At 44.6% G+C, this 72,089-nt stretch overlaps 1 protein-coding gene and 1 pseudogene across 1 annotated transcript; one reads left to right on the top strand and one right to left on the bottom strand.

The window, feature by feature from the left end:
- Nucleotides 1-14,699: 14,699 nt before the first annotated feature.
- LOC147012512 (uncharacterized) lies at nt 14,700-24,844 on the bottom strand (annotated as a pseudogene).
- Nucleotides 24,845-26,246: 1,402 nt separating this feature from the next.
- On the top strand, nt 26,247-27,344 carry LOC147012511 (ATP-dependent DNA helicase PIF1-like). The gene has a single exon (XM_085856392.1). It carries the CDS (start codon nt 26,247-26,249, stop codon nt 27,342-27,344), a length of 1,098 nt encoding a protein of 365 aa, XP_085712518.1.
- The last annotated feature ends 44,745 nt before the right edge of the window (nt 27,345-72,089 follow it).

Here is a 72,089-nt window from a genome sequence, read left to right as displayed (position 1 = left end):
ATCCTCCGCTCCAATAGATTCTTCTGACCACATGCTTGTCAAAGTGGACATCTCTCTGGCTGTTATCAGAGAACCACGTCAGCGCCGTCGAGTCTGGCATTTCATTCAGGCCGACTGGCAGTGTCTCCAAGTGGCCATCAAACTTCTGGACTGGTCTCCCATCGATACTTCCTCCAACATAAACTCATCCTGGGAATTCTGTCAAAGAAACTTGCTCTCCCTCATGCACAGATTTATCCCCTCTTGTCCTCAGTTGTCCAACCCCTCCTCCCGCACATGGTTCTCTCAAGCTTGTGGTGAGGTAGTTGTCCTGAAACAACTTGCCTTTGCCTCACGGAAAGCAAACCCAACTGAGGGTAATCTCAGTTCCTTCCATAAAGCTTGGAACAAGTGTGTATCTACCCTCAGGAGAGCCAGAAAACAACAACTTTCTGAGCTCAAGTCTGAACTCTCAAACCTCTCTCCCTCCTCCAAATCCTGGTGGCATCGAATAAAATGTTTCTGGTGCATGTTCCCCCCTCCTATCCCTCCCTTACCGCAAATGGCCGCACTGCTGACACCGCACGTGAAAAGGCTGAATGCCTAAACTCGGTGTTTGCATCAAAATCTTGTGTCCGAAACCCATCACTTTCTGTCCCCACCTTACCCAGTCACACACAACTGTCCCTGGACTCTGTGTCCTTTTCACCTGACAAGGTGGAGAACTTGCTGTCAAACCTCGACTCAGATTCTGCAACCGGTCCGGGCGGCATCAGCAAACGTGTCCTAAAAACCTGCTCCTCTGCTCTTGCTCACCCTCACCCTGTTCTATTCACCCTCTCATTTGGTCAAGGTCATCTGCCATCTGCTTGGAAATCAGCAAACATCATTGCCCTGCACAAAAAGGTGCTAAAACAGATCCCTGCAATTCCAGACCAACCAGCTTTCTCCCAATCATCAGCAAGGTTATGGAATCCATCATCGCATCAGACATTAAATCCTTCCTCTTCTCCAATGGCTTGATTTCCGATCATCAATTTGGTTTTAGACCATGTCCCTCTACCCTGGATATGCTGCTTCTGCTCTCCCAACAATGGATGGCGGTCCTCAATGGAGGTCCTAACATGAAATCAGAGCCATATCCAAATCTCCCAAGACATATCACATGCTTTTGACATGGTCTGACACCCTGCCCTGCTCACCAAACTCTCTTCTTATGGTATCCAAGGCCATCTCCCCTCATGGCTCGCAGACTTCCTCTCCTGTCGCAGTCAACGTGTGGCCCGAAATAGAGTTCTTTCATCCTCTCTTCCTGTCCAGGCTGAAGTTCCTCAAGGCAGCGTTCTGGGCCCTGTTCTCTTTTTGGTTTTCATCAATGATCTCTCCTACTCTCTGGAAAATTCTCTTTATCTCTTTGCTGATGACTCCACCCTCTGCCGTACCACCTGTCATCCCTCAGACCGGCAAGCAGCAGCTTCTTCACTCACTGCAGATCTGGGTAAAATCACAAACTGGTCCAAAACGTGGTACATGTCTTTCAATCCTGACAAATCTCACACTTACGATGTCTCTCTGAAAGGACCGTTTGGATCCCCCCCCACCCCCATCCACTTTCTCAACAATCCTCTGGAAGAAATCCTTTCTTTCAAGCTTCTGGGTCTCACTATATGCCATGATCTTTCCTGGGAAAGCCACATTTCCAACCTGGCCTTCAAAGCCAGTAGCCGACTGGGAATCCTCCATCGTGCAAAGTCCTTCCTCTGCCCACCTAAGCTTTTGACCACAAACAAAGTTCTCATCCACAGCCTGATGGAGTATTGCTCTCCCCTCTGGGCTGGTGCTCCTGCCTCTCACCTTTCTCGGCTTCACACTGTGGAAACCAAGCCATTTCGGATCATTGGCATCTCCCGTAATGATGCTGAGTCTTTGGGTTTCTAACTCTCTCACCGCAGGCAGGTCGGGGGTCTTTCTGTCTTCTCATCTCACCCCCCCCCCACTGCTTTGTCTGCAATTTGTCCCCACCATATTTCCGCAGGGCGCTCAAGATCCGCCAACAACCCCCTTCTGGTAAAACTACCAATATCATGAATCACTGCTCACCTTCACTCTTTCATTCCTCTTTTTCCCCACCTTTGGAACAAACTTCCTCACTCTGTTCAATCCCATTCTTCCCTCCAGGCCTTCAAAACAGCTGTTCACCACCACCCCTTATCATCCCTCATCCAAATCCTCGATCTTTTCCACCCCCGTTAATCCACCCCAAACCCACCTCCTTCAAATTCCCTGCTTTTCTTCCTGAAAGTCCCCGTAATGTCCATCTTGTACATCCCATGTTCCCCGTTCCCCACCCCATCCCTCTTCCTTCCACAGATCTCCTAATGTCTCTGTTCCCCACTGTTTTGTCCTTCCCACTCCCGCCCCTCTTGTCTCATGCCCACCTTGATGTGCATTGTGTGTTCGCTCTAATACGAGCCTCGTCAAAGTCTACAAAAAAAATAATTGATGAAGCTGTTCAAGAGAAAGAATTAAAAAAAAAATTTGGGGGGGGGGAATATATATATATATACTTTTTTTTTTTTTTGCTTAATTCAATATTGCTGTTCGGGTTTGGGTTTGGATTAGACCATGTGACATCAATTAATTATTATTCATGAATACGCTGGTATCTGTAAGTCTTGCGGACACATTTGTGTGGTTTCTCCTCGATCTCTCCAGCCGTTTTGGAGAAGTAAATTTTTATACGTTTTAAGGTAAATCCAGTATTGCTATCAAATCGTGTGACCTATGATGTCACATGTGTGAACCTTTTGCTCCTCATGGATAGTTAGTCATACATGTAAAGTTTCGCCTACATCTATTCAGCCACTTCAGAGAAGAAGATTTTCGAAGGTTTAAAAAAAAACAAAAACAATATGGCTGCTGAATCACATGACCAATGACATCATCAAATTTTCTGTGGACTATTTTATCTCCAGATGACCCTCAAAAATTTTCATACTGATCAGATGTAGCATTCCACATTTGTAATTATGACATAATGAAGGCACTTATGACGTCATAAAAAAAATCACACTCATTCCCCATGAGTAGTACTTACTATGTGCCAAGTTTCATTTTTTTGTCCTTGTTGCGGTTTCAGAGATACAAAGGTCCAAAGTTTTTTCCCGTTTTTCCAACATGGCTGTCACACCATGTGACCTATGACGTCATAATTATCAATAAAACATTCCACTTGAGTAGTCAGTCGCTCCTATGGTGAAAATTTAGTCTCGATCCGACAAGTGGTTGTGGGGAAAAACACGAAGTTTTGCGTCAACAAACAAACAAACAGACCCAAATGCGATACCCTCTCCTTCGGCGAGAGGAAAAAAAAGGAGTCAGGTTCAAAAAAGGAAGCTGGTGGGAACGATCAACTGCTATTATTTTTTTTATTTGGCCTAATTCACAGATGCATGATGTGCAAATAATAGTTAATCTCTCCTCTCTGATTTGCTGGATTCAGACAAACCAAGGGCAAGTGAAAGCTAAAAATTCCTGGAGTTCAGATCCAGACAGTGCTGCAGTCTCTGTTACGAACATGGTGAGCAAGTTCCCGAAAGCAGTGATCGATATAAAAGCAAATTTATAATACTGCTCATCATTAAAATAAATGTTAAAATTTCACAAACTGTGACATAAAAAGCAGAAAGAGCGGTGGACTGGGGAACTGAGGTGGGGGTTAGCAGATTAATTTGTACATGTTCATCTGCAGTCTCTAACTAGGAGACTTTTTCATAAGTTAATCTAACCAACAAGGATATATGTTATATGCAGTGCCTCTAGAAAGTCTACACCCATTCAAATTTTTCACCTTTTGTTGCCTTCGAGTCTGGAATTAAATTAAATTACACCAGACTTTTTCTGCCTTTATTTACACATCAAAACCCACAACTTCCAAATGAAAAACAAATTCTACAAATTTCAGAAAATTCATTAAAAATACAAAAGTAAAATATCTTGGTTGGAAAAGTGTCCAACCCCCTTATAATAGCAAATGTAAATTAGTGCAGGTGTAACCAATCACCTTCAAAATCATACACCATGTTAATTGGCCTCCACTTGTGTTAAATTGTAGTGATTCTGATTATTTCAGAATAAAATCAGCTGTTCCTGTAAGTTTCCTCTACCGGGTAGTGAATTTCACAGCAAAAACTCAGACATGAGCATCAAGGAGCTTTCAAAAGACCTCCAGGATAAAGTTCTGGAAAGGTATAGATCAGGGGGTTGGTATAAAAAATATTTCAAAGGCCTTGAATAACCCTTGCAACACAGTTAAGACAATGATTAAGAAGTGGAAGGTGTGTGGTACCACAAATACCCTGCCGAGATCAGGCTGTCCCTCCAAACTGGATGACCAAGCAAGGAAGAGACTGATCAGAGAGGCCACTAAGAGACCAATGGCAACTTTGAAAGAGCTATAGGCCTTTATGGCAAAGACTGGTCAGTATGTGTATGTGACAACAATATCCCAAGCACTCCACAATTTTGGCCTGTACGATAGGGTAGCAAGTAGGAAGCCATTACTCAAACAAGCTCACCTTGAGTCCCCTTTACGGTATGCAAAAAAACACTGGAGATTCTGAAGCCATGTGGCAAAAAGCATTGCGGTCTGACGAAACCAAGATGGAACTTGTTGGCCTAAATGTAAAACGTTCCGTTTGGCGCAAACCCAACACAGCACATCACCCAAAGAACACCATCCCCACTGTGAAGTATGGTGGTGGCAGCATCATGTTATGGAGATGTTTCTCATCAGCAGGGATTGGGGCACTTGTCAGGATAGAAGGGAAAATGGATGGAGTGAAATACAGAAAAATCCTAGAGGAAAACTTGCTGCCCCCTGCAAGAAACCTGAAATTGGGATGGAAGTTCACCTTTCAGCATGAAAACGACCTGAAGCACACATCCAAAGCTCCACTGGAGTGGTTAAGGAAGAAAAAGATAAATGTCCTTGAGTGGCCCAGTCAGAGCACTGACCTCAATCCAATCGAAAATCTGTGGCACGACTTGAAGATTGTTGTCCATCAGCACTCCCCACACAACTTCACTGAGCTTGAACAGTTTTGTTCAGAAGAATGGACAAATATTGTCCAATCAAGGTGTGCAATGTTTATCGAGACCTATCCCAATAGACTCACAGCTGTAATTACTGTCAAAGGTGCTTCCATCAGATATTAACTCAAGGGGGTGGACACTTATCCAACCAAGATATTCTTTTTTTGTATTTTTAATGATATTTCTGAAATTTGTAGAATTTGTTTTTCACTTCGAAGTTGTTGGTTACGATGTGTAAAGACGCAAAAAATCTGATTAATGCGATTTCATTACAGGCTATAAGGCAACAAAAGGTGAAAATTTTGAAAGGGGCCTGATGTTTCAGGAGCTGTCCAGCTTCAGTCTTCAGAGGCATTTATGAAAACGGTTTACATTTTAAAATTCAATTTGTATTAATATTGTCTTGCCTGCACGTGTCTGATTGGCTGTCGTTCCACCAATTGGGTTGAGGATGGGATGGGGGGAAGGAACAGAAGCTGGAATCGGTGTGTTGCCTTCTCGATTGGAGCCTGTGTCCAGAGGGGTTGGCGGCATGGGCCTGCCATGTTTGCGTAGGTGTCTGCGTATGGCTTGGTAAGTCGGGTTGAGGTAAACATGCCTGTTGATCGAATGGTCATCAGACCACCATGCCTCAATAACGTCATGACTTGCCTTGGAGGCGGCCGTCACCACGACTGTGGCTTGTTCCCATGTGAAGGTGTGGTTCAGGGTATTGTTGTGTGTGGCGATGGCGGAGGGTGTGTCATGTCTGGTTTCCACGCATTGGTGTTCAGTCAGTCAGGTGGCCAACCTTTTCCCTGTTTAACCCACATTGTGGGTGGTGCAGTCTTAAACAGGGGATGTCATAAACAGTCTGACATCTGTCAAATCTGTTGCTTTATCTTTTGGTTTTTGTAACAATGTCCGAAGAGTAGAGTTGGGTTTGTGGGCAATGCGAACACCGTGGGGCTGGAGCAGACGACTGACAAGTTTTGATGCTGCTTTGATGAAGGGTACCTGTGACTGTCTTTGTGCGCTTTGTTATTTCGTCCTGCCCTGGTCATATTTTCACTGGCATTTCATGATTATCTGTCGGGGATAGTGGGTGAATAGCAGTATTTATCAGACTCTTCGGATTTTGTTGCGTCGATCTGCCAAACTACCACAATGGGACTTCGCGTGGTCCAATAGTGTTTTTGCACAGCTCATCTTGTGACACGATAGGTGGCCACTGTTGTCATCGAGTATCTTGTCCGTGTGTGTGTGTGTGTGTGTGTGTGTGTGTGTGTGTGTGTGTGTGTGTGTGTGTGTGTGTGTGTGTGTGTGTGTGTGTGTGTGTGTGTGTGTGTGTGTGTGTGTGTGTGTGTGTGTGCGCTTGCAGTATATTGTTGAGCCGATTTGGCCGTCTGGTTTCCTGGAGAGTCAGACATCGAGGAATGCCAGTGAGCCTTCTTTTTCAACCTCACAAGTGAATTGGAGCTCCTGTGACCTCGAGTACAGGTGAGTGTGGAAGCTTTTGAGTTGGTCGGCTTTTATGATCACAATGAATATAATCATCCCCTCCCCCCCCCCCCCAAAAAAGCTGTTTCTTGCTATCGACAAGTCCAATGAAATCTGGCCAATCACCCACAGATATCTTACATTGCCATCAAAATGAACAGAATATGTCATGACACTCATGCGTTTTATTCATGTATCCAAACAGGCTTCACAGGCAAGCATGTACAGGGCACGTATGTTCTCCCCTTATCCCTTAACCGACACTCGTACCTTCGCGGATCATTATTCAATCACTTAGCAACTTTACATTAACTTGGTGCCAATCATGCATCTGTGGCGAAACTTTACACGTATGACCGCCTGTCCATGAGGAACAAAATGTTCACACATATGATGTCATAGGTCACATGGTTTGACAGCCATATTTTATTCATCCTAAAAACCTATAAAAAAATACACCGCTCAAAATAAGTTCTGGCGAGGGTTTGCAATCTCTGAATGCTCTTTTTCTTGTTTTCACATGTATTAATGTGTATATAACCGAAGATATGGTCTCAGAAATGTGGTATCAGCAGATATACCTCAAACCACAGCTGCTGTTGACCGCAGCGTTCAACATGGAACTGAGTGTACCATTCAGTTTGTTCCCATGTTCCCATTTAGGGCGGCGGGCTTTGGATCATAGGGTCTTGAGTTCAAATCCTACTTGGCTGTTGAATTAATACCAGGTGGGGCTGACTCAGCCTGTCATCCTTCCGAGGTTGGCAAAATGAGTGCCAGCATGCTGGTATACTGTGTCGCAGTGGCGACCCATCCAGGATTGTACCCAATAGCCAAGGAGACTGCTTAAGTAGCACCAACGCTCTGCACAGAGTATGGTCCCAATATATATATATATATATATATATATATATATATATATATATATATATATATATATATATATATATATATATATATATATATATATATATATATATATATATATATCTCCATGGTGGACACTTGATGATTAACGAATTTACAGAATGATTTGTCATCGGAGATGTTTCATTTCTCTGAACCATTCATGAACCAAGAGGTGGGGTGGTATCACAAGTATCGAATAAACCAGAGCATCATTCGCTGTTTGAATTCGGCACTCGGTCTGTGTTTTGAAGACCCAAGATCATGCTTTTTGACCATGGGGAATTCTCCAGGGTGTACAATAGGAATAAAATGTGTTGGAGAAGAAATCTTTGTTATGAGTGATTCACATCATCGAGATGATGATGAAGGTAAATGTTCACCTGATAGCAAAAGCCTCATTCTAATTGACGTTCAGCTTCATGTCAAACCTTGTTCAATATGTCAGAGACATTGATTTGTTTTGGTCATTACGTCATTTGGTTCATCATATGTATTGTCACCTTTTCATTCAATTGGATTTTTTATGATGAGACAATAAAGAATTAAAATAAATGTTGAGTTTTGAGCAAAAGTTTTTTCATTGGAGTACTTCTTTTGAAATGCATTGGAGTGTTTTTGTCCATATTTAGAAGTCTTTAGAATTGATGACCAAAAATCAAAATGTAAATTTTTGTAAATTTGGCAATGTAGATGCGATGTAAATTTTTGCGCTCTGTGCAGACCTAAAATCATGGTTCCACATCTGCGACGTGTGTACTTCCTATGCGCCGCCCCTCGCCATGTGCGTCTGAATCGAAATTGTGATGGAGTGTGAATGGTGTGCCAATTTTAGTGAAAAAGTAATTGTGCAGCGATGTCAGACCAAGGTGAGCAGAACCAGGTGGGTGCTAGTTCGTTCGATGCTACTGCGACCGAACTGGACATCATTGAAGAAGGACCAGTAGAGGGTGCAGTATAGCCATGCAAACTGCTTGGTAATGTTTTTGACCCCCATCAGTCAGCCCAGTACTCCCAATGGAGCAGGAGCAGACGTCACAGAGCAGCAGGTCAGCGTCACCGCACAGCCTGCCGTGAGTCAGAAATTAAATGCTTTGCTGGCTATGATGGAGAGCATGAATGCGGGACAGGCGGAGATGAAGGCGATCGGTGAAGGCTTAAGGCATGACATGCGTGAGAGACAGGCCGAAGCCAAGGTTGACACGAAGGCTATTGGTGATAGGCTTGATGCGATGGGCAAAAAGATGGACGAGGGATTGGCGGAGGTGAAGGCAGACATGAGAGCAATGAGCGATGACATGGCATTGAAATTCCAAGCTGCATGGGACGAGGTTAATAGAGCAAGGGGTGTGTGGACAGTGTCCGGGAAGAGATGAAGGCGGGTCAGGTCAAAATGACAGATAAAATACAGACGGAGATAAAATGGACTTAAGGAAGGACAGGAACAACTAAAAATCGACATCGTCAGCAATACAGACACGATAAAGGACTTTAGAATGCCCAGAAAGAAACAAAGGGGAGACGAATACCAGTGAAGATGGAATGTAAGATGAGGGAATGATAGAAAAACGAACAAATAGACACAAACGAACGAAAAATGAAAGGAAGTACAAAAATCAAACAACTGACAAAATGCAGCACTGGAGTATCAGGAGGACCAAACAGACAAAGATAGTCATCAGGAGGAACAAACAGACCAGAGATGGAGTCATCAGGAGGAATCTGGATGGGATTCGGGTTTTGGCTGTTACTCCTCCACCCTCAAACTCATCCAGGTACAGCCAAGTGAACCTCACAAAAACTATTTGCAACATTCACCCTCCATAGACAAAGAAAAAGAAAGAAAGAGAGATTGAGGACAAAAAAATACACACACACTCATGCAAACACACACACACACTACCAGAAAACACCCATCTATATATTACTAAAACCTTCATCTTGAATATATGTATGTATGTATGTTCCCGAAATACAGCTAAAACGGTATACGATAGCACAAAAAATTGTATGCCCACCTTACTCACCATTCTCCTGCGGTGTGCAGTATCAAGTTTCGTTCAAATCGGGCAACAAAAAAAAATATTAAAAAATCAATTCCCGATTCAGTCAAGTACTCTTTGGGAGAATTTGATCAATGCAAACAACCTCAGCGGTTTAGTTCGCTGGAGCTATCTTTTTTTTTTTCTTGAAATGATTTTTTTCATCAACTGCTGTCACAACGGGTTCACAGGTCGTCTAGTACCACATCCAAACACAAAGCACACACACACACACACACACACACACCCCAACCCTCCTCCCCCCAACACCCCCACACATCCCTCCCACCACAAATACCTGAACACTTGTTACCTTACCTCCACAGAATGTACACAGAAATCCACCAGCACACGCATCAGAGCACACACACTCTATTTATAATGAAGATCTATTTCTGCAAAACACTAATGAAGCCACGAAAGTGATTTTATAAGAGAAACTTAAGGGAGCAAAGCAGGAGGTAACAGAGATAAAGGATGAAATAAATATATATATATATATATATATAATTTTTTTTTTTAAATGAAGAGACGAAAAGAGGAGCAAGTAGACACCCGGGAGAGGAGGAAACAGAGAATTAAGGGTGAGATTGTGGAATGTGTTGAGACCATGCATAAAGATCAAGATAATGCACTGCAGGTACAGGAGGAGAGGACATGAGGCCATCGGCCATGAGGCCGATGTGTTTCGGTCTCGAGCGTGGGAAAATTATAACGAATTTGGAATCTGCACCAGCCCCGCACGGCTCGGTGTACAAAGCATGACCGTCCGGAAGTGTGCACAATTTGTGATGGGAAAACTGTCCAGGTACAGACGGTCACTTGGTTTAATGACAAATGCGTTGGGGCCCGCAGCGTGTAAACAATCCTTGCCGCATAAATTACTGGAGCTTGTACAGCAAAACAGGGAACCAGGAGAAGGATTAACAAAAATTCGGACGAAAAATTTCCCATGGCAACCCGGGTGCGAAGCACGTCGTGTGCAATGTCCAGCAATCTCCGTTCATGGCAGTGCACCCGACATGAACGGAGATGGCTGGAGAAGCAGCAGCACCTAAGGGGAAAGGCTCATGTGTATGTTTGGAGCGAGAAAGTTCACGAGATGTTCTGTGCAAAGATAGTGTGCGATGGGCAGCGAAACAGCCAGTGTGCTTGTGACATCTGCATAGGTTCTGCGGCACGAACAGTGGGCGTGGCAATCATGCCTTGGTTTCCCGTGGGAAACTCCTGATGAACAGCGGGCGTGGCAAGCATGCCTTGGTTTCCCGTGGGAAACTCCCGATGACCGGTGGGCATGGCAAACATGCCTTGGTTTTCCATGGGAAACTCCCGATGACCAGTGGGGCGTGGCAAACATGCCTTGGTTTCCCGTGGGAAACCCCAGATGACCAGTGGGCATGGCAAATATGCCTTGGTTTCCCATGGGAAACTCCCGATGACCGGTGGGCATGGCAAACATGCCTTGGTTTCCCGTGGGAAACTCCCGATGACTGGTGAGCGTGGCAAGCATGCCTTGGTTTCCCATGGGAAACTCCCGATGACCAGTAGGTGTGGCAAGCATGCCTTGGTTTCCCGTGGGAAACTCCCGATGACCAGTGGGTATGTCAAACATGCCTTGGTTTCCCGTGGGAAACTCCCGATGACCGTTGGGCATGGCAAACATGCCTTGGTTTCCCATGGGAAACTCCCGATGACCAGTGGAGCGTGGCAAACATGCCTTGGTTTCCCGTGGGAAACCCCAGATGACCAGTGGGCATGGCAAATATGCCTTGGTTTCCCATGGGAAACTCCCGATGACCAGTGGGCATGGCAAACATGCCTTGGTTTACCGTGGGAAACTCCCGATGACCGGTGGGCGTGGCAAGCATGCCTTGGTTTCCCGTGGGAAACTCCCGATGACCGGTGGGCATGGCAAACATGCCTTGGTTTCCCGTGGGAAACTCCCGATGACCAGTGGGTGTGGCAAGCATGCCTTGGTTTCCCGTGGGAAACTCCCGATGACCAGTGGGTGTGGCAAACATGCCTTGGTTGCCCATGGGAAACTCTCGATGACCAGTGGGGCGTGGCAAACATGCCTTAGTTTCCCGTGGGAAACCCCAGATGACCAGTGGGCATGGCAAATATGCCTTGGTTTCCCATGGGAAACTCCCGATGACCGGTGGGCATGGCAAACATGCCTTGGTTTCCCGTGGGAAACTCCCGATGACCGGTGGGCGTGGTAAACATGGATTGGTTTCCCGTGGGAAACTCCGGTGACCAGTGGCAAAATTTTTAAAACAAAAAGGGAGGTGACGGATGCACTTCCGAGTGCCTCTGCAGATGTGGGGGGCTCACTCATTAGAGGGGAGTCGAGTAGAGAGTTTTTGAATCCATGTGGGAGCGCGTGGGAAATGCTGCCCTACATGGGGGCTCAGGAGCACTAGGATAGGGGGAGTAGCATGAGGTTGGAGGTGGGGGGGACGTTAGAATACTTGTTCCTCATGGGGGTGTGAGAAAAAGTTGCCTCCATAGGGGCATGGGAGCACGAGTTTTGAATGGGGGATTAGCACTAGATGGGAGTATTAAAGACAGAGGGTGAGAGACAGTTGACATGTAGTGGTGATGTAGCTAGCTCAGTCCGAAGTCACATTTGCTCTACGGCGAGGATATGGCGGCCGTACGCCCTCTGAATTGACAGAAACGTGAGGTGGCCGCAGAGTTTCTGCAGTGGCCTCAGGGTGGCCCTATGCCGTTTGGCTATATTTTACAGGCCGTAGGGGTCGCCATGGAATTATAATGCGGAGTTATAACTTTTTTCATTTCTACGTTCGCCGTAGCAATTCGACAAGCCGAAAAAAAAAAACTGGTAAAAAATAAAATAAAAAATGAACCCACTCGTTACCGTCTGTCTGGCTGCACATTCGCCTTAGGGCCCCCCTGCGGTCGCCTTGCAGGCACCTTCCGGGCACCTTGCGTCTGCCTTGAAAATTATATGGCCACCGCAGGGCCCCCTTAAGGTCACGGTGCAACATCAAATCAAAGACCGTATGGCAACCCCACGTTTTCGGTCTCCACAATTTCTAAATACGCCGTGCGGCTCCCCGAAAAATAAAAACATATGTGACTGCTACATTGTGTGACCGTGGAAATACTGCGGCCGCCGTATAATTGCTAGTGGCCGTAGATTTTTGAGACCCCACGGCCGCGGTGGCAAATGTGACTTAGGCCTTAGTGACGATGAGTTAAAAGTAGCGCGCGTAGTGTGAGGGATGATGGGGTGATGAGCACAAGTTAGTTAAAGGGAAACTAGTTAGTTAGATGGTGCGAGAATGAATGGAAATGTGAATGAGCATGAATAGAATAGACGACGTATTTATGAGAAATGTGCATCCTCGAAGTATTTTTTAGTAAAAGTTGGGAACATGACTTTTTAACATAATTAAGGTATGCTGAATTCGACTCGCCCTGTTCCCAAGCTGAATTTTGAGTTTTTGACCATCTAATTAGTATAAACAAAATGTCTGCCAAATTGACAATTTTGGGCACTTTCTTGGGACAGGCACGACTATACCATTTAAATAAATGCACATTCTTCACATGTACGCATCTTAGAAATGTCCCTTGAGCAATAAGTCAACGCTGCAGGCTAATAAAATTCGTAACATGCCAAAAATATATTATTATGCGAACAAGCTACCGCCATTATCAAAATATCTATTTTCTGCTGTAACTTTGTTACTATGCACGCAAACCTGACAAATGAGATGTCTAGACCTACGTTTTGAGGGTCAAGAAAAATGATTAAGACATATTTGAAGCATTTTAATTAATGTTTACATGGTTACCAATGTTTATTAATAAAATGTAGAAGTTGAAGTTGCTAGTCTGTAATCATAAAAACTAAACAAAGTTCTCTCATGGTGCTACATGAACAAATTTCAGTCAGCATAAACAGTTTTCAGGAATGCCTAACATCTTTTCGGAAAATCACATTGTATTTTGCAAGGAGTCTGATCATCAATCTGTTGCTGGCATGCACACATCGATGTGCATCGTAATCCTGAATTCCGGCATGTGCAGCGTCGAGTCTTGCATTGTTTCCGACATGCACAGGCTTCCATCTCGAGGCAACTGTCGGGAATAGGACTTAATGCCAACAATATGGGTTGCAGTCCTGACTCCCCAAGTCTCCATCCCATTTTAGAGGGGACTTTTAGAGGTTTTCTTGTCTTTGTCCTTTGTGTTTAACCACTTCGTATAAAGTGGCAAATGTTGGGGCGTTATTCCTGCGCAAATGGTCATGGATTGAAACATGTGGCTTATCACATTGCTCAGCCACGATCAACCTGTCCTGAACAAATTTCTTGACTTCTTCTTGTCCAAGCTCCTTGGCACGTAGTAGTGATTCTTGAATTGACTCTGTTGCTGGGTCTTTCATAGCAAAGTTTTGCAACGTACCTGGATATGATACAGATGAGAACACACTGAATCCCTGGAAAGTGGAAAGTAAAGAATTCTCGTCATCATTGTCTCTCGTTTGTCGTGATTTGGTTGCTTCGTTGTGAAGGTCTGTACTCCCACGGTGGAGACTGTACATTCCATGGGTTTGTTCTGCTATGTGAGATCTCAGGTTAAAGGAGAGTGTCCACCGACACAGAGCTGATGTCATCTTGGTGATACCAATGATACTACCTCCTTTCTTGCCTGTGCCATTTATCCATTCCATGGCCTGGTCAGGATCTACTTGGCTGAACTTGTGAGCAGATCTCTTGACTACAAAATTGCCTCTTTGGAACTCTGTTAAAACAGGTTCTGGAAGCTGATGCATCTCCACTAGATACACTGGATCCCATCGTGCATAGTTCAGGTGGTCATACCGCTTGAAGTAGGGCAACATCAGACTGAAAGAGTAAAGATGGAGATCCCAGATGCCATCATGCTGAGCTCGAGTGTATTGCAGCAGTTTCGCGACCATGTCCATATATTGCCACCAGAAGCCGAAGTTCACATCATCAGATCTACTCTCAACAAAATCATCCAGGAGCTTCCTGAACTTTTCCTGGTCCAGAAATGTTATCAGTTCTGGAATCTTCTGTGGGTCATCATCAGAAGTCATCCTAGAAATGCAAGCATGGCAGTCCTCGTCCGCCTCTGCAACAAAGGAGAGAAGGCTTGGCATCAGGAGATGCCACAGAGCTTGCAAAGTCAGTTTGTGTGCCCTCATAGCTTTGTTGTATGCCTTTCCTGTTCCACAGTGCCTTGCCTGAGTCGTCCACTCTCCACCCACACTTCAGCTTGTCTGAAACCATTCATATGATCTCCTATGGCCTTGAGGAAGTTCATCGATACGTGAAGCCAACCTCGGCGAGGTATTAACTTATCCTGGTATTCTGGAACAGACCACTTTAGCTCCATAAGTCTGCAGTACAGCGCTTGGTCGACTGTGAGGACTGTATGTTCCTGTCCAAAATTTGAAGATATTGCCATGCAACTCTTCACGGCGGTTTTCAAAATATCCAACTCGGGAGCGGGAGCAAGGATTATAGGCAAATATCCTACTGCTGTCTGTTCTGGTTCCTCTGATGGCAATGACTGATTTAATCGTGTCCAAGAAGGTTTTATCTCTGAATTTTGATGGTGCAAGAAGAAAGTTAGGTCTGTAGCTTTTGCTTGTCTTACATACTCATTGTCCTCCTCAGATTTGCTGAAGCAGGCTTCGTCGACGGGTGCTGTGAATACTGGCTTGCATTTTCCACAAGTTATACTGACAGGATGCAGCTCCTCCAGGCCATTTGGCACAATCAAAGTATGTCTTGTGGATAGCTCGAGATTTTTAAGAGAAGCATCAGTTGTTTGGCCTCGTTGCCATGCTGCCATTTGCGTTGCACGGAAGGTATTCTTTCCATCAAGTGTTTCATCAAGGATGTCAATGTTATCACAGGTGTAGTGGATGAATTTATTTGCCTCAATGTTTGGTGGAATGATGGCATCAGTTGCTTTGTCCAATGATTTGAGAGTGCTCTCGGCCAAGGAAGTCTCTACTCACAACACCTGTTCATAACTCAGGCAATGGCCTGCCTTGTTGAACAATCGTACTAGGTCTTTTGACCGTGTAGCTTGAAGAAGAGTATATGCATAACCAACATGTTTTGGAGTCCATTTTTTGTCACCACTGACGCAGTAGACAAGATCTTGTGCCACACTCAGAACTCTGCTCCAGACATGTTCTTCATTGTTCCCAGGGGTATCATCTTCAAGGGATGCCTGGCCAACGACGATCAGTCTCAGTAGCATATATAAACTCTCGGGAATGCATGCTATAGCATCTTCTTCACTGACAGAAAACCCTTTGTGTTCTGGAGTTTCCATCATGTCGCCACAGACTTTCATAGCTACATGAACAAGTGAAAGGAAAATGTCATCCTGGGGCTAATATTTAGGAAAGGCTAACTTTTCCTCACTCTCCTCTGTGTCTGCCTTCATCTGCAAAACTGCTGTTGGCTGGTTCTTGGTGGGAATCAATACGGTTTTTCGTTCTGATATACAACTGTCAAGAGGTTGAAAGAAATTGAAAATGTCCCCAAGCTGTGACTGCAACTTTTCCTTGAATGTTCCTCTTCTGCTTTGATAGGACGGCTGAATCATGGTTGAAGATTCCTCAGCTAGCTCCTTATACCTTTCCCATACATCATCCAGAAGAATCACATGTCATTTGTCAGCTGATTGATGGAGCTCTTGGCAAAGCCATATCATAGCAAGGTGTGTATTTGCTGGCTCCTGCTTTGTTTTGGAGGTAGACCTGTTAAATGCGCTAAGACAAGGCAGATGATATTTGGCTTCAGCTGCAATTAGGTCAATCACTCCTGCCAGTCGAAGGCCAACTTTGTCGTCAAGATGTGAGGCTTGAATTATTTGATCACTCATTTGCTTAGTCATGACGGAGATCAGTCGTGCCTTCTTATTTGCAGTTTGACAGAAAATGCAAAGGCTCCAGTTGACTGGCTGCACACCTTTTCGCAATGAACGCCTGTTGCCACCTGGAACACCTGAACTGCAACCTGCTCCCTCTGTTGAATACTCTGTCTGAGTCCTCTGAAGACGTTCTGTTTTACTCTTGTCCATGAAGTGGGCATAGCAAATTCTGTGCCACACAAAAGATACGGCTGTGACAGAATCTAATGCATTCTCAGGACGATCAATTAAGTCTATATTTTTGGAGTCCCTCAGCTTCTTTCTGCTACAGGCTGCATTCCTGAGTGTTGTGAGTCCATGTTCAGTTGCTTCACTCAGGTTCTTTTCTGGCTTTATGCATTTGGCAGAAAATGCACAGGCTGTAGTCTACAGGTGACGGCCTCTTCAAGCTAATCACGGGATCCATTGCAGCCTGCAAACAAGAATGAGGCATTAGTATAGGCCTACACAAGCCCTTAACAACTTAGCAGTTAACTTAACAACTTAACAGTTGTTCACAAGTAAAATAGATTGCTATTGTGCTGGTATAGTATTGCCTGTCCCAAGAAAGTGCCCAAAATTGTCAATTTGGCAGCCATTTTGTTTATGCTAATTAGATGGTCAAAAGCTCAAAATTCAGCTTGGGAACAGGGCTAGTCGAATTCAGCATACCTTATTTATGTTGAAAAGTCATGTCCCCAAATTTTACTAAAAAAATTCTTCTTGAGCCTCATACAGGGAGGGCCCTTTTCGAGAAATAATTCTAGTCTAGAATGAATGTGGCACAGCGGCCTGGGAGTGAATGGCGTGAAGGAATGATTGGGAGGGAGGGAGTCCCGCCCAAGGAAACCTGGGGCGAGTTAGGAGATGAGTTAAGGGGCTTAATTGGTGCCATGTGTAGAAAAATGTGTTTTGCAGGTGTGCAACTAGAATTGATGGGCTGGGAGTGTGGCACACGAGAGGTATGTATTGTTGACTAACACACTCTGGGCACTGGAAGGCCCGTCGGCCAGAGTTTGCGTATGTGTATGGGCCATGTACCCATGGAGAAGGGACACGTAGAACCAACTTGCAGTGAAGGCACTGCCAACCAAGGGAAATGGGGAGGGAAGTCAGCAGCGCTCCACCCGTAATTGGGATTGGAGCAGGTAAGCTCGGAGGTGGCCTAAGGATCCCAGGCATGCCACTGTGTAAGGCTGCAGGTGTGTAGACCTGCTAATGGAGCCACACTGCCGAGCCTGGAAATTGTGTGGAGGAATGGATGAAAAAAGGGAGGGTAAGGCCCGAACTAGTGTGAGCACCAGTACACCAGTACAAGAAGAAGTCTGGAGGAGTAAGGTCAGGGGAATACGGTGGCCACTCAACGTCTTCGTAGAGGGAGATAAAGCGGCTCTCAAAATGTTGTTTGAGAAAACGCCTTGTTTCCTTGGCTGTATGGGGTGGTGCCCCCATCCTGCTGGAACCACTGGGTTCTCATCTGGATCAGGTTGTTTCTCATACGGGCCTGAGTACGTAGCTCAGGCAGATAGAATTCCTGAATCATTTCACGATGGTTCCTCTGGTTTACCGTGCAAGTGCATCCCTGGTCATCTTCAAAGAAGTATGGACCAATTATCCCATACCAACCAACCGCCACCCACATGGTGACTTTGAGAACAGATCGAGGCACCAGTTCAGTTGATGCATTAACAGGATTTTCAGTTCCCCAGTACCGAAAGTTTTGCTTGTTTACCTCCCCAGACAAGTGAGCATGGCATTCGTCCGTCATGTGAAGTTTTTTGAGGAAGTCTGCATCTTCCTCCAACTTTCCTGAGAACCAACTTGCAAGGTCTAGTCGTTTGCGTTTCTGTCGATCAGTAAGCACCGTTTCCATTTGAATTTTGTATGGAAAGGCATGAATGTCTTGGTGAAGGATCCTCTGAACGGTGCTCTTATGAATGTTTGTCTCGGCAGAAAGTCGTCGAATTGATTTTTTTGGACTCTGAACGACCGCCTGTCTCACCATTTCCACATTTTCTTCAGTACAACCTGTCCTCTTCCGACCACTGTGACCCTTGTGAAGGTCACAGATGGTTCCCACATTGGTAAACTTTGCGATGGTGCACTTTATTGTCCGAAAGTTTGGTGCATGGCGCAAGGGGATACCTAAATGTCTCGAGTAAAGACGTTGCACCTGTATGACACTTTTCGTCTGGTGCCAAAGTTCAACAATTTTCGTCCGTTGTTGTACGGTCAGTCTTGGCATTTTTCTGGTGCTTGCTTGGTATCAAAATAAACTTCAGGGTCTCTGCATCAAGAAATGAAGCATTAGTGACAAAAGAACTGCTTTTTTAGGATCAAACGAGGCATTTTAAAAGTTGTATATTTTTCTCCGTCAGACTCCCCGGAATTGTAGGCCGTCGCTCCGGATAATTCCGTGAGCTGGCGGGTCGCTGAACTGACCGTGGACGCCATTATCTCAACCACGTGGCATAGGGTTTCTGTTTGTCTCTAACCAATTTACCTAATTAACTATGCGATTTCGACTCCGGGGAAACCATGCCCTCGGCACGTCTTGCTCGAACCGGGTCACTCTACCGACTGCGGTAGAGTTCCAACTACCAACTACCAACTCCGGTTCGGGTGCAGCTGAGCGGAAACTGCAAATGCCGTGCGGGCTGGAATGAACGGATTATCGGGGATAAAAACCCACCAAAACTCAGACCCGGATCATGCTGGACCAATGTAAGAAGGGACAGAAATGGACTAGGAACATTTCTAATAAATTTATTAACAGTAAAATAAAGACAAAGGCAAGACTTGGTGCGAATATGCAAGCAGGGAAATATTTACAATAAGCAAAAACACTTACTCAGTTCTACTTAAAGACGGGCCCACACGCAGACACACACAAAAAGAAAAGAAACCCCAGAGTCTTTATTTGACCCTCGCGGCATGAAGAGAGACAAGCTGGGGGTCAGAGTTCGGTGGGTACCTGGTCGTCAGAGGGAAAGCGTGCTCTATAGTGCGGCACCTGCCAAAGGTCGTCGGTTTCGTCCCAGTCACACGTGTGGGACTCGTGGCTCGTGGCAGAGCTTGTGTGGCGAATCGTCGGGGTCCACAGAACTCCTCTCCCCGTAACAGCCACCATGAAGAACGAACCAGACTGCTCACAGCCACTGTGAACCAAAAACTGCCTGACCCAACCACCGTGAAAAACTCTTCGTTACTCAGAGAGTCTCCGAGATATATCTCCTCCCACCACGAGGAGGGCTCTTGGCGAAAAACGCCTTGCTGTCCGCCCCTCATTGGATAGGGTCTTACGGCCCACCTTTCCGAGGCGGGGCCTTGGCCCCTGCCGGGAAACCCCAACCGCTCTTTCCACGCGGGGTCAAACTTGATGAGTAACAGTATAACGCTGCAACGGTACGTTGGTGGTGCAGCCCGTTGGCGGTGGACGGTGATGGGCCGAGGGGTCATGCAGATGGCTTATTGGTTGTTAGATGTAAAGATTTTATAATCTTACTAAAAGAAGTCGCAACGCACGTTTTTTATTCTCCCACAAGACAAAAGGAAAGGGATCTGACGACACATGTACTTAACGGGATAACTGACTTTTGGGACCTGTATGTTGAATGCAAATGATTTCCAGATCCGTAACAATATAAACACACAATCATATACGTATACAGAAACACACAATCACAAATACATAAACACACTATCCAATTTACAAAAACACACTTGCACACTAAAAACTCGGCTCACCGTCACACCATCCCTATGAAATTGCTGTGGCACTTAGCGGACATGCCGAGAATGTTTGGGAAGTCTTGGCGTTCCATAGTACCACTTGCATTTTGCACAATGCGTATTTTTGTCATTCCCCGTGTACGGTCTGTCGTCTGCTACCAGCTATGTTGTACTGCTATAAACGAGGTTATTAACGAATATCGATTATTCTGGGAAATAATCAATTTCGTAACAACGCTCACAACAAAGTTTATTATTATTTATTAACCTCTGTTGCGAGCGTTGTTACGTAATTGTTACGTTCAAATTATCACTTTCTGTTCCTGCTTGCATTTGTCTTTCGCTTTCCTTTTGTAGATTCCTAGACTGGTAAGGGGTGGGGATGCTGCCGTAAGGCACCGGAGGCAGGCGTATGACAGGCAGCGTCGTGCTCGGGCAGCAATTGTTAACACTTGCAGGCGGATCTTCATTGTGAGGGAATTGCCTGTCGATGTAGCACCATTCTGTGTTGGTAGGCTTGATAACCAATGCCCACATTGTGCTGCACTTCGTTTTCCTGGAGAGAAACTTAATTGTTGCCATAATGGGAAAGTCCTCCTTGCACCTCTTTCCCCATATCCGCCTGAACTCCAGCTGCTGCTTACATCTGGCGACTCTGCTTCTCGGAACTTCCTAGACAACATCAGGCAGTACAACAGCGCCTTTGCTTTTGCGTGCATGAGTGCTTCGGTGTACCACTATGCAACTCCAGGTACATACTGCTTCAGGATTCATGGCCAGGTGTACCACAAAGCTGACACGCTGCATCCCTCACCTGGGGTCAAGCCACGGTATGGGCAAATGTACATTCTGGAAGGTCGCCAAGCTCTTGATGCACGTTTGCAAGATCCTCACAATGCTGGGTGCACAGAAAGTACCATGGGTATAATTCAAGGAGTACTGGAAACCAACAACACCTACGCTGTAGCATATAAACATATGCATGAAATTGAACGTGAAACGGCTGGCAGCGCAGACATCTCGGGGACACCTCTTGCTACTGTTCGCATGGTCATCCAACATGGTCATGACCAACACCGTTATAATGAACCAAGACATGACGAGGTCGCAGCTGTGTTTGTTGGTGATGATGGTGCACCCCCCGTACTCAATGACATTGTCATCTATCCCCGCGACAGGCCGCTGTCGAACTTAAGTTACATGTCTGCGAACTGTGACCCAATGGTATACCCCCTGCTTTTCCCTAGAGGGGATTTGGGCTGGGTTCAAGGTACTCTGCATGTTGAAGCTAAGCGGACACCTAAACGACAGACAGTCACGTTACTTCAATACTATGCATACAGAATTGCCATCAGAGAACCATTCTCACCTGTACATTGCTCTGGCAAACTATTCCAGCAGTATTTGGTGGATGCCTATGTTAAGGCTGAGGCCTCCAGGCTTGATTTCCTGTGCCGCAATCAATCGACCCTCCGTGTCGAAAAGTACAGAGGCTTGATGGACCATATGCACACAGCAAGTGCATCACATACGTAATTGCCAGGTAAAGTTGTCATCCTTCCGTCCTCTTATTCTGGCAGTCCACGAGCAATGCAGCAGAACTACCAGGATGCTCTGGCAATAGTCTGCAAATACGGCAAGCCGGATATATTTTTGACTTTTACGTGTAACCCAAAACTGCAAGAGATCACTGGCAGTTTGGGTCCGTGCCAGTATGCGCAAGATAGACCTGACCTGGTAGCCAGTCTTCAAGAGGCACCTGGAAGAATTGCTGAAAGATATTACGGACAGACATGTCCTCGGTGTGCCTGTTGCGTATGTTCACGTGATTGAATTTCTGAAACGCGGCCTCCCCCATGCGCACATGCTTATCATTCTTTATCAGGTGAGCAAGCTTAGGAATCCACTAGACATTGATTCTTTGATTTCGGCTGAAATCCGTGACAAGGTGACTCAGGCGGTGCTTTTTGATGTTGTGCAGTCGTGTATGGTTCATGGTCCATGTGGGACCCTCAAACCATAGTCAGTATGTATGGAAGCTGGCCAGTGCACCAAAGAGTACCCTAAGAAATTCTGTAACGCAACTGCTATTACGGGCAATGGCTACCCTGTCTACAGGTGCCGCGATGATGGAAAGACTGTTCGTGTTGCTGGGCATGATCTTGATAACAGATGGATAGTACCGTACAACCCGTTTGAGTCAGAAATACCAGGCCCACATAAATGCTGAGGCATGTCTATCTATACGGAATGTCTATCTATACGGAGTGAAATACCTTTTCAAGTATGTCTACAAAGGCCACGGCTGCGCGAATGTCAAAGTTATCGAAAATGACCACCTTGATCATGATGAAATTCGGCACTACCGAGACACAAGGTATGCGAGTCCACCAGAGGCTTTCTGGCGCCTTTCTGAATACCGTCTGCAAGGCCAGTCGCATACAATTATACGACTGCCTGTTCACCTTCCTGAGCAGAATTCAATGTATTTCACACCTGGCCATGAAGAGGAAGCTCTGAATAGGGAGGCTTCTATCACAAGCCACTTGATAGCATGGTTTGCGTTAAACCAGCATGATGCTGAAGCGCGTCAGTTGTTATATCATGAAGTACCATGCAACTACATCTTCATGTCGTCCAAGAGAAAGTGGTCACCCAGAAAGCTTGGTGATGACAGGATAATCTCTCGCATGTATGCAGTTAACTAAGCTGACAGAGTTATCCTGCTTGCGCATTCTGCTATTGCATGTGCGGGGTTTATGAAGGTTATGGGGTTATGGTTATGAAGACCTGAGGTCAGTAGATGGTGTGCTACATGACGCTTTCTATCTAGTCCGGCAGATATGTGAAAAAAATGTGCCTTTAGTGATACAAGCATGAAATTTGGCACACTGCTAGGGCAGTATCTTACAAAGATTTTTGGATATAGGGACATTCCAGATTCTTCCCAGAGCCAAAATGGCGGCCATTTTGTGTTGTACAAGGAGGATACATGTGGATACAACTATATTTAAGAAGCATACCAGTGGTTTTATTTAACTAAATATAGATTCTAGCAAATAAGAAATAGCAAATAAAGATGACAAAGCGTGAATAAACCATTTATTTGGTCATTTTTTTGGTGCATTTTTGGACTTTTGGACGGTTTTCTACAACAAACTCTTCAAAAAACTGTTATCAAACACCATGGAATGACTGTTGTTCATTTAACACTCTTTAACTCAGAGGAAGTGCTTCTGTTTGATCGTAACATCAACTTACAGAGTCAAAATTATACAGTGGAACCTCTAGATCCAGGTAACAGAGTCTACTATGATGCATGGATACATGTGTACATGTTACATAATTATCATCTGTGATCTCTCTTGTCCCAGTTCTACTCTCTTGTACACTCCCCACCACAGTGACATAGAGCTGTGCACTGGAGTGCAGCCTTGGCACACTTGCACAGTCCTCTGCATCCCTTTTTGCAGCCACACCTTAGTAGTTGCCGACATGCCTCAGTTGCCTCTGGGAGGGTTGTCCAGTATATGTCCCAGCCATTATCGGTGTGAACCCACCCCCCAGAACCCAGATGAGTGGCTTGACTGCTCTTGGATCGTGGGACCATTCAGGATCATAGCAACTAGTGCCACGAGAGAAGTTGGCACGGATTGTTCTTGGCAGAGGGCGTCAAATGAACCACTAAAGGCTGTGTTCATCTTCAACATGTCTCTTCGGACTATGTTCGCGACTCTAGCAAGATGAACACCATCACTATCAGCATCGTGTTCACAGGCCTTGTGAAGGGCTGATCCGATGTCCTCGTTGAAAGCTAGCAGAACATCTCGGCCAGGCTTGTGCTCCTCCATGTCCGGAAAATATGTCATGATCCGGTGCTTGAGTTTGGTCGAGTGAACACGTCCAGTCAAGACTGTTCCAAGCTGTTTCAGCCGGTTGTTGTACAGACTTGTTAGGTCTGCCAGCTTGAACACTGGTGCCACAAGAGCGTCCATGCGGGCATCATCGATGTAGGACACCAGTTCTCTGAGAGCTCTGCCATGATTGATATCATCCTGGTCATCCAAGGTTCTCTTTGTGTCCCTTGCTTTGTTATAGAGGGAAACCAGACACTTCACATGGTACAGGGCATCTTGCGCCATCATATCTCCAGCACTCAGTTTAACAATAAGTGGCTTGTCTTCTACTTTCAGAGCACATTTCCTGACTCGTCTGTCCAGGTCAAAGGTAGAAGCTTTGCGCAAAGACTCATTACCTGCTGGCTTGTCACAAAAGAAACACGTTTCGAGCAGTGACTCTGTGCGGTCCACACTCTGACGGGTATACTTTCTTGTCACGCCTTCGGTATCCCCACTGGTTGTTTTTCTCTTCTCTGCCCGAATCAATTGAGTTTTGTTGTATTGTAGTCTGCACGAATCATGCCACTTAGCCCTGTGGTGCTGGAAGGTGGACTCAATACCCTCACGATCGTCCAAGCGGGACATGTCGAGAGATTTTGGCAAGAAGTCGATCTCACTGAACCTGAGGAGGTTGTCTGCCAGAGTCTGGTATCCAGACCCTCCTGTGCTTCGCTTGGAGTCAGCTGGACAATGAAGAGGCTCAGTGGTGTCCATCTGACACAGCACACATAGGTTCCAGTCTGTCTGGTTAATTGATGTAACAGATGTACTTGGCCCTCGCTGCTGGGGTCTAATAGTTTGAAATGCTTGGCCATTGTCTTGAACCACCACCAATCAGTCACTGTAAAATTGGGAAGAACCACCACCAAGCAGGGGATTAGTCTTTGGGTACACTACAGTGGAGTTATCACCTGAAAACAGAATAGCAGAGTTAAAATGTTTTCAACTACGAACCCCAGCCCAGAGGAGATGCATATATACACAATGGCGATCTTGGGTGATTGTCACTCGATGTCCCCAATAGGCCACCATACATTATTTCTTTGCGCTGGACAGGACCATGTTAAACCCAAATCAATATGAACACACCATTGTAGTTTGAACATTTCTATTATGCAATCATGAAAATTAATACAGTGAGTACATCAATATCGATTTCGCAAATTTATGCATTTAATCGTGACATTGCCAGCTACCAGTATGTAATTAATAATGGAAATATTCATGGAGTCGAAGTTCCTTTCACCAAATTTGATTTTTGATCTATTTATATTTCCAGAAACAATATTCAGGTAACATTCACATGCATGATCATATTGCAGAGCTCTTGTTCCAGCCATGCATTATTGCGATGGTAAACTGTTATCTGTGTCCCTCAAAGACCACCGTAGATGCATTTTTTAGTCAAATATGAAGTAGATAATGAAGCATGTGCATACTAGTTGATAATAATCATATTATACTCACTACATTGTGTTTTGCACCAAGCACATATGACTTTGCTGACCTTGTAGGCAGAATTTGTTATTCGTGGCAGCCATTTTGTAAAATGGCCACCATTTTGACCCTAGGGGTATTCTGGAATGTCCTTATATCCAAAATGTTTCCTAAGGGTATGCTATAACTGTGTACCAAATTTCATGCTTGTATCATCAAAGGCACAAAACTACCAGAATATTTCACATATCTGCCGGACTAATCAAGCATGTATTGCTTTGAACCTTCTTTCCGATGACAGCCAGTGGGTACACACCATGGAGGAAGCAGCTGTGTTCCGCATGCCATCTCAGCTGCGCTTTCTCTTTGCAACACTGTGTGCGCACTGTGGCGTGCAGAGGCCTTCGGAACTTTGGGAGCACTTCAAAGCTGCCATGTGCGAAGATTATTTACGGTCTTACAGTGGAGAGGACTCTGAGTCTATGGCTATGACGGACATTCAAATGATATTGGCCCAGTCTGGAATTAAATGCACAGATCTGGGACTGCCAGAGCTGACAAATGTTACTCCGCATACAAATTCTGTGGATCTCTTGTAGGAATGTGCAATGAATCCATTGGGAAACTGAATCCTGAACAGCAGCGTTGAGTGGATGCAGTCTTTTCAGCATTACGTGCAATTGATGATGGATCTCCTCCAACAGCGCATGCCCTGTTTCTTGAATGCCCAGGGGGGAGTGGTAAAACAATGGTGTACAATACATTGGTATCTACTTTCATAGTCAGACACAAGAGGGTGGCTGCATGTGCGTGGACTGGTATTGCTGCCACACTTCTGTGGGGTGGCCAGACAGTGCACAGTTTGTTCAAACTGCCCGTTCCAATAACAGACACCAGTACATGTGTCATTCAACTGAGTTCTCGCCAGGCACAGCTATTGAGGGATCTTTCTCTCATTGTCATCAATGAAGCATCAATGGCGCCACTACATGCATTGCGTGCGATTGACATTTGTTTGCGAGACATCACCTCAGTTGATGTTCCCTTTGGGGGCAAGATCATCCTTCTGGGTGGTGATTTTCGACAAGTTCTACCAGTGGTGCCACATGGAACAAGATCGTCTATTGTGGAGAATTGTCAAAAACGGTCCCCGCTGTTGTGCTTCTTTGAAACAGTGCACCTCATCCGCAACATGCGTGCAAAGGAGAACGAAGTAGAGTTTGCCCAATGGCTTTTGCAGTTAGGTAATGGAACACTGAACTCTCTTGATATGGTTGACATACCAGATCAGTGCATTTTAACGGATGATATTGTTTCATCTGTGTATCCTGATGCAGCTGCTGACATTCAAGATAGAGTCATTCTCACTCCGAAAAACGATGTGACCTTGCAGCTTAATGATGCCATCCTTAAGACAGTTCCTGGTGAGCCACGTACTTTTCTTAGTGATGATTCGGTTGTTTGTGATGTTGATGCTGAAGCTGCCAGTTATCCGTTGGAATTTTTCAATAGCCTTACTCCTTCAGGGATGCCGCCCCACCATCTTACATTGAAGCCTGGGTGCATTATTATGTTACTTCGCAACGTAGATGTGAGGAATGGCATCTGCAATGGTACACGGCTGATAGTCAAGCACCTACGCAATCACTCCATAGATGCTGAAGTTATATCTTCATCCCAAAGTGGCAAGCGGGTTTTAATCCCGAGGATTAAACTTGCGCCCAATGACGTCAATCTGCCGTTCATATTGCAGTTGAAGACAGTTGCCCCTCAGGCTGGCATATTCGATGACCATCAACAAAGCTCAAGGGCAGACATTTGGGACTGTTGGTATTTTTCTTCCTGAGCATGTCTTTTCACATGGACAGCTCTATGTTACATTTCCCCCGGTAAGGTCTATCCAAGACATTCATGAGTGCATCACCCATGCGACAGACCATCTTCATCCTTCAACGGGAAACATTTTTTTCGGGATGTTCTGTAAATAGTTACCTTACTACTTGGTGCATCCCGTGCATGTGCACGGGTATCGCTAGTATACATAAATACACAATCACAAATACATAAACACACAATCACATACACATAAACATACAATCACATTTACATAAACACACAATCACATTCACATAAACATACTGTTACGTTTGAGGGGGGGGGGGGTATGTATTCAAAGGGTAATTAGGATGTTTAATTCGGTATGCCATGCTGTTCGAGTTTACCAGGATCTCGATGTAATAAGTAGCAATTCAGTGGTGATAAGTTGTCTAGTAAATGTTCATTTCTTCAAGGGGGGAAATGATAATTGTCACGTAATTAGATAGGGACACGGGATAGGGTAAGTGTGTCTGCGTAAACCCCTTTTGGTATTCTCTGGAGACTGGCCGTGACGTCACAGGACAGTGCAGCGGATGGCTCCGCCCCGTGATCACGATTGGCAGAAGGCGACGGCGGTGGGCCAATAAACGGCTCGATTGGAAGTGACGAGGACAGGAGGATAAAAGGTTCTGTTCGGGGTCGAAAAGGAAGAGGAAGAAGATTACAACCAAAAGATCGTGTTTTTTTGGTGGGGAGGCTGTTGCGCGGGGAGCATCCTTGTTGTTGTGCTGATTCGATCGTGTTCTTCATCGTGTCTTGGAGCCTTGCGGAGCCTCGTGCCTCACCTTGGTTGGCTCTGGGGTTCTGCTGACTCGGAGTACGGGGTCAAACGGCGGGCGGACCTGCCTCCCTCTCCTGCTCGCAACTTGGCGCCAGAACTGGTTCCCTGGCGGCTGTGAGCGGACTTGGGCCAAGATCAGGAGGTCGACAGCACCACGGTTTCTCCTGCCCCCCTGACGAGAGCAAGGCCAGCTCGTCCGACGCCGATCCAGGGACAGTTGCGTCCACACCACGGTCCAGCCTGACCACCAGAAATAGCTACGTTGTGTGTATGTGTATGTGTATGTGTATGTGTATGTGTATGTGTGTGTGTGTGTGTGTGTGTGTGTGTGTGTGTGTGTGTGTGTGTGTGTGTGTGTGTGTGTGTGTGTGTATGTGTGTGTGTGTGTGTGTGCTTGGCGCCTTAGCGGGTTTGAGATCTGTATATTCATTGGAATTGTCTGTGTTTTTCCCCATGCCCGATCCCACACCATCCCGTCGAATCGCCCCGGATCCCTCTTCTTGCCGAGTCTTGTTATTTCTGGTCAATAATAAAAACGAATAAACATCATCAACTCAGTCAAAAGCGACTCGTGCCATCTTCCTCGACCCGTTTGCGGTAGAGCGATTAGAACCGCCATGTTTGGGTTATAAACAAATAAACCGCCTCCATCGTTTCGGCTCATTCTACGTTGGCGGGACTGTTCAAGTCCCGTGGACGTCACTATACAATCACATATACATAAACACACAATCACATACACATCAACACAATCATACATACATAAACATGCAATCACATATACATCAACACATACATAAATACACAATCACATATGCATAAACACACAATCACATATGCATAAACACACAATCACATATACATAAGCACACATTCACATACACATAAACACGCAATCACAAATACATAAACACAAAATCACATACACAATCACAGACACATAAATGCAGGATCACATTTACATAAACAAACAATCATATATAAATAAACACACACAATCACATGTACATCAACACATAATTACATATTCATAAATAAACAATCACATATACATACACATACAATCACATACACATAAATGCAGGATCACATTTACATAAACACACAATCACATACACATCAACACATAATCACATATACATAAACACACAATCACACATGCATAAACATAAAATCATATTTACATAAACACACAATCCAATTTACATAAACACAAAATCACATACACATAAATGCAGGATCACATTTACATTAACAAACAATCATATATACATAAATGCACAATCACATTTACATAAATACACAATCCAATTTTCATAAACACACATTCACATATATATATATACATATATATATATATATATATATATATATATATATATATATATATATATATATATATATATATATATATATAAAAATACGCAATCACATATATATGATAACACACAATCACATACACATAAACACACAATCACATACACATAAACACACAATCACATACACATAAACACACAATCACATACACATAAATGAAGGATCACATTTACATAAACACACAATCATATATAAATAAACACACAATCACATATCCATAAATACACAATCACACATACATAAATGCACAATCACATTTACATAAACACACAATCACAAATACATCAACACACAATCACATACATATCAACACATAATCATATATACATAAATACACAAACACACATACATAAACACACAATCCAGTTTACATAAACACACAATCACATACACATAAATACACAATCACATACACAAAAACATACAATCACATACACATAAATGCAGGATCATATTTACATAAACACACAATCATATATACATAAATACGCAATCACAAATACATGAACACACAATCACATACACATAAATGCAGGATCACATTTACATAAACACACAATCATATATAAATAAACACACAATCACATACACATAAACACACAATCATATATACATAAGCACGCAATCACATATACATCAACACATAATCACATATCCATAAACGCACAATCACAAATACATCAACAAACAATCACATACACATCAACACATAATCATATATACATAAATACGCAATCACATATACATCAACACATAATCACACATGCATAAACACACAAACACACGTACATAAACATACAATCACATACACATAAATGCAGGATCATATTTACATGAACACACAATCATATATACATCAACACGCAATCACATGTACATCAACTCATAATCACATATACATAAATACACAATCACATATACATACACATACAATCAATCACATATACATACACAAACAATCACAGACACATAAATTCAGGATCACATTTACATAAACACACAATCACATAAACACATAATCATAGATACATAAACACACAATCACATTTACATAAACACACAATCCAATTTACATAAACACACATTCACATATACATAAACACACAATCACATACACATAAATACACAATCACATACACATAAATACACAATCACATACACATAAATGCAGGTTCACATTTACATAAACACACAATCACATATACATAAATACACAATCCTATTTCCATCAACACACAATCATATATACATAAACATACAATCACATGTACATAAACATACAATCATTTGTTCATGAACGCAATCACATGTACATAAACACACAATCATTTAAACATAAACACGCAATAATATATACATAAACACACAATCACATATATGTCTTCTTCTTCTTCTTCTTTCGGCTGCTCCTGTTAGGGGGTCGCCACAGCGGATCATCCATTATGATCCGCATAGTGATTTGGCACATGTTTTTTACGCCGGATGCCCTTCCTGACGCAACCCTGGTCGCGTCTTACGACACAGGGATATGGTACACCTCTTTTAACCGGGGTATACACCGGCCCAGTATACTGGTACTCATTTCGCCGACCTCGGAAGGATGACAGGCTGAGTCAACCCCCTGGTGTATTAATTCAGTGGCCCAACGGGGCTTGAACTCAGGACCTTTTGGATCCCAAGCCGCTGCCCTAACCACTGCACCAACACCAGGCTCACACAATCACATATATATATATATATATATATATATATATGTATATATATATATATATATATATATATATATATATATATATATATATATATATATATATATATATACATAATCACACAATCACATTTACATAAACACACAATCATATGTCCATAAATACACAATCATACATACATATATATTGTTACGGTTGTGGAAATTCACAGAACACCATTCAGGTTCCCCGAAGATCAGTTATGTCAATAATTCTGTGTCCAGATTAGATTTCCCCACCGATGTCTAACGGGATTTATTCGTGAGCCGGGCTGTGAACCTTTGAGGAAGTGTTATTCTTTCCTATCGTTATTTTAAACATCTCACCACCTTCTCCACAACCGCCAACATCTCCTCACCACCTTCTCCACAACCGCCAACATCTCCACAAACAACGGGATATCGACAAACAAAAAGTCTTCACCGAAGAAAAACAACTCCATCACTCCCGGGTAAACAGAAGTGACGGTTAAAAGTATGCACCGTACAAGATCAACCAGAACTCTCCCGGGATTTTCCCCCGTGTGCCGAGAAGGGAGGGGCAAACGCCCTGGGGCAATAAAAAGCCCATGCGTTGGAGCGCCGAGAGGGTTGAGGAGAGAGAAAGCGAAGACCTCAGGTTGATGTTCGTTTTGGCAGTTGTCGTGAAGGGAGTTGCGCCAAGAAGGCAGTTGAGGAGGGAGTGGCAGCTGTTGGTTGGCGAGTGAGTGAGAGGGTCTCTCTCTCCTGGATCTCCTTGGTCATTTGAGGCACCAATAGCCACGTTGGAGGCATTGTTGGAGTCGAGAGTGGAGTCGAGAGCTGGTGGAGTCCATTCGGGGCGCAAACAAAGGCGTACTGGGCTCAGTGGAAGACCCTAGAAATGAGGGACAACATCTTGTATCGCAAGTTGGTGGAGATTCCCTCAGAGAGGACTTCTTGGCTGGTGATAGTCCCTGATGGGTTTAAGACCCAAATCTTGAAACAGGTGCACGGTACCCGTGGCGGCGGCCATTTGGGCAGGACCAAAACAAAATCTCGGGTCCGCCGGCGGTTCTATTGGGTTAACATGGGGCGCAATGTACAGGACTGGTGTCGAGCATGCGACGCCTATACTGCAAAAAAGGGACCGGCATGGAGGATGAGGGCCCCACTCCAATTACATCAGTTTGAGGCCCCCCTTGAGCGAGTGGCCATTGACATCTTGTGACCACTGCCCCCCACTCGCCAAGGTAATTGATACATCCTCGTGATGATGGACTATTTCACCAAATGGCCGGAGGCCTTTGCCCTTCCCAACCCAGAAGCAGGGGTCGTGGCAAAGGCCTTCGTAGAAGGATTGGCATGGCGGTACGGGATTCCGGAGGAGCTGCACACTGATCAGGGGCGAAATTTTGAGAGCAAATTGTGAAAAGAGGTGTGCAGGCTCCTAGAAATTCGCAAAACCCGAACAACGCCCCTGAGACCACATTCTGACGGCATGGTGGAGAGGTTCAATAGGACCCTGATCCAACAATTGGCCCTCTTCACCGCTGATAATCAGGAGGACTGGGACGAACATCTCCCGGATCTCCTGATGGCCTATCGCGCGTCCCAACATGGGGCCACTGCTTGTAGTCCGGCGCTGCTCATGTACGGACGGGAGCTGTGAGCCCCCATCGATTTGCTGTGCGGACCAACGCCTGAGCGTCCCGACAGACCCCCAGGGGAGGGCGATGCCCATCAGTTGGAGGAAGGCATGGAAAAAGTCCATGACTTCGCTCGCCGCCAGCTCCAACAGGCGGGTATAGAGATGAAGCGCAGGTACGACCACCGGAGTCAGGTGAGTGAGTACCCACCGGGGCGAAGATTTGGTTGTTAAACCTCCGGAGGAGGAAGGGCAGATGCCTGAAGCTCACCTCGCCTTGGCATGGCCTGGGGGTCGTCCTGGCGCAAATCAGTGATGTGGTCCTTAAAATTAAAATGGGACCACGAGCCCTCCCCCAGATCATCCACGTGGACCACCTGCGACCCAACAAGGGCGATCTTACGCCCTCATGGTTACGTCTTGCTGGAGTATCCGGAGCTGGAACAGCCGCTCCCGCAGAGGCGCAAGGCTCGCAGAGCCTTGCTGCGAGTACACGAGCCTTGGCAGGGGGTGGGAGACCCCCTGCCTGGGGCACAGGAAGGCACTCGTTAGGGGATGGGTTCGTTTAGTTAGACCGGCTTCATGGGGCAGGGACAAGTCCTCATGAAGCCTGTGGAATGGTTAGTTTGAGGGAACGTCAGGTTAGATTTAGCGTATGGGATTTTTGGATTTGGAGACACGGACAGACTTGGAGTGTGTAGAAGGGACGTAGCTTAGCTCTGTAGAGTTAAATGGAGGTGCTATATTGTTAGGGATGGCGAGGGAGCATGAGTTAGTTGAGGGATTTAGTGAGAAGAATGGTAGTATTCAGTGATGGGAGTGATGAAAGGAGTTGAAGAGTGTAAACATGGACTCGATGAGTGAGTGAGGGCCAGCGGGCCTGATTGTATGGAGCGAATGTGGAATGCATGGTGCGATGAGTGATTGGGGGGGGGGAGGAGTGATTCCCACCCAAGGGACCCCGGGGTCAGAGTAGTTATTGGGTTAGTCAAATTGACAAAATGGAGGTCGTTTTGCTGTTGGTGCGAATGTAGGCTCGAAAACCGTTTGGAGGGGTGCAGGAGTCCTGTTGACAGGCTGGAAGCGTGGCTACGAACGGTGAGTATCGTTTTGTAGGCACCCCGGGCACCGGACTAGTCGGCCGCGGTAGGCCAAGGGCCCAAGAGGGGCCGGGATAGCGTAGTGGGCTCGGGTGGGCCCGCATGAAGCGGGGCCCGTAGCACCAATAGCCACGTGGGCAGTGTCGTGGGCACGGGCACCCGGGGAAAGGGGCCCGTGGCGCTAGCCTGCCACGTGAGCATCGTGGGGGAGTAACCAAGGAGGGCACTCCCCAAATTTTAGGGAGCTGGTAGGCTCGGAGACAGTCGCAGGGCCCGGGGGGGTGCCATATTTGGAGAATACGCAGAGGGTAGTTCCTGCCAAGGGAGCCACGCGTTCCAGCCATGAGACCGTGCGAGGGCACAAGGGAAAATTGGAGGGCAAGGCCCAAATGTGAGGACACTAACACAGGCGACGGGAATCTTGGTTGGTAGAACCAATATTTTAAGCGACAGGTGCTTTTGGAAAGCCCCGGGGTAGTTAAAGGTGTAATAAATGTTAGGGTAGATAGGGAAGTGTACCCCTCCGTACCATCCATCCCTTCGCTCTCGTTGTGGGCCGCTGGACTCACCGTGGTAAGGAGATCACTGAGATCTGAGGAGGCCATTCTGAGGCTTGATTGGGCCTCAAGACAGGACACTAGCTCTCCCTTATTCCCCTTCAGGAAGGGAACATAGGGGTTGGGAGTAGGCTATGTGACACGATAGTTTAGCTGGACAGAGACAATAATGGGGGTTAGGGAGACGATTCAGAGATGAGTTGTAGAAGGAAAAAAAAAAAAAATAATAAGATGGGGCTAAATTTGGTTTTGCAATCTAAGGGAGTGGGTATGGACAGAGACAGGCAAAGGCGGTTGGGAGGGAGACAGTAGGGGAGGTCCGAGCCCGCCTTCAGACCGGCCAGCACCACCGCACTCCCTCCACAACGAGACAAGAGGCCGGCCAGCTTTGTATGCCGGCCTGTTTTTGCTGCAGCGGTCTGTTCCGGCCTTGCCTTGCCATGCCTTGTCTGCCTCTGCCTTGACCCCATGCCTGCTAGCCCTTGCGTTTACATTTGCCCCTGTGTCCATCCATTAACATGTGCGCCAGGATCATCGTGCAAGTTGCAGGGACTGCCCTGCAGGCAGCCCCGCCGACCATTGTGTTTGCCATTCAGTATTCTGCAGGGACTGCCCTGCAGGCAGCCACACACGGAGAATGCATTGAGCAGCCCGTGCACCGTATTTTCCATCCATCCATCCATCCGCTCATTTTTGTGTTTGCTTGCGTCGGTGCCCATTCAGTGTTCTGCAGGGACTGCCCTGCAGGCAGCCACACACGGAGACTGCATTTAGGAACCCGTGCACCGTGTTTTGCATACATCCATCCATCTGCACACGGGGACTGCATTGATGCAGCCCATGCACCATTCATTTTTGTGCTTGATTGCTTCGGTGCCCATTCAGTGTTCTGCAGGGACTGCCCTGCAGGCAGCCGCACACGCGGACTGCTTTGGTGCAGCCCGTGCACCGTTTGTGTTCATACCTGCATTTGTTTCATGAGCCAGAGACTGCATTTGGGCAGCCTGGCTCCATGCTTCAAGAATGGCCTGTGGGATGGCATATGGCATGCCGGGTTGGAGTGAGTTGCCTCCAGGAGCTGAAGACATGAAAAAGGTTTTGTGACAGACAACGGGGCCTTTTGAACAGGCCCCAAAGACATCCGACCTTCAGCTGCGGAGCGCTCACCCTAAAATACTGACTAACTTTGCCATGCCCTTTTTCCTACAGACTCCATCAGTCCTGGGCCATGGTTTAGTGTAAAAATTTTTAGTTAAGGATAAGTTAAAAATTGTAAATGAGTTTGCCCCCCTGCATGTTTGTCATAGCGCCGGCAATTTTTATTTAGTTAAGTCATCTTTATCAGTGAGTTTGTTTCGTTAGTTACACAGCCCGTAGGTTATTTACTTTTGGGACACGGATACACCAAATGTCGCACTCAGGGATCCAAAGGTAAATCGTATGAGGGGGAACTTACACATGAAGGCACACAAAAATTTGACTCGGGACGAGCCTGTAAAAAGGGGAGGGGGTAGTGTTACGGTTGTGGAAATTCACAGAACACCATTCAGGTTCCCCAAAGATCAGTTATGTCGATAATTCTGTGTCCAGATTAGATTTCCCCACCGATGTCTAACGGGATTTATTCGTGAGCCGGGCTGTGAACCTTTGAGGAAGTGTTATTCTTTCCTTTCGTTATTTCAAACATCTCCTCACCACCTTCTCCACAACCGCCAACATCTCCACAAACAACGGGATATCGACAAACAAAAAGTATTCACCGAAGAAAAACAACTCCATCACTCCCGGGTAAACAGAAGTGACGGTTAAAAGTATGCACCATACAAGATCAACCAGAACTCTCCCGGAATTTTCCCCCGCGCGCCGAGAAGGGAGAGGAAAATGCCCTGGGGTGATAAAAAGCCCCGCGTTGGAGTGCCGAGAGGGTTGAGGAGAGAGAAAGCGAAGACCTCAGGTTGAGGTTCATTTTGGCAGTTGAGTCGAGAAGGCAGTTGAGGAGGGAGTGGCAGCTGTTGGTTGGCGAGTGAGTGAGAGGGTCTCTCTCCTGGGTCTCCTTGGTCGTTCGAGGCTCCGTTGGAGGCATTGTTGGAGGCGCCGTTGGAGGCGTTGTTGGAGGAGCCGTTGGAGTCCAGTCGAGTGTGGGCGGCCACACCGAGGGTCGCCGAACCAGGGCCCAGCGAGTCACCACGAGGGTGGCAGGTAACCTGCACGGCTTCTCAGAGCCTTGCGGTCATCCCGGCTCTGAGGAACATTAAAGGCCTATGGGCCCAATTCTCCCTGTTCTTTTCTGGGGTTTTTGCATGAAAGTCTGTGGCGCCTTGTCTATAAGTAGAACTGTTCAGTGCCTGTACATTATGAAATAGATAGACAACGGCTGTAGGTTTTCTTGCTCGTGTCTTGTCCCTTACCCCCATCGCTTCATTGACTGCATACGTGTATGGATAAATGTCATTGTTTGAATATTCATCTGCTCGTTGTGTACCTTCTTCCATTGAGCTGCCTTAATTGCGTTTGGAATAATAGCTGGTTTTTAATAGCCGATAAGATAATAGAGTCCGACGAGGCTTGGCGATAGGAAACCACTTGGCAATCGCAAACGGAGCGAGCTGCTTAAAGCGGCTCGTGTCCGTACGGGTCCCGTTGAGGTGTAAATCCCCGGCATTTCTTTCTGCATGAATAATTAGGTAAATCGACAATTCGGCGATCAACCTTGTCGCGCGGGGACAGAAGAGTTGGCTGATTTATGGTGTGGTTAAAAACACACCCGTAGCTGGATTTCAGCGTTGATCCGAAAGCTACGACTGGATTGCCACGGTCGGTGGGCGCGCGGCCGCAATTAGCTAAAAGCGGTCGTCCATGGCGGAGTGGCGGAGATCTACAACAATATATATACTGTATATACATGTTGTTACGAATTTACCGCCCGCCCAGCGTGCGAACGACCGCTTTTCACTAATAGCAGCCGTACGCCCACCGGACGAGCAATTCAGTCGCGACTTTCTGGAACAACGCCAGAAACCAGTCAGGGGTGGGTTCTTCACCCCACCACGGCCTAGTCTGTATTCTACCCGCGCGTGACAGGGTCAATCGCCAAATATCGATATACCTAAGTATTCGCGCGAGTAACCTACCGAGAGAGCGTACCTCGGCGAAGGCCTGTTTGGACACGAACCGCTTAAGTGGTTCGTTCCTTTCTGGGATAACCGAGCGGGTATTATCGCCAGATCCGATTCTATTATCGGTATTCAAAAACCAACTAGTATTCCGAAAAACAATATGGCACTTCAATTTGGGGAAAAAGGACACGACGAACAGGTTAACATTCACACAAGGACATTTATTATTTACACACAAACACAGTAATGCAATTGATAGGGAGGAGGGGGGAAGGAAGAAAATGGAGAAGACACGAGCAAGGTAAAAACACTACAACCGTCTATGGTTATTATTTACAATCACTTAAGCAGGTTTTACTAATGGGACTCGGCACCACAACATTGACTCAAAAGAAAAGCAAGAAAGACCCCCTCATAGACAAGGGAGTCAGACTGGGCCCGTGGGCCTTTGGTGACCGAAAGGGCCCCACGAGACCGTTGCAGGTTACCTGCACCCTCGTGGTGCCTTGATGGGCGAGTCGTGACGTCCCGTCCCCACGGCAGCTAGCGTATCCGCGGTTGAGCTCGGGCCTTCCGCGTGGCAGGCGAGTTCTCTCCGGCTCTCCCCACACGAACGCGCAGGTTCGTGCGACACAGCAGGGCTGCGCCTCCAGCCCACGTCTCCTTCGCGACGCCCGTACCTTCACCGACTGACTGGTCCAAGCTCCCGACACTGACACGAGCCCATTCCTCCACACAGCTCCAGCAGCAGCAACAGCAACAATCGCGACAACAACCGCAACTCGAGCAACTATGCTGCATCCCTCGCGCTTTTTTATTCCCCACACTCCGCCCCTCCCCTCTCGCCCCGCCCTCCTTCCAGCTCCTGCGGGTAACTTCCAGAAAGGGGGCGTTTCCCTCGTGGGTCAGGGTTTTTCGAAGCAATCATCCTGGTGCTTCTCTCTTCTCACTCCACTTACCCCTCCCCCCTCCCGGAGAGCGGGAAAGTAAGAGGAAAAATCCGTGCATTATCGGAATGCCTTCTTCTTTCTCCATGGCAGAGATGGTTTTCGATGCGGAGAGGGTTGTAGCGTGGGTGTGGAGAAGGTGATTGGTGGTGTGGTTGTTGTAATGGTGGCGTGGTTGGTGTTGGGTGGTGGTCGTGAGGGGGGTGTGGTTGGGTGTTTGTAAAAAAAATAAAAGGTGGTTGGTGGTTTGGTTGGTCCAAAATAACGATAGCAAAGAATAACGGCGAATTCAAAGATCACAGCACTGTCCACACAAATAATCTCCATTAAACAACGGTGGGGAAATCTGTCTGAACACACACTTTGCGATATAACTGGACGAAGGACCTTTATGGTGTTCTGCGAATTTCCACGGCCGTAACAATATATATCTATATATATATATATCTATATATATATATATATATATATATATATATATATATATATATATATATATATATATATTGTATACACACAGTCACATATACATAAACATACAATCACATATACATACACATACAATCACAAATACATAAAAACACAATCACAAATACATAAATACACAATCACAAATACATAAACACACAATCACAAATACATAAACATACAATCACATACACATAAATACACAATCACAAATACATAAACACACAATCACAAATACATAAACATAAATACACAATCACAAATACATAAACACACAATCACAAATACATAAACATAAATACACAATCACATACACATAAACACACACAATCACAAACACATAAACACAGACATTCACATACACATAAATACACAATCACATATACTTAAACACACAATCACATATACATAAATACTCAATCACATATCCATAAATACATAAACACACACATTCACATAAATACACAATCACATATACATAAATACACACAATCACAAACACATAAACACAGACATTCACATAAATATAAATACACACAATCACAAACACATAAACACAGACATTCACATAAATATAAATACACACAATCACAAACACATAAACACAGACATTCACATATACATAAATACACAATCACATATACATAAACACACAAATATATATATATATATATATATATATATATATATATATATATATATATATATAAATATATTTACATATACAAATAAACAAACACATACATCCCAGCATATTTTCATTATCCACATCCTCACTACATGATCCAAATCAATAACGATAACATGTAACAATATAATCGTTGTGCAATAATCAGGAACCCACACATTTAGCACTGCCCTGTTCCTTCTGTGAGTTTTTATTTAACCAGCGACTGAGATAGTCAATCCTGGGACAACTGCAGTCCCAAGGGTTTGTATGAAGCCAAATTTTCTGCAAGCTGATTTGTTTTTTAATTAAATACTGGAAAAATGATTTATAATAACAAGTAAAAAAGTCAAAAAACCATTGCCCCATTGTTTTCGTAATTTTGCTCTACGGAGTTAATGGGCCAGCCCATATTTATGTGCAACCAAAATGGCTGCCAGTCTACCAGTTGGACATCTCAGACCAGATCACAAAATAAAGTGAGGTGCCCGTGTATGCCATCATGTACTGTGCTTTTGCCAAATTTGAACAAAACCGGTAAATGCATGTCCGAGAAAAGGTTGAGGACATGTTCAAAATCAGATTTTTTTTGATAAATAAAATGGCCGCCAATCAAAAAAATGGTTGTGGACACACGCACGTATGGACAGGAAAATCCATAAGCCCTCATTTCGGACGAAGTCCAATGGAGGCTAATAATACGAGAGAGTTCGGAGAACACTTTTCCCCATGAAGTCTTGAGAAAAGGACTATTGGAAATAGTTATCGAAGAAGAAGAAAGATGAGAGCATTAGTGGCAAATTTGATTCGGTGAGATGGCGTAACATTTTTTCCAAGTTGTAAACTGAAGGTTTTTGGAAGTGTAAACAAGGTGATTTGTGTTCTGCAGTGATCAATAAAATAAAACTTTTCAACGCTGCAGAAAACTCCCCAAAAACATTGAATTGGAGGTTTACCACCATTGATGCACTGTCACTTACAGCACCTTAACGCGTTAAATAAGTTCATTATGCCTGTTGATTGTGTCCTTTAGGAAGTCCCTAAAAACAGAAAGTTTTCGGTTTGGAATGATTTTCAATTTCGTTTGACTGCCAAACAGGAACACAGAATAAAACAATCCCTCATGTATGTGCATGCGTGATTAGGACGAGATTCGTACAATTTGCTAAATTGTGATCTAATGTACTGTCAAACTGGAGGTTCGTGTTTCGGTTCATATTCCACAGTGTTTAAAATATAAAGTTCAGTTGAAATTAAGGAGTTCCTTGATCAGAGACTGACAGACAGAGAGTGAACCAATTAGTTCACCCCGTTTTGCACTATGTGTGTGGGGGTATTAAACAACAATTACAGCACCAGAAATGAGTCAACAAAAACCATGCTTTATCCAAAGGGTGGAACTCCAGCAACCATTTCCCAAATGACGAATGATGGGGTTTCCTCAAATCACTGGTTCACATGAATAAATGAGAATATATCATGGTGATCAAACCCTCAAATCACTGGTTCACACACATAATTGAGAATATATCATGGGGATCAAACCCTCAAATCACTGGTTCACATGCATAAATGAGAATATATCATGGGGTCAACCCCTCAAATTACTGGTTCACACACATAAATGAGAAGATATCTTGGGGATCACACCCTCAAATCACTGATTCACATGCATAAATGAGAATATATCATGGGGATCACACCCTCAAATCACTGGTTCACATGCATAAATGAGAATATATCATGGGGATCAAACCCTCAAATCACTGGTTCACACGGAAAAATGAGAAGATATGGGGATCAAACCCTCAAATCCCTGGTTCACATGCATAAATGAGACGATATCATGGGGATCAACCCCTTCAAATCACTGGTTCACACACATAAATGAGAATATATCATGGGGATCACACCCTCAAATCACTGGTTCACATGCATAAATGAGAATATATCATAGGGATCAAACCCTCAAATCAATGGTTCACATGCATAAATGAGACTATATCATGGGGATCAAACCCTCAAATCACTGGTTCACATGAATAAATGAGACTATATCATGGGGATCAAACCCTCAAATCACTGGTTCACATGCATAAATGAGACTATATCATGGGGATCACACCCTCAAATCACTGGTTCACATGCATAAATGAGAATATATCATGGGGATCAAACCCTCAAATCACTGGTTCACATGCAAAAATGAGAATATATCATGGGGATCAACCCCCAAATCACTGGTTCACATGCATAAATGAGAATATATCATGGGAATCAAACCCTCAAATCACTGGTTCACATGCATGAATGAGAATATATCATGGGGATCAACCCCCAAATCACTGGTTCACATGCATAAATGAGAATATATCATGAGGATCAAAACCTCAAATTACAGGTTGATGTGCAGAAACGAGAATAAATCATGGGGATCAAACCCTCAAATCACTGGTTCACATGCATAAATGAGAATATATCATGGGAATCAACCCCTCAAATCACTGGTTCACATAAATAAATGAGAATATATCATGGGGATCAAACCCTTAAATCACTGGTTCGCATGCATAAATGAGATAATATCATGGGGATCAAACCCTCAAATCACTGGTTCACACGCATTATTGAGAATATATCATGGGGATCAAACACTCAAATCACTGGTTCACATGCATAAATGAGAATATATCATGGGGATCAAACCCCCAAATCACTGGTGCAGATGCACAATTGAGAATATATCATGGGGATCAAACCCTCAAATCACTGGTTCACATGCATAAATGAGAATATATCATGGGGTCAAACCCTGAAATCACTGGTTCACATGCATAAATGAGAATACATCATGGGAATCGAACCCTCACATCACTGGTTCACACACATAGATGAGAATATATCATGGGGTTCAAACCCTCAAATCACTGGTTCACATGCATAAATGAGAATATATCATGGGGATCAAACCCTCAAATCACTGGTTCACATGCATAAATGAGAATATATAATGGGGATTAAACCCTCAAATCACTGGTTAACATTCATAAATGAGAATATATCATGGGGATCAAACCCTCAAATCACTGGTTCACATGCATAAATGAGAATATATCATGGGGATCAAACCCTGAAATCACTGGTTCACTTGCATAAATGAGAATATATCATGGGGCTCAAACCCTCAAATCACTGGTTCACTTGCATAAATGAGAATATATCATGGGGATGAAACCCTCAAATCACTGGTTCACATGCATAAATGAGAATATATCATGGGGATCAACCCCTCAAATCACTGGTTAACATTCATAAATGAAAATATATCATGGGGATCAAACCCTCAAATCACTGGTTAACATTCATAAATGAAAATATATCATGGGGATCAAACCCTCAAATCACTGGTTAACATTCATAAATGAGAATATATCATGGGGATCAAACCCTCAAATCACTGGTTCACATGCATAAATGAGAATATATCATGGGGATCAAAGCCTGAAATCACTGGTTCACTTGCATAAATGAGAATATATCATGGGGCTCAAACCCTGAAATCACTGGTTCACTTGCATAAATGAGAATATATCATGGGGATCAAACCCTGAAATCACTGGTTCACTTGCATAAATGAGAATATATCATGGGGCTCAAACCCTCAAATCACTGGTTCACTTGCATAAATGAGAATATATCATGGGGATGAAACCCTCAAATCACTGGTTCACATGCATAAATGAGAATATATCATGGGGATCAAACCCTCAAATCACTGGTTCACATACATAAATGAGAATATACCATGGGAATCGAAACCTCAAATCACTGGTTCACATGCATAAATGAGAATATATCATGGGGTTCACACCCTCAAATCACTAGTTCACATGCATAAATGAGAATATATCATGGGGATCAAACCGTCAAATCAATGGTTCACATGCATAATTGAGACTATATCATGGGGATGAAACCCTCAAATCACTGGTTCACATGCATAAATGAGCCTACATCATGGGCATCAAACCCTCAAACCACCGGTTCCCATGCATAAATGAGAATATATCATGGGGATCAAACCCTCAAATCACTGGTTGACATGCATAAATGAGAATACATCATGGGGATCAAACCCTCAAATCACTGGTTGACATGCATAAATGAGAATACATCATGGGGTTCAAACCCTCAAATCACTGGTTCACATGCATAAATGAGAATATATCATGGGGATCAAACCCTCAAATCACTGGTTCACACGCATAAATGTGAATAGATCATGGGGATCAAACCCTCAAATCACTGGTTGACATGCATACATGAGAATATATCATGGGGATCAAACCCTGAAATCACTGGTTCACATGCATAAATGAGAATATATCATGGGGATCAAACCCCCAAATCACTGGTGCAGATGCATAAATGAGAAGATGCAGCCTTCTCCCAATCATCAGCAAGGTGATGGAATCCATCATCGCCTCATATATGAAATCCTTCCTCTTCTCCAATGGCTTGATTTCGAATCTTCAATTTGGTTTCAGACCAGGTCACTCTACCCTGGATATGCTGCTTCTGCTCTCCCATCAATGGATGGAGGTCCTCAATGCCAGACAAGTAATCCGAGCCGTATCCCTGGACATATCACGTGCTTTTTACACAGTCTGGCACCCTGCCCTACTCACCAAACTCTCTTCCCATGGTATTCAAGGCCATCTCCACTCATGGCTCGCAGACTTCCTCTCCTGTCGCAGTCAACGTGTGGCCCTAAATGGAGTTCTTTCATCCCCTCTTCCTGTGCAGGCTGCAGTTCCTCAAGGTGGCGTTCTGGGCCCTGTTCTTTTTCTGGTTTTCATCAATGATCTCTCGGACTCTCTGGAAAATCCTCTATTTCTCTTTGCCGACGACTCCACCCTCTGCTGTACCATCTGTCATCCCTCAGACCGGCAAGCAGCAGCTTCTTCACTCACTGCAGATCTGGATAAAATCACAAACTGGTCCAACACGTGGAACATGTCTTTCAATCCACACAAATCTCACACTCTCACTATGTCTCTTCGAAAGGACCGTTTACAAACCCCCCCATCCACTTTCTCAACAATCCTCTGGAAGAAGTCTTTTCTTTCAAGCTTCTAGGTCTCACTATCTGCCATGACCTTTCCTGGGAAAGTCACATTTCCAACCTCGCCTCAAAAGCCAGTCGCCGACTGGGAATCCTCCGTCGTGCTAAGTCCTTCCTCGGCCCTCTTGAGCTCCTGACCACTTACAAAGCTTTTGTCCGTAGCCTGATGGAGTACTGCTCTCCCCTCTGGGCTGGTGCTCCTGCCTCCCACCTTTCTCGGCTTAACGCTGTCGAAACCAGGGCATTTAAGATCATCGGCATCTCCCGCCATGAAGCTGAGTCTTTGGGCCTCTCACTCAATCACCGCAGGTTGGTCGGTGGTCTTTCTGTCTTCTACCGACTCCTCTCCAGCCTTGCCCCCCTGCTCTCTCTGCGATTTGTCCCCACCACATTTCCACAGGGCGCTCAAGGTCCGCCAACAACCCCCTTCTGGTAAAACTACCAAAATCACGAATCACTGCTCATCTTCACTCTTTCATTCCTCTTTTTTCCCGCCTTTGGAATAAACTTCCTCACTCTATTCTTTCCCATTCTTCCCTCCAGTCTTTCAAAACAGCTGTTCACCACCACCTCTTATCTTCCCCCATCCAAATCCTCGATCTTTTCTACCCCCGATAATCCACCCAAGCCCACTTCCTTAATTTCTCCTGCTTTCCTTCCTGAAAGTCCCTGAAATGTCCATCTTCTCTTCGCATCCCCATCCCTCTCCCTTCCACAGTTCACCTAATGTGTCTGTTCCCCACTGTTTTGTCCCTTCCACTCCCGCCCCTCTTGTCTCATGCCTCCTTGCTGTGAGTTGTGTGTTAGCTCTCATTCAGCCTCGACCAAGGTACACAAAAATATATATATATATATATATATATATATATATATATATATATATATATATATATATATATATATATATATATATATATATATATATATCATGGGGATCACACCTTCAAATCATTGGTTCACATGCATAAATGAGAATATATCATGAGAATCAAACCCTCAAATCACTGGTTCACATGCATAAATGAGAATATATCATGGGGAACAAACCCTCAAATCACTGGTTCACACGCATAAATGAGAATATATCATGGGGATCAAACCCTCAAATCACTGGTTCACATGCATAAATGAGAATATTTGATGGGGATCAAACCTTCAAATCACTGGTTCACATTCATAAATATATCATGGGGATCAAACCCTCAAATCACTGGTTGACATGCATCAATGAGAATATATCATGGGGATCAAACCCTCAAATCACTGGTTCACATTCATAAATGAGAATATATAATGGGGATCAAACCCGCAAATCACTGGTTCACATGCATCAATGAGAATACATCATGGGGATCAAACCCTCAAATCACTGGTTGACATGCATCAATGAGAATACATCATGGGGATCAAACCCTCAAATCACTAGTTCACATGCATAAATGAGAATATATCATGAGGATCACACCTTCAAATCACTGGTTCACATGCATAAATGTGAATATATCATGGGGATCAAACCCTTACATCACTGGTTCACATGCATAAATGAGAATATATCATGGGGATCAAACCCTCAAATCACTGGTTCACAAGCATAAATTAGAAAATATCATGGGGTTCACACCCTCAAATCACTGGTTCACATGCATAAATGAGAATATATCATAGGGATCAAACCGTCAAATCAATGGTTCACATGCATAATTAGGACTATATCATGGGGATGAAACCCTCAAATCACTGGTTCCCATGCATAAATGAGAATATATCATGGGGATCAACCCCTTCAAATCACTGGTTCACATCCATAAATGAGAATATATCATGGGGATCAAACTCTCAAATCACTGGTTGACATGCATCAATGAGAATACATCATGGGGATCAAACCCTCAAATCACTGGTTGACATGCATCAATGAGAATACATCATGGGGATCAAACCCTCAAATCACTGGTTCACATGCATAAATGAGAATATATCATGGGCATCAAACCCTCAAATCACTGGTTCACAAGCATAAATGAGAATATATCATGGGCATCAAACCCTCAAATCACTGGTTCACAAGCATAAATGAGAATACATCATGGGGATCAAACCCTCAAATCACTGGTTGACATGCATAAATGAGAATACATCATGGGGATCAAACCCTCAAATCACTGGTGCACATGCATAAATGAGAAAATATCATGGGAATCAAACCCTCAAATCACTGGTTCACAAGCATAAATGAGAATATATCATGGGGATCAAACCCTCAAATCACTGGTGCACATGCATAAATGAGAATATATCATGGGGATCAAACCCTCAAATCAATGATTCACATGCATAATTGAGACTATATCATGGGGATCAAACTCTCAAATCACTGGTTCACATGCATCAATGAGCCTATATCATGGGGATCAAACCCTCAAATCAATGATTCACATGCATAATTGAGATTATATCATGGGGATCAAACCCTCAAATCCCTGGTTCACATGCATAAATGAGACGATATCATGGGGATCAACCCCTTCAAATCACTGGCTCACATACATAAATGAGAATATATCATGGGGATCAAACCCTCAAATCACTGGTTCACAAGCATAAATGAGAATACATCATGGGGATCAAACCCTCAAATCACTGGTTCACAAGCATAAATGAGAATATATCATGGGGATCAAAACCTCAAATCAATGGTTCACACGCATAAATGAGAATATATCATGGGGATCAAACCCTCAAATCACTGGTTCACATGCATAAATGAGAATATATCATGGGGATCAATCCCTCAAATCACTGGTTGACATGCATAAATGAGAATATATTGTTACAGCTGTGGAAATTCGCAAACCACCATTCAGGTCCCGTAGGTGAGGTGTCTCTGAAGTACATGTGTAGTTAGCCCCAAACCCGTTGTTTCGAGGGAATAAATGTGATTAATTCGGGCTGCGACGCTTTGAGATAGGCGTTTTTTCTGTTCTATCTTCATTTTGAACCAACCACGTCTCAACCGCCATCACACAACAACCACCAACCACAACGCCGCTTCACAACAACAACAACCACACCTGCCTCTCAACAACCACGCCATCCTTGCCACTCCGCCAGCAACCGTCAACATCTCCACGAACACAAAAGGGGAACAACAACAACTCCCGCCCCGATTTCTCTGGTAAACAAGAATGACGGTTGATGCTCAACTCCCGCTCCGATTTCTCTGGTAAACAAAAATGACGGTTGAAGCTCAACTCCCGCCCCGATTTCTCTGGTAAACAAGAATGACGGATGAAGCTCAACTCCTGCCCCAATTTCTCTGGTGGAATGTTCCCTCTCGCCCCCTCCAACCCCCCCCCCCCCCGCGTGCCGCGAAGGAAGGGGCAGGGTGCCGGGGAAATAAAAGGGCGCACGGAAGTGACACCAAAAGAGAGTGACACCAGAGAAGTCAGGTCCGAGGCGTGTCAGTATCAATCGGCAGTTCATGGTATTCTGCCCTTCTGGGTCTTGGAGAAGCGGTCCGTAGAGCGAACCGCTCGTTGGAGCTTGCAGTCGGTGGGGAGTCCGGACGTCGCGGAGGGACACGGACTGGAGGTGCCGCTCTGCCAGCTGTGTTGCACGGACCTGCGCGTTCGTACAAGGAACGCCGGAGAGAGCTCGCCCACCATCGCGCCGCGAGGGTGCAGGTAACCTGCATCGGTCTTGTAGGACTCGTTCGGTCTGCCAAGTCCCACGCCATCAAGGCCCACGGGCCCCGTCTGCCCCCTTGTCTTTGAGGGTGGCCTTTTCTTTTGTTTTGTATCGATCTTGTGGCGCCGTGTCTTGTTAAGTAAAACTGTATAAGTGTTGCCGTGTGTTCGCGTTTTCGCTCAGCTCTGCATTGTTGTTTTTGTTTTAAATTGATATATGTGTGCTCTTCGTGTGTCGTGTAAATAAAGTGCATTATGTTGAATTGTTCCCCGTTTCGCTGCGTCCTTTCCTTCGTTTGAATCTCCATCTTGCTTCACGTAAAGGGTTTGTAGTGGGCTTAATACGCCTGATAATTAATCGGAACCGTCGAGGCCGACGATAACACCGGTCGGTTATCCCGATAGCATGGAACGGACCGCTTAATTAAGCGGCCTGTGTCCGGAGTCGACCTGCGGCGAGGTGCGATCGCCCGGTCTACCATCCGCGTGGGTACTTAGATAGGTCGAGTTTGGAGAACAACCCTATCCCACGCGGGTGGCCGATTGGCACGATCGTGGTGAGGCCGAAAGGCCCACCCGTGACTAGCTCCCGGCGTTAGTCCGAGAGGGTCACGACAGAATTGTCCGTCCGGTGGGCGACGTGCCGCGATTCGAGTCACGTGGCCGTTCGCACGCCGGCGGGCGCGAATTCGCAACAATATCATGGGGATCAAACCATCAAATCACTGGTTCACATGCATAAATGAGAATATATCATGGGGATCAAACCCTCAAATCACTGGTTCACATGCATAAATGAGAATATATCATGGGGATCACACCCTCAAATCACTGGTTCACGTGCATAAATGAGACTATATCATGGGGATCAAACCCTCAAATCACTGGTTGACATGCATAAATGAGAATATATCATGAAGATAAATAAATATATAAACCTAATTTGTTCAAATATACTTTTCCTGTTGGAGCTTCTGTCCTGCACGTGATATTTCTATTCATTCACTGATCCCTGGAAGCAGAGCAACAAGTACATCGAGCACTGTCTGGAGCTGTGTTCCAACTACTATCTTTCACGATTGCTGAATTTTTCTGAATCCAGCGGCTCAGACAGGAAACGCACACACGTTGTCACTTATCTTTGCAAAAGTGTAAACATCACAACAAAACACACAATATGTTCATAGTTCATTGACTCTCAGGAACACAGGCATCATCCCAACTGTGAGGAAGAGGGGCTTTGTTGTCCCTCTCTGGAAATGGAAGGGTGATCGCTAAGACTGCAACAATGTCACCGAGGGGTGACGCTGCTCTCAGTGCCGGGCAAGGTCTTTGCTCAGATAATTCTTGATGGGGTTGGCCACCATCTGCTTGAGCACCAGAGTCGAGAGCAGTCAGGTTTTACACCAAAGAGGTCAATGATTGACCATTTCCTTGCTCTTCGAGTCCTCACCGAACGCAGACGAGAGTTTCGGCAGGGGCTACTTGCAGCCTTTGTTGATCTCTGTAAAGCGTTTGATTCAGTGAATCGGGATGTCCTCTGGAGGATTCTTGGTCTTCGTGGGGTGCCAACAAAATTGATCGATCTGACGTCTGAACTATACTCTGGTACTGAGAGTGCTGTGAGATGTGGTGGTACCATCTCCAACTTATTTCTAGTTGTTACTGGAGTTTGTCAGGGGTGTATACTGGTCCCCACACTTTTCAGCACTTGCATAAACAGGATTCTGGGGAGGATGTCAGAGAGATAAAGCTGCAAAATCAAAACGCGGAAACAATATGCATCAGTTCCCATTCGCCCCGACATTCCTGTGAAGTTTCACCTTAATTGGAGCAGCAGTGTCGATGCTCCAACTTCCACAAAAAATTTAAAAAAATAAAACAAAATCTTCGGAAAATAATGATAATGAAAATATCGATAATAATAGGTCACCAAGCATTTGTGTGCTTGGTCCCCGAATAATATAATTATTTAAGGCAGATCAACGTTTCAATGGAAAATAATCAAATTACTTGAAGCAGACTGAATTTTCAATGGTAAATAATATAATTATTTGAGGATGATTAAACTTTGACTTGTAATTAATAAAATTAATGCAGATTAAAGTTACAATGGTAAATCATATGATTATTTAAGGTTCTCAAATGGATTCAGACGAACTCAGTGAAAGTGAAAACTCCAGGTTACTACTCCACGGATCCAGACAGTGCTGGATTCCCTCGTGTGATGGACACAGCACACAGGGTGAGCAGCTGTTTGTGGGTCACAAGGTCCGTTTTTCTCTTCAGAGAAATTGGCTATAATTTATAAATTTATTTTGATGGAACTGTTGTGTAGTAAAATCAGCCAACAGGGAAGTCTTTTGGCTCAATCGTTTAATGGCGGCTCTCGCCTGCACTCCTCGACAGCCCGCTGACGTCACTCTCGGTTCCGCGTCGTCAGTTCCAGCTCATCATGCATTCATTAATATTGTGCAACTCCCAAGACCACATATTCCTTTTTTCATGAAAATAACAACTCGTGATGAACCACCTTCCCCTCCCCGCCCGCCCCCCAAGCAAATAGCAAGCATGTCACATGACAAAGTTCTTGGTCCATTCAGGGGCTCATGACATCTCGTCCCACGCTGAACACGTGTGGTAAAAACTTGTGGAGGCATTTGTTGGACAGGGCTATGTGCCCTGTAGTCCTCAGAACCTATCGTACTTCCAGCAGAAATCACATATACACAATCACATATACATAAACACACAATCACATATACACAAATACACAATCACAACTACATAAACATACAATCACATATACATAAACACACAATGACACATACATCAACATACAATCACATATACACAAATACACAATCACATATACATAAACACACAATCACAACTACATATCACAACTACATAAACATACAATCACATATACATAAACACACAATGACACATACATAAACATACAATCACAAATACACAAATACACAATCAGATATACATAAACATACAATCACATATACGTCAACACACAAGCACATACACACAAATACACAATCACATACACATTAACACACAATCACATATACATAATCACATACTTAGTGCTTCCCTGTTCCTTCTGTGAGTTTTTCTGAATCCAGCGACTGAGATAGTCAATCCTGGGACAACTGCAGTCCCAAGGGTTGGAATAAAGCCAAATTTTCTGCAAGCTGGTTTGATGTTTGATTAAACACGAGAAAAATGATTTGTCATAATAACAACACGAGATAATTCATGGAACACTTTACTCCATGAAGTCTTGAGAAAAAGAACATGATTTGCTTCAATTGCACAAAATCATTGCAATTGTAGCAAACTATGATTTTATGGACAAGTTTCAGTGATGTCTGGGTTATCTGTTGCCAAGTCTACTGGAAAAAAGATATTCACTCAAAGGTAACATGTATGGTCACATGACAAAATTTCCATGACACATGATTTAAAAAGTAAGAAGACGAATATGCCAGCGGTATAGATGAGATTATTATTTTTTCCACTTAATCAACGTGTTGCACATAAAGCAACAACAGGTGTCATTTGAAAAAGGAACATCTCATGAGCAAGTTTATCCCTGTTGTCCTTGACATTTCTTGAGTGGTCTATGTCGATTAAATATTTACATTTGAATGATACCCTCAAAGGTCGATGTCTTTGAAATATTTACATTTGATTAATGTTGTCATCCATATTTACCTCCACCACCGAAAGAGAAGGAGGTTATGTTTTCACCACATTGTCTGTTTGTCTGTCTGTGTGCAGGATATCCAAAAAAGTTTAAACGGATTTATATGAAATTTTGTGCACAGGTTGGGTGTATGACAAGGACGAACTGCTTAGATTTTGGTGAAGATCCGGATCCGGATCTGATGAATAGAATTTTTTGAGTGATTCTTCATCATCATGGGGATCAAAATTTCAAATCACTGGTTCACATGCATAAATGAGAATACATCATGGGGATCAAACCCTCAAATCACTGGTTCACATGCATAAATGAGAATGTATCATGGGGATCAAACCCTCAAATCACTGGTTCACATGCATAAATGAGAATATGTCATGGGGTTCAAACCCTCAAATCACTGGTTCACATGCATAAATGAGAATATGTCATGGGGATCAAACCCTCAAATCACTGGTTCACATGCATAAATGAGAATATATCATGGTGATCAAACGCTCAAATCACTGGTTCACATGCATGAATGAGAATATATCATGGGGATTAAACCCTCAAATCACTGGTTCACACACATCAATGATATGTCATGGGGATCAAACCCTCAAATCACTGGTTCACATGCATAAATGAGAATATATCATGGGGATCAAACCCTCAAATCACTGGTTCACATGCATAAATGAGAATACATCATGGGGATCAAACCCTCAAATCACTGGTTCACACGCATGAATAAGAATATATCATGGGGATCAAACCCTCAAATCACTGGTTCACACGCATAAATGAGAATACATTATGGGGATCAAACCCTCAAATCACTGGTTCACATGCATAAATGAGAATAGATCATGGGGATCAAACGCTCAAATCACTGGTTCACATGCATAAATGAGAATATATCATGGGGATCAAACGCTCAAATCACTGGTTCACATGCATCAATGAGAATATATCATGGGGATCAAACCCTCAAATCACTGGTTCACACGCATGAATGAGAATATATCATGGGGATCAAACCCTCAAATCACTGGTTCACACGCATAAATGAGAATACATTATGGGGATCAAACCCTCAAATCACTGGTTCACATGCATAAATGAGAATACATCATGGGGATCAAACCCTCAAATCACTGGTTCACATGCATAAATGAGAATACATTATGGGGATCAAACCCTCAAATCACTGGTTCACATGCATAAATGAGAATATATCATGGGGTTCAAACCCTCAAATCACTGGTTCACATGCATAAATGAGAATATGTCATGGGGATCAAACCCTCAAATCACTGGTTCACATGCATAAATGAGAATATATCATGGTGATCAAACGCTCAAATCACTGGTCCACATGCATGAATGAGAATATATCATGGGGATTAAACCCTCAAATCACTGGTTCACACACATCAATGATATGTCATGGGGATCAAACCCTCAAATCACTGGTTCACATGCATAAATGAGAATATATCATGGGGATCAAACCCTCAAATCACTGGTTCACATGCATAAATGAGAATACATCATGGGGATCAAACCCTCAAATCACTGGTTCACACGCATGAATAAGAATATATCATGGGGATCAAACCCTCAAATCACTGGTTCACACGCATAAATGAGAATACATTATGGGGATCAAACCCTCAAATCACTGGTTCACATGCATAAATGAGAATAGATCATGGGGATCAAACGCTCAAATCACTGGTTCACATGCATAAATGAGAATATATCATGGGGATCAAACGCTCAAATCACTGGTTCACATGCATCAATGAGAATATATCATGGGGATCAAACCCTCAAATCACTGGTTCACATGCATGAATGAGAATATATCATGGGGATCAAACCCTCAAATCACTGGTTCACACGCATAAATGAGAATACATTATGGGGATCAAACCCTCAAATCACTGGTTCACATGCATAAATGAGAATACATCATGGGGATCAAACCCTCAAATCACTGGTTCACATGCATAAATGAGAATACATTATGGGGATCAAACCCTCAAATCACTGGTTCACATGCATAAATGAGAATATATCATGGGGATCAAACCCTCAAATCACTGGTTCACACGCATAAATGAGAATAGATCATGGGGATCAAACGCTCAAATCACTGGTTCACATGCATAAATGAGAATATATCATGGGGATCAAACCCTCAAATCACTGGTTCACATGCATAAATGAGACTACATCATGGGGATCAAACCCTCAAATCACTGGTTCACACGCATGAATGAGAATATATCATGGGGATCAAACCCTCAAATCACTGGTTCACACGCATAAATGAGAATACATTATGGGGATCAAACCCTCAAAATCACTGGTTCACATGCATAAATGAGAATATATCATGGGGATCAAACCCTCAAATCACTGGTTCACATGCATCAATGAGAATATATCATGGGGATCAAACCCTCAAATCACTGGGTCACATGCATAAATGAGAATATATCATGGGGATCAAACCCTCAAATCACTGGTTCACATGCATCAATGAGAATATATCATGGGGATCAAACCCTCAAATCACTGGTTCACATCCATCAATGAGAATACATCATGGGGATCAAACCCTCAAATCACTGGTTCACATGCAAAAATGAGAATATATCATGGGGATCAAACCCTCAAATCACTGGTTCACACGCATAAATGAGAATACATTATGGGGATCAAACCCTCAAATCACTGGTTCACATGCATAAATGAGAATATATCATGGGGATCAAACCCTCAAATCACTGGTTCACATGCATAAATGAGAATACATCATGGGGATCAAACCCTCAAATCACTGGTTCACACGCATGCATGAGAATATATCATGGGGATCAAACCCTCAAATCACTGGTTCACACGCATAAATGAGAATACATTATGGGGATCAAACCCTCAAATCACTGGTTCACATGCATAAATGAGAATACATCATGGGGATCAAACCCTCAAATCACTGGTTCACACGCATGAATGAGAATATATCATGGGGATCAAACCCTCAAATCACTGGTTCACACGCATAAATGAGAATACATTATGGGGATCAAACCCTCAAATCACTGGTTCACATGCATAAATGAGAATATATCATGGGGATCAAACCCTCAAATCACTGGTTCACACGCATGAATGAGAATATATCATGGGGATCAAACCCTCAAATCACTGGTTCACATGCATCAATGAGAATATATCATGGGGATCAAACCCTCAAATCACTGGTTCACATGCATAAATGAGAATATATCATGGGGATCAAACCCTCAAATCACTGGTTCACATGCATAAATGAGAATATATCATGGGGATCAAACCCTCAAATCACTGGTTCACATGCATAAATGAGAATATATCATGGGGATCAAACCCTCAAATCACTGGTTCACATTCATAAATGAGATGATATCATGGGGATCAAACCCTCAAATCACTGGTTCACATGCATAAATGAGATGATATCATGGGGATCAAAACCTCAAATCACTGGTTCACAAGCATAAATGAGAATATATCATGGGGATCAAACCCTCAAATCACTGGTTCACATTCATAAATGAGAATATATTATGGGGATCAAACCCTCAAATCACTGGTTCACAAGCATAAATGAGAATATATCATGGGGATCAAACACTCAAATCACTGGTTCACACGCATAAATGAGAATATATCATGGGGATCAAACCCTCAAATCACTGGTTCACAAGCATAAATGAGAATATATCATGGGGATCAAACCCTCAAATCACTGGTTCACAAGCATAAATGAGAATATATCATGAAGATAAATAAATATATAAACCTAATTTGTTTAAATATACTGTGACGTCCACAGGACTTGAACAGTCCTGCCAACGTAGAATGAGCCGAAACGATGGAGGCGGTTTATTTATTTATAACCCAAACATGGCGGTTCTAATCGCTCTACCGCAAACGGGACGAGGAAGGTGGCACGAGTCACTTTTCGCTGAGTTGATGATGTTTATTTGTTTTTATTATTAACCAGAAATAACAAGACTCGGCAAGAAGAGGGATCCGGGGCGATTCGACGGGATGGTGTGGGATCGGGCGTGGGGAAAAACACAGACAATTCCAATGAATATATAATTCTCAAACCCTCTAAGGCGCCAAGTACACACACACACACACACACACACACACACACACACACACACACACACACACACACACACACACACACACACACACACACACACACACACAAACGTAGCTACTTCTGGTGGTCAGGCTGGACCGTGGTGTGGACGCAACTGTCCCTGGATCAGCGTCGGACGAGCTGGTCTTGCTCTCGTCAGGGGGGACAGGAGAAACTGTGGTGCCGTCGACCTCCTGGTCCTGGCCCAAGTCCGCTCACAGCCACCAGGGAACCAGTTCTGGCGCCAAGTTGCGAGCAGGAGAGGGAGGCAGGTCTGCCCGCCGTTCGACCCCGTACTCCGAGTCAGCAGAACCCCGGAGCCAACCAAGGTGAGGCACGAGGCTCAGCTAGGCTCCAAGACACGATGAAGAACACGATCGAATCAGCACAACAACAAGTACGCTTCCCGCGCAACAGCCTCCACACCAAAAAAACACGATCTTTTTGTCCCGATCTTCTTCCTCTTCCTTTTCGACCCCGAACAGAACCTTTTTATCCTCCTGTCCTCGTCACTTCCAATCGAGCCGTTTATTGGCCCACCGCCGTCGCCTTCTGCCAATCGTGATCACGGGGCGGAGCCATCCGCTGCACTGTCCTGTGACGTCACGGCCAGCCTCCAAGGACTACCAAAAGGGGTTTACGCAGACACACTTACCCTATCCCGTGTCCCTATCTAATTACGTGACAATTATCATTTCCCCCTTGAAGAAATGAACATTTACTAGACAACTTATCACCACTGAATTGCTACTTATTACATCGAGATCCTGGTAAACTCGAACAGCATGGCATACCTAATTAAACATCCTAATTACCCTTTGAATGCATACCCCCCCCTCAAACGTAACACTGCCCCCTCCTCTGGTACCGCAGCTCCTGCAAGGTATATCACAGGCGCTACCGTACCAGCCTTAACACTTACTGACTCACACCTAATTAACCTAACGAAATAAAGTAGGAGGGGCAATGGGCAGCGAGTCGCAGCTAACTTACCTATCCTGCTTAATGTACTACCCCCTTATGGCCTTATCCTCACCAAAACAATCATTCGTTTTTTTTATTTTTATTTTTATTTTATCACATGATAGCACTGAGCGAAGCTCCACTCCATCTTCTGGATCATCGCTCTTGCCCAACACTCTTCCAGTGATCTGGGGAGGGGAAACAAAAGGTTCCACAAAAACACAACACTTATACTTTACATTCCTACTCTAAGCCTTAACGACACTATTCACAGGATATTTACACTTGACCGCCTCCCCCAGTGGATGCTAATAGACCCAGCGTTACCTGGGGAGCCAATTTTCAAATTTGCTTGGCCCAAAATTATGCGGACATCATGCCCTTGCTGCACCTGTCAAGTTGTACGGGATCGAGTGGGACTCACACATCTTCACAACACTCACACCATGGTCATCATCACATTTCTAGGTCATGGTCCTCATTTTAATCATGCAGGCTGAATCCCGTCGTGGCCGTGGGGTGGGTTACCACAAGATGATGGGGGCATCTCAGGTGCAACCATGCCCACAGGTAAGCTTTAGTCCAACCCAGACGTTTCTCCGCCCCGCTCCCTTTAATTCCCACCCCCCTGGTAGCCATCAACTCTCATCCCGTACAACACACTGGAAGGGGTCTCACTGGCTCCTCTGGCCATCCTGGGTCGCCAAGGTCCTACCCACCTTGGTCGCCCAACCAGACCCTCTCCCAGTTGGCTCCAGACACTGTCACCATTCGCCACCAGGGGTGAATCTCCTTGAAGGGGGTTGCAATTCCCGCTCACCGTGAGCTTCAGCAATCCCTGTGGACAAGCACATCATCCCCACCCACAAAACCCACATGACGCCCCCACCCCATCGGCCTTACATGTGACACCTGCATTTCTAACACTTCACCGACCATGACCTTCCCTGTTACCACACCATGCCCAATAAAAAAACAATGTGTGCACCATACATTTCACTTCTTAACTTAAAACAACTCACACAGCACTTCTCACCTGATCCACGCACCAGCCATTGGACAACCACTTGTGCCCACTTTGTTACCAATTACCCACTGTCCCGATTGTCACTCTAAAACCCAGCAGAACTTACAAACACAAGCCAATTTTCCCACAATTCATTTTTTTCCACCAAAGGAGGGCACTTCGCCACAATCTCAGCAGCCGAGCATGGCCGTATATGCTCAGCCCAATCTAGTCTCCCCGACCCCCGACAGTGATCTCCGGACCCGACCTATGAAAGGGCGCCTCGGATAGACCTGGCGGTTCAGCAGGAGGATTCACCCTCTCCGAGTCTAAAAGTCTATTGGAGGGTCCCTCCATCGCCGGGCACCGGCAATATCGTTGCATGTGTCCTCTTCGCCCGCACCGGAAACAACTCCCCATAAAAGGCCCCCGTGAGTATCGGTGAAATGTCTCTTCTGGTTCCGGACCCCCTCGGCCACAATCGAACTGCTCTCCTGGCTGGGCCGGACCCCGCCGCTCCAACTACCGGACTACCCCTCATCAAACTTGACAGTTTCTGGCAAATTTCCTGAAACATTCGGGCAATGCCAATCCCTCCCAGCCCCCCTCCCCAACCCCGGACCTGCGCCCCTCGGACCGCCACCGATGGCCTCTCTGGAACCCGACCCGGCCGACTCCACAAGGCCAGCCCGGCCGCGCACCCGGCCGCTCGGCGAACGGACCCTGCAACTCCACCAGCGCTCGGACCTCAGGGCCAGGAAGAGCAGCTAAAAACCTCTCCAGTGCCAGTCTGTCCCACGCCTCCACTGCAAGGTCCCGACACGTGATCCTGACTGATTGGTAAATGTCCTGTGCCAGCTCCCGCACTGTCCCACCCAGCTTCAATCTACGGTGCCAGAGCTGGGCCCGCACCAGATCACAGTTTTCCGCGAACCCAAACCGACGGCTCAACGCCTCGCAAATGCGGGAGCTGGTCAACATCCCCTCCGCGATCACGCCCAACACATCTGCGGCTGGTCCCCGCAACGCCGCCACCAAACTCCCTGCACGTCCCCGCCCATTCCACCCGTCCAGTCGGGAAACGCACTCAAATTGCGTCAGAAAAGTTTCAACGCTCCCTGACCCATCGAAATTTACCAGGGGGATCACCTTTACGATGGCCCGCTTCTCAGCCTCTCCCCTGTCCGAATCCAGCCCAGGGATCAAACACCCCCGTGGCTGCGCATCCAATTCCGGAGCCCACCGTGGCCAAAGATGTTCCGTGGTGAGGGTCTCATGGGTCAATTTTGCCTCCTGTTCCCAACGTTGAATGGACCGATTCACCTCTTCCCGCAGGATCCTCTGGGCCCGCACAACCTCCTCCAAGGCTCCGTCGCGAGTCTGCAGCCGCTCCCCAACCAACCCGGACACTCTACTTACAAAAGACGGCTCTACCAGGCCTTTATCCAAGACTTCATCTTGGCTCATAATTTTATCTTGTTCGTCCAAACGAGCCTCCAATCCTTTTACCTCCTCCGCCAAATTCATCCCTTGCTTCCTCAGCTCTCCCCACTCTTCAACTTGCAGCTGCATACGAGCATCCACACAGGCACGATGACGTTCCAGGCTTTCATCCACTTTATCAACCCGAATGTTCGTTGCATCAATTTTATCTACCAATTTCTTCGTATATTTTCCCCCTCCAATGCAATCTCCACCTTTGTTTCCTCCAATCTAGCCTCAAATTTGCTTTGTATTTCTCCCAATTTAACATCCACACACTCCTGCATCTCAGCCTTCACTTTCTCCATCCTTTCCCCCAATTCATCCCTCACTAAATCAATCCGTGCACCCAACTGTACCCCCATTACCCCCAATTGATCCGTCATTTCCGCCCTCTGTGCCGTCATTTCTGCCCTCTGTGTCACGAATTGATTTGCTATTTGTGCCGTCATGTCCCCTATTAAACGTTCCAACATTGTCTGGATCGACATCGCGCCGGTTTCCGGCGCTGCCGGCCCCGTTACGGGCAATGAAGCACGGTCCACGCTGGGAATGGGGGAGGTTCCAACCCTACCCCCGTCTCTCCCCTCTTCCCCCGACTCGCTGCCAGACACGTGGCCTTCCTCCTCAAACATCTGCACATCCGCCATGGTGCAGAAGTCCCGTTTGCCGCCAATTAAATTTAATTTGAAAACTCCCGTCAATTTTCCCACGCTCGCACGCTTTTCTGCAGTAATTTTATATTCCAATTCGTGGCGAGATTTTAATCTTGGTATATTCTCCCAATACCAAATATAATTTAGAGGGGTTCGAACATCCAACACCCTGACACCAATGTGACGTCCACGGGACTTGAACAGTCCCGCCAACGTAGAATGAGCCGAAACGATGGAGGCGGTTTATTTATTTATAACCCAAACATGGCGGTTCTAATCGCTCTACTGCAAACGGGACGAGGAAGGTGGCACGAGTCACTTTTCGCTGAGTTGATGATGTTTATTTGCTTTTATTATTAACCAGAAATAACAATACTCGGCAAGAAGAGGGATCCGGGGCGATTCGACGGGATGGTGTGGGATCGGGCGTGGGGAAAAACACAGACAATTCCAATGAATATACAATTCTCAAACCCTCTAAGGCGCCAAGTACACACACACACACACACACACACACACACACACACACACACACACACACACACACACACACACACACAAAACGTAGCTACTTCTGGTGGTCAGGCTGGACCGTGGTGTGGACGCAACTGTCCCTGGATCAGCGTCGGACGAGCTGGCCTTGCTCTCGTCAGAGGGGCAGGAGAAACCGTGGTGCCGTCGACCTCCTGGTCCTGGCCCAAGTCCGCTCACTGCCACCAGGGAACCAATTCTGGCGCCAAGTTGCGAGCAGGAGAGGGAGGCAGGTCCGCCCGCCGTTCGACCCAGTATTCTGAATCAGCAGAACCCCAGAGCCAACCAAGGTGAGGCACGAGGCTCAGCAAGGCTCCAATACAAGACACGATGAAGAACACGATCGAATCAGCACAACAACAAGGACGCTCTCTGCGCAACAGCCTCCACACCAAAAAAACACAATCTTTTTGTCCCGATCTTCTTCCTCTTCCTTTTCGACCCCGAATAGAACCTTTTTATTCTCCTGTCCTCGTCACTTCCAATCGAGCCGTTTATTGGCCCATCGCCGTCGCCTTCTGCCAATCGTGATCACGGGGCGGAGCCATCCGCTGCACTGTCCTGTGACGTCACGGCCAGCCTCCAAGGACTACCAAAAGGGGTTTACGCAGACACACTTACCCTATCCCGTGTCCCTATCTAATTACGTGACAATTATCATTTCCCCCTTGAAGAAATGAACATTTACTAGACAACTTATCACGACTGAATTGCTACTTATTACATCGAGATCCTGGTAAACTCGAACAGCATGGCATACCTAATTAAACAATCCTAATTACCCTTTGAATGCATACCCCCCCCTCAAACGTAACAATACTTTTCCTGTTGGAGCTTCTGTCCGGCACGTGATATTTCTATTCATTCACTGATCCCTGGAAGCAGAGCAACAAGTACATCGAACACTGTCTGGAGCTGTGTTCCAACCACTATCTTTCACGATTGCTGAATTTTTCTGAATCCAGCAGCTCAGACAGGAAACGCACATACGTTGTCACTTATCTTTGCAAAAGTGTAAACATCACAACAAAACACACAATATGTTCATAGTTCATTGACTCTCTGAGTGGGAATGCGTAATGTACTCGATAGACAGGGACAACTGCTCTGAAGTGGGAACAACAGGTTTAATTTGGACACGGGTACAGCACAGCACAGCACAGCACAGCAACATGGGTGCGTCACATGACTCTGCTTAACCACGCCCCGGTGCACCCATGTATGCATTATCATAAACGACTGATACATTTTATCTCACCCCCCCCCCACTTATTTTTTTTTTCTTTGCAATTCAAGACGCTCAGGAGGCTTCCAGACATGAGCTGATCTTCTAAGGTCGAGTGGAGGGCTGTCCTTGCTTGCAAATGCTGTGGATTTTTCAATAAGGGGTACAGGGTTGGGAAGGAGTTCAGGTACATTGATGGATGAAAAGCTTTCATGAGGAAACACCTCAGGTTCAAACGCAGGTGATGTTCATACAGGAGTGGGTGACAAAGGTACTTGAGCCGGTTCAACGTTTGGCTCCCCATGACGTAACCTGAGTTGGTTAACATGTTTACGCATACATCTACCATCACACAACTTCACAAGAAACATCATTTTCCCAATGTTACCGGTAACGATTCCGGATAACCACTTGGTTCCACATCCGGAGTTCAACACGTGTACAGGATCATTGATCTGGAAGTGGCGGTACACAGATGTTTGGTCATGATGACGTTTCTGTTGATCCTTGTTATTCTCGACCTGCACCGTTACGTCCGGGTACACAAATTATAACAGTGTTGCTAATTCACGACCCATCAGAAGCTTGGCAGGTGAGTGACCGGTGGGTTTGAGGTGGTCTGGTGCGGTAGTTGAGCAACACACGAGCGAGAGCAACAGACGAGATTGAATTGAGCCTTCCTTGACGCGGCTTCGACCTTTCTTGATGATCTGAACAGGACGTTCAGCTTGACCATTACTGGAGGCTTTGTAAGGGGGCAAATGTGTAGTATTTAATGCCATTCATTTTACAAAGTTCTGAAACTCTGAACTCGTAAATGACGATCCATTATCTGATACAATGGAGTTTGGAATACCATGTTGCGTGAACATGGAACGTAGAGCTTCAATTGTTACAGCAGAGGATGAGGATGGCACCACAAGAGCTTCAATCCATTTAGTGTGGGCTTCAACGATGATAAGGAAAAGCTTTTCTTGAAATGGACCAGGATGGTCGATGTGTAGTTTGCACTATGGTTTTGATGGCCATGACCACATGGCCAATGGAGACTGTGGCGGTGTCTTGGCGTGGGCTTGACAAGTGTAACAATGGTGTGCACTGGACTCAATGTCACTGTCCAAACCAGGCTATCGAAAATGGGCCCGGGAAATAGCCTTCAGTGTGACTATGCATGGATGAGCATTGTGGAGTTCACTGATTATTTTCTCCCGGTGTTTAGGTGGAATTATCACTCGGCTACACCAAAGTAGGCACTCTGCATCAACAGAGAGAGAGAGCACATCCTTCCGGATGAGGTATGGTTTCGCCCCTTCCACTAGTGATGCCCAATTACCTGACATAACACAGTGATTAATTTGTGACAAATCTTAATTGCTCTTGGTCGCACAAGCGATCTGCTTCGCGGTTATGGGTGCCTCATCGTGAATGACGTCAGCCATGAGATGAATGATATCGCCAGATCGTGGAGGTTCTGGGATGGTTACGGGAAGTGGTCAGTGACTGAGTGTGTCAGCACAGTACATTTCCATACCCGGGTGGGAAACCAATGAATAGTCATAACCCGCAAGGGTCAACACCCAACGTTGTACACGACCTGATGATATGGGAAGAATGGCTCTGGTTTCTCCCAGGAGACTAACAAGAGTTTGTGATCAGTCTCAATGGTAATATGTCTTCTCAAGACATATTGGTGCATCTAAAGGTGCCCCAGACAACCGCTAATGCCTCTCATTCTACTTGAGCATCGCGATGTTCAGCGTCAGATAGGGTTTGTGATGTATATGCAACAGGCTGGAGATTACCGGATCCATTTGTTTGCAACAATGCACACCAAATGCGATAAGAAGAGCGAACACAACTGAAAATAAGTTTCTTGGATGGGTTGTAATGGACAAGTAATGGCCAGGAAGACAGAATGGTTTCATCGGCCTTGAACGCTCTAGTTTGGGCAGCTTCCCATTTCCAGACATCTTTCCCGAGGAGAAGATGCAGAGGCTCGACGGTTGTTCTTTGTTGAGGCAGGAAATTACCAAAGTCGGTCAACATACCCAGGAATGCAAAAAGTTCTGAAATGTTTTGTGGCATTGGTGCATTGACAATTGCTTCAACTTTGCTCGGAGAGGGAACAATGCCTTGACAGGAGATTTGATGACCCAGGTATTCAACTTCATGTGCCATGGAGGTACACTTGTCACGCCTAAGACGTAACCCAGCATGTGACAGCCGATTGAGGACTTCGTTTAGGTTTTCGACGTGTACATGTTGTGACTTGCCCGTCACTCGTATGTCATCCTGGAATATGACTGTCTTTGGTACAGTTTTCAATAATGTTTCCATCTTGTGTTGGAAGATTGGTGCAGCAGAGCGTATGCCAAATGGGCATCTGTTGTACATGTAGAGTCCTCGATGAGTTTTGATGCATGTACAGGGTTTGGAATCATCATCCAGTTCCATTTGAGCATAGGCATTGGTTAAGTCAAGCTGAGTGAGTGTCTGGCCACCCATGAGAGTGGTGAACAGATCCTCTGCTTTGGGCAAAGTGTAGCCATCCAGCGTTGAATAGCAGTTGATCATCATTTTGTAGTCCCTACAAATGCGCACTGTTCCATCTCCTTTGAGTATTGGAAATGATAGGTGCTGCCCAGTCGGAGTACCATACTCGACTGGTGAGATGATGCCCTCACTCTGCAGGCGGTCAAGCTCACATCCGATTATTTATTGCATTATGTCGGGCACAGGTCGAGCCTTCTGCAACAATGGCTGAGTATCTGCAGAAACATGAATCCTCACTTTGGGCCCTGCAAAAGACCACTGTACTTGTTGAACACGGTATCATATCCAGCATGACTCCAATTAAGTCTGATAATTTGTAATCTTGGCCTAAGAGGGTTGGTCCTTCTCCACGCACTTTCAGTAGTGGTAGGACATGAGTGCTGTTTCCATATCCTGCAGTTATGTTAGTTGAGCCAACTCCAGGAACCACCTCCTTGGTGTATGTTCTAAAGTCAGTAGATACAGGCTGGAGTGCAGGAGCCTTTCTTGGAGGGTAGATGGAGGTGAACTTGCTCTCGCTCATAATTGAAGTGGAAGTGCCGGTATCAACTCCATCCTGACCGGGATCTTATTGATTGTAACATCAACTATAATTGGAGCATTGGAACTCTTTGTTCCAACAGAGAAAACCTCATAAGAAATCCTCACTTGACTCTCGGCTGCAGGCTGTGCTCTGTGACCTATCATCCGCTGCCTCAGGGTTCACCCCAATGTGATAAGCAGGAGACAAGTTCTTTGACTTGGATCAAGAACAACGGCACTTCAAGTGTCCCCGCTTACCACAGTTGTCACAGGTATAATTCCTGTACAAACATTGGAAAACTTGATGATTACCATCACAACGCCAACAAGTTACCCCAACCTTTTGAGTATATTCAGAAATATCAGTAGGTGGAGGTGAATTTGGTGGCTTGCTAAAACACTTTTGCTTGTAGCCAAAGGTTACCTTATAAACTGATGGGTCCTGCTGGATAACTTTTGACTTGTTCGAGATCACACACAGGCTCTCGGCAGTTTGCCTGCATGCAGTGGCTATTTCCATGACTTTAGCCAAATTGGGGTCAGATTCAGTAGGTCAGATTTAGGTCAATATATGAGCTCCACCACTCGAGATGGACCACTATTAATCTCAATGAACTTTGCCGGACTCGATGAACCACGATTCATCTCAGTGAGCTCTACCGATCGAGATGGATCATTATTATTCTCAATTAACTTTACCGGTCTGGATGGACCACGATTAATCTCAATGAACTTTACCGGTCTAGATGGACCACGATTAATCTCAATGAACTCCACCGGTTTAGATGGACCACGATTATTCTCAGTGAGCTCCACCACTCTCGATGGCCCACCATTAATCTCAGTGAGCTCTACCGATCTTGGTGGATCACCATTAATCTCAGTAAGCCCCAGCACTCTAGATGGACCACCATTAATCTCAGTGAGCTCGACCAATCTCGATGGACCACTATTATTTTCAGTGACCTCCACCAGTCCAGATGGACCATTATTAATCTCAGTAAGCTCCACCACTCTGGATGGACCAAAATTATTCTCATTGAGCTCGACCAGTCCAGATGGACCACGATTATTCTCAGTGAGCTCTACCAGTCCAGATGGACCACTATTAATGTCAATGAGCTCCACCGGTCGAGATGGACCACTATTAATCTCAATTTTTAGGTCAGGTCAGTCAGGTTTCTTGACTGCCACTGGTAACATGTAACCCAGTGCTACCTGCCACATGGTTGGATAGTCAGCGACTAAACCGACTGCAGGACCCTGCAGGACTAAAAACAATACCTGCTAAAGGGTGGATGAGCTCCTTGAGGGAGCCAACGGCCATCCATTAAGGAGATGGTGTCTCCGAAAAAACACCGATGCGGTTAAACTGGTCTTTTAGGTCATAGGTTGTCGACAGCAACTGCTCAGGGTGGTACGACCATTCTGACTTTGAAGTGTTGAAGTGGTGCACAGAACCATCTTACACTCTCCGTGTCAGGATCGCTGGTCTTACTTTGTCTCATTCAAACTATAGCTCCTGGGCAAGCTTTAATCTCTCTTTCTTGCAAACAAACATCATACACTTTTCAAACAAACATCATACACTTTTGTTACCCAATCATTTCCACTCCTCACTTGATGTTCTCTCTTTTATTTCTCTTTCCTCAAATTTCCCTTCGATAGCCTGCAATTAAATACAAATATGATAAAGTCTGTCAAGTTAATGGCCCCGAGTTCCCGGCATTATGGGGTGCGAAGAATCTCCGATGAGCTGCCTGTCTCTGCTGCCAACAAAAGGGGGGCTCAGGCAGTAGTTGTATCGGTCCCTCCCAAGACCCTTGCCTTTTTAACCAACGTGACTCTTTTTCAATTCATTTCACCAACATTTGTGGTCTTTCTTTGAATCTTTCTTCTATTGAACATCATCGAGCAAGCTACTCTCCAAATATTTTGCTTCCATCAAACACCCAATTATCGCAAGATGTTCTTCTTAATTCTTATAACATGTCAAACTACAACCTTCACTCACCATTCTACTTCAAAGGAGGAGTCTGTGTCCACTCCAACATCAACACATCTGCTGTACACCTTGTGGACCTCCAATCTTCAAACTTTGATGTCATCTGGCTTAAGATTTGTCTCCCGACCATTACTGTCTTTCTCTGTTTCACTTACTGCTCTCCCAATTGTACAAACTTTATTCTGCCATGAGGCCATGACATCCGAACACCCTCAAGCAGAATTTTTCCATCTCAGAGACTTCAATGTACACCACAGGGAGTGGTTTAAATCTTCCCACACGAATGTTGGGGGAGTTGAACCTCTTACATTTTCCAGTGCAGAGCACACATTTCCATGAGCCCGGGCAAAGTGATTAAGCAGGAGATAACGCGTGCCGACTCTTAAGGTGGGATCACTCAAGCAGAGCGTCCTACGGAGCATAATGGGTTGTGTGGTCAGCCAACCACGCCAGGTATTGCGAGGCCGTTCGACCTCATCTGCTCTCTTTCTTTCTGGCTGTCTAATCTTCCTCACGTTTGTGTGTGTGTGTGTGTGTGTGTGTGTGTGTGTGTGTGTGTGTGTGTGTGTGTGTGTGTGTGTGTGTGTGCGTGCGTGCGTGCGCGCGTGTGTGCGTGTGTCTGATGGTGCCTGTCGTAGCATAAGTTAAGATTGTAGAAGTTCTAACGGGATAAGTCTGCTCTGTGGCTGCTTTTGTAAATTGATTGCCTTTTGTCACACCCCACAAATTCCTTACTATCCCTGCTGTACACACCAATAAATTCAATTTACTGTGCCTTGTTTCCTCAATAATTGTAAATAAATGCTTTATGTAGAAATGTTCCCAGCTCGTTTTCGTCTTTTCCTTCATTGGTCCAGCATGGTCCATATCCTAGCCGAGCTGGGATGTTATCCCCCACCGATCTGTTTTTCGAGCCGGTACGTACTTGGGCAGTTCCGCTCGGTTGCATCTGATCTGGTAAGGTGATCCGGGTTGAACGAGGCTTACCGAGGGCGTGTCCCCCGGTAATTAAATCAGGTGACCATGAGGTAACCAGCATTCATTAGACGGAGGACCCAAAGTCACGTCATTGAGTTATTGGCATTCACGGTCGATTAGTGACCTGCCACGTCATGGAGTTATCCGTGTGCAACGGCCTGCGATTGTGTGAGAGTCTGGTGAGAACCCGAGGTAGCTTCCCCCCTTGTGGTCTTGTCGCCCCTGACCCCGGGTCTGCAACAATATCATCAATTAATTTTGTCTTATTTTTCATTGCCAAATCGTGGTACCGATCAAAACAACATTTCTTATTCAACTTTGTATAGAGGTGTTGATGGCAGAAAAAATATTTGGTGTTAATCGGAAAATATTAATTTTTTTTACTTCAATGTGGCTGTCAAACCGCTTCACTGATGACATCATCTTATACAATTTATTTTCATGATGGGTAGTCGATCAAAACCTTACAACAATTGAATCCATAGCATTTGCAGTTTCGGAAAACAAGATATTTTCGGTTAAATCCCAGCTGATTGCCATGGTGATTGCAAAATCAAAACTCAGAAACAATACGCATCAATTCTCACTCTCATTCATGGACAAGGAAGCATATACGCGAGGAATCTGAGGGGGTAGAGCATCACCTGTGGTGAAGTGATTGTCGGCCTGCTTATTGGGGAATTTGCACATTGCATTCCTCCAAGCCCGTCCCTCGGTCGGTGTACTGCAGTTAGAGCGGAGGGTGGTGGGCTCTTGACAGAGGAGTCCGAAGTGAAGTCCAGCTGGACCAGATATTTTGAGCAGCTGTACCAGGATAATCCACCAGCTGCTGAGTTGGAAACTCAGGTGTGTTACTATCCCTATTGCTGACCCTTCAATCAACTGTGATCCACCTTCGTTTGTGGAAACACAGGCTGCGGTGAACCTGTTGAAATGAGTAAATCTCCAGGGATCTGTGGAATCCATGCTGAACTTCTCAAGGCTGGTGGAAATGCTGTACTCGTGTCATTGCATTCAGTTCTGTGCTATGCCTGGAACACAGGCATCATCCCAACTGAGAGGAGGAGGGGCTTTGTTGTCCCTCTCTGGAAAGGGAAGGGTGATCGCTAGGACTGCAACAACTACCGAGGGGTGACGCTGCTCTCAGTGCCGGGCAAGGTCTTTGTTCGGATATTTATTGATGGGGTTGGCCACCATCTGCTTCAGCACCAGAGTCCAGAGCAGTCAGGTTTTACACCAAAGAGGTCAACGATTGACCGTTTCCTTGCTCTTCGAGTCCTCACCAAACGCAGTCGAGAGTTTCGGCAGGGGCTACTTGCAGCCTTTGTTGATCTCTGTAAAGCGTTTGATTCAGTGAATCGGGATGTCCTCTGGAGGATTCTTGGTCTTCGTCGGGTGCCACTAAAACTGATCAATCTGATGTCTGAACTCTACTCTGGTACTGAGAGTGCTGTGAGATGTGTTGGTTCAATTTCCGAATTATTTCCAGTTCTTACTGTGTGTCAGGGGTGTGTACTGACCCCCACACTTTTCAGCACTTATAATAAATGGGATTCTGGGGAGGATGTCAGAGAGATAAAGCTGCAAAATCAAAACTCGGAAAGAATATGCTTCAGTTCCCATTCGCCCCGACATTCCTGTGAAGTTTCAACTTAATTGGAGCAGCAGTGTCGATGCTCCATCTTCCACAAATAAAATTTAAAAAAATTCAATAAAATCACCGGTTAAATAATAATGAAAATATCGATAATAATAGGTGACCAAGCATTTGTGTGCTTGGTCCCCGAATAATATAATTATTTAAGGCAGATCAACGTTTCAATGGAAAATAATCAAATTACTTGAAGCAGATTGAACTCTCAATGGAAAATAATATAATTATTTATGGCAAATTAACGTTTCAATGGTAAATAATATAATTATTTAAGGCAGATTAACGTTTTAATGGTAAATAATACAATTACTTAAGGCAGATTGAACTCTCAATGGAAAATAATAGAACTACCAAAGGCAGACTGAACTCTCAATGGTAAATAATATCATTATTTAAGGCAGATTAACGTTTCAATGGAAAATAATAAAATTACTTATGGCAGATTGAACTCTCAATGGAAAATAATATAATTACTTAAGGCAAACTGAACTTTCAATGGCAAATAATATAATTACTTAAGGCAGACTGAACTCTCAATGGTAAAGAATATAATTATTTAACGCAGATTAACGTTTCAATGGAAAATAATAAAATTACTAAAGGCAGATTGAACTCTCAATGGAAAATAATAGAACTACCAAAGGCAGATTGAACTCTCAATGGTAAATAATAGAACTGTCAAAGGCAGACTGAACTCTCAATGGAAAATAATAGAACTATCAAAGGCAGACTGAACTCTCAATGGTAAATAATAGAACTACCAAAGGCAGACTGAACTCTCAATGGAAAATCATAGAACTACCAAAGGCAGACTGAACTCTCAATGAAAAATAATATAACTCCTTTAGGCAGACTGAACTTTCAATGGCAAATAATATAATTACTTCAGGCAAACTGAACTTTCAATGGCAAATAATATAATTACTTAAGGCAAACTGAACTTTCAATGGTGAATAATATAATTGCTTAAGGCAGACTGAACTCTCAATGGTAAATAATATCATTATTTTAGGCAGATTAACGTTTCAATGGAAAATAATAAAATTACTAAAGGCAGATTGAACTCTCAATGGAAAATAATATAATTACTTAAGGCAGATTGAACTCTCAATGGAAAATAATATAATTACTTAAGGCAGATTGAACTCTCAATGGAAAATAATATAACTCCCGAAGGCAGACTGAACTTTCAATGGTAAATAATATAATTACTTAAGGCAGACTGAACTGTCAATGGAAAATAATAGAACTACCAAAGGCAGACTGAACTCTCAATGAAAATTAATATAACTACTTAAGGCAGACTGAACTTTCAATGGCAAATAATATAATTACTTAAGGCAGACTGAACTTTCAATGGCAAATAATATAACTACTTAAGGCAGACTGAACTCTCAATGGTAAATAATATGATTACTTAAGGCAGACTGAACTCTCAATGGTAAATAATATAATTACTTAAGGCATATCAACGTTTCAATGGAAAATAATCAAATTACTTAAGGCAGATTAAACTTTCAATGGTAAATAATACGATTATTTAAGGCAGATCAACGTTTCAATGGAAAATAATAAAATTACTTTCGGCAGATTGAACTCTCAATGGAAAATAATATAATTACTTAAGGCAGACTGAACTCTCAATGGAAAATAATAGAACTACCAAAGGCAGACTGAACTCTCAATGAAAAGTAATATAACTACTGAAGGCAGACTGAACTTTCAATGGTAAATAATATAATTACTTAAGGCAGACTGAACTCTCAATGGTAAATAATATTATTACTTCAGGCAGACTGAACTCTCAATGGAAAATAATAAAATTACTAAAGGCAGATTGAACTCTCAATGGAAAATAATCTAACTACTTCAGGCAGACTGAACTCTCAATGGAAAATAATCAAATTACTTCAGGCATATCAACGTTTCAATGGAAAATAATCAAATTACTTAAGGCAGATTAAACTTTCAATGGTAAATAATATAATTATTCAAGGCAGATTAACGTTTCAATGGTAAATAATGTAATTATTTAAGGATGA

The sequence above is a fragment of the Eptatretus burgeri genome, chromosome 15, assembly GCF_056783735.1.
Source record: "Eptatretus burgeri isolate ZD-2024b chromosome 15, Ebu_testis_v1, whole genome shotgun sequence".
Lineage (NCBI taxonomy): Eukaryota > Metazoa > Chordata > Myxini > Myxiniformes > Myxinidae > Eptatretus > Eptatretus burgeri.
Note: the sequence above shows the minus strand (reverse complement) of the source record. Positions and strands in the feature narration are given on the sequence as shown.

Bases quoted from the DNA above. Each gene is read 5' to 3' on its own strand.
- LOC147012511 (XM_085856392.1), top strand. From the start codon at position 26,247: ATGGTGTACAATACATTGGTATCTACTTTCATAGTCAGACACAAGAGG.